We start from the raw sequence: 72,089 nt of genomic DNA on the forward strand, positions 1-72,089 counted from the left end.
AGTATAACGTCATACAGACGATGTACGGAGTTATTTTGGTAGTAGGTAAACAAAATCATTGCAGTTAAGATTTGTATACCATATTTATATGAAATATACATATATTGTATTAATTAAGTTTAGTCCCAAGTTTGTAACGCTTAAAAATATTGATGTTACGAAAAAAATTTTGGTATAGGTGTTCATAGAATCATATAATTAGACCATTTTTCGTTGTCCGTCCGTCCGTCTGTCAATACGATAACTCAAAAGCGAAAAAAGAAATCAATCTGAAATTTTTACAGCGCACTCAGGACGTAAAGAGTGAGTTCGCAAATGAGTAACATAGGTCAAGTGGGTCTTGGGTCTGTAGAATCCATATTGTAAACCGTTAGAGATAGAACAAAAGTTTAGAAATTTTATTAATCATCCTTGTATATAGGTACGTCCTTGTATAGGTACGTCTTTTGTAGAAAATTCATAGCGGTTCTCTGTACGATATATAAGAAATTAACTATCAAAGTCAGTGCTTTTAAAAGCTAAAAACAGTTTTTCGTTTTTATGCACAGGTCCATCACAACTATTAATTAAATTAATTTTTGATGCGACGACAAGAATCGAACCAAATACCCTGGGCATACCGCGGACGGAATGGGCTACGACTTAACCAATTGAGCTACCAGGGTGACGAAATAAAATAGAAGCAGTCAAATAGAGGATGCAATATTTTATACAAATCCGTAATGTTTGAGTCGACTACTTAACCAATTTTAAAAATTGATAAGGCTAAAGAAGTAACAAAGGGTGTTTTTTATTTTAAAAAAAAGTTATCGTTCCGCGCCAAAAAAATTAAGCCTCATTAAATTGTGAAAAAGAGAGAGTTAAGCGAGGGTAAGGGAAGTAAAGGCTATAATGCGTTTTTTTTAAAGCTAGAATTTCGCAGCGACATGGGCGGATAACTGCTTGTGATAAATAATACTCAAAATAATGACTATTGATAACGTAAATATATTTTTTATTTTTTTCATAATAGGTATTCAAAACGCTTCTTTGTTTTCAATATTTCAATATAACGAATTGAAATAAATATTTTTTTATGCATCGATTGTTTTGTCAATAATAAATATATTCCATTTATAGTAGCTGAAGTCAAAGCCACCTTTACAAATAATATCTAAATCTATCTTTATGAATATTTTAAACATTTGTGTTTTTTTAGGGAAAAAATATTTACTGACTAGAGTGATACCCACCAGCTTCGTTGGGTTTAAAAATAAAGGTTGATAAAGATTGCTCTTGCTTATACCCTTTCTATAACACTCGAAATAATGGTAAGGATTGTTTTAGGCAGGTAAAATATATGTATGGTTTTCTATTTTTTGAAATGTATAACAGTCGTAATTATTCATAGAGTATATCAGAGAAGATGGCCGTGAAATATTTTAAACTGACTATTTTTGCAGAAATCTCTAATTTATGGTAATGTCAAATGACTACTTTTGCAGAAATCTTTAATTTATGGTAATGTCATATTAAATTAATTAAAAAATTTTTTCTTTTATTAATATATGTTTATAAATTATATCTCATGTGTTATTCTGAAGTATGAGCTATATTGCTGTACAGTCTCATTAAAACCATTGGCTAGAGTTAGCGTGAAAGCGTAACAAACAAACAAACAAACATGCTTACTTTCACATTTATAATATATAGAGATAGAGAAGAGATAAATATATCATAAAAATATTGTGAAAAATGTTTGATAAATTTGACTAAAGAAAGAATATCTGCAAAAAAATATGAAAGATAATTTCTTGTAAAAGCACATGTGAAAAATTGTTAATAATGCAGATGTAGATACAGAGCTGTTCAGCATGATTTTGCCACTGATATGGTATTTGACTATCTTTAACACGCTACAAATAAATGTAACTGGTAATAACCTATTGAAAAATCCGGTATAGAAAAAAATTAAATTTAAATTAAATAATTTAGACATTTTGAAGTCTTATTTTAGAAAACTTAAATAATAAATTAAGTTTACAAACTCAAAAAGAAAAAGTTTCTTTATACTTCAAAACTCTCCCTTGGGAGTTTTGTTATATCATGATAATAGCATGGAATGATAGAATAAAAAAGGCGTAGGAAATCCTTTTGTGATATCTTTTCCTATTTTCGTTAAAGTAAGGAGTGTGCGAAACAAACCTTCTTAACGCATTCTTTAGGGTTGATCAAACTGAAGGTACACTGTATGATCGGATAGTAATCGGATTTATGTGATTGTACTACAAATTGATTACCTTACCGATCAATTAAGGCAGTAGTTATTAATTACCAAGTGAAGTTTACAAAATTTAAAAAACCCCCGAAAAATGCGATTTATTCCTTGTAAATGGATTTTTGGAAACTTTCGCTACGATGCCACTGAGAAACAAATAATAGACGCACAGATGAAAACTTTAAACTTATAAAACTCCTTCTTAAATCAATATCAAAGTGATGGTCAAGGACATCAGATAAGATGAAAAGGATACTTAGAGATCTATCATTTTTAGGGACAAATTTTTGGAAATATTATCATTGAAATTGAAATATTTGAGTTGACTTTGTTCTTTTGAATTATTGTTTTAAATTATTACCTAATTGTTATACCATTTCACTTTTCGAAATAAATTAAACCAGGTTTATTTGACCATTCATTTCCATAGTAATTATTTATATTTCATGCCTTTTAAAACTGAATCGATTTGAAGATCATCGCCAATTTTTTAGTTTTTTCGGGTACGGAACACTAATATCGCACTTAGCTGAGAACACTCTCCATTAAATTACCTTTCAAATAAAAAAAAAATTAAAGTCGGCTCATCCGTTCAGGCGCTACGATGCCACAGACAGACAAACACACAGACACCACACATAGCGATCAGACTTATAACACCCTTTTTAGTTCAGGGGTTATACACTAAATTACATAGCCATCCTCATATCAGGTTATATTCTTTAGTGTATTTTTACTACTTTATAATTAATTACTCTCTTAATTGATTGGTAATGCATTATCTGCTAATTTATTTTTTATTATTGGCAAGGTGTACCCTCTTTAAGGAATAAATTTTCACAACGAGACATGGGACATTCTGTATGAATAAGAAAAAAAACTTCCAAATAAATTATAATTATCAGCTTTTACCAATACTGCACATTATTGCACACGAGAAAATTGAACCAGAGGCGATATAAGTCTCTCGTATAGCAAAACTGAACAAGAAAACCTTATAAAGAGAATTATACTAATGAAGTGTAAGAATTAAATGCAAAACGAAAACCCCTAAGGCGTAACATATGTTCAAACAAAAAAAATTAATATACAGGGTTGTTCATTGGGAAGCTACCACTTAATTTGGAGAGATACATTGTCCAATTAAATGCTAGCAGACTTAAGTGGGGGGAGACGTATTATAAGAAAATAAGGGTAAAAATAAAGGGTCGCACACAGGCTGTTGGACAATATACACAACAAGATGTTGTAATTAAATATAAATAAAATAAAATAACACACGCTTCGTGCTTTCACATACCTGTTTCGTTTACACATATTCGTCGCTTTTTACAAAAGCACTACCCCAAAAAAATATACGACAACCGAGCGGAAAGATGTTACAAACTAAAAAACACTCTATACCGGAGTTTGGCTATCAGATATAGAAATAATTTTTAGAATCCGATGGCTCGTTCCAGAGATTTAAAAACATTAAAAAAAAAAATACCAGGCCTCTATTTAAGTCTCCTAACATCTTATTGAACAACGATAGTTTCCCCCATTTGAAGTCCTCCCATTTAGATGATAACATTTTACTGATCAACCCAGTATTTATTTCTTGTGGTTTTGTATCTATTGAACAACATAATTGGTTTTATGATATAATCAATCCAGATTATTGTTAGGTATTAATACTCGAACTGGTATTCAAACTCGTATTCCGTCCTCTTAACATAATAATCAGTACAAACAAATAATTTCATAATATAATATTGTTTATGATACTTGACAAGTATTCAATAATTATTAGTACAATACCAGGAATAATCAGGAATATATAGGATAAAGTTTCGTTGGGATAATAATTATCTATTGTGTTAGATATAATAATAATGTTTAAGGGCATAGTTTTATTAGAATTATTAGAGAATGTCATGTGTTTGGGACTGATGAAATAAATTAAGTTTGATAGACAAATAACCGTAGTGAAATCCTAACTAATATTATGAATGCAAATGTGAGTTTGTTTGTTACGCTTTCATAAACAACTACTGAATGTATTTTGATGAAACTTTCAAGTATTATTGCTTATATGTCAGAATAGGACATAGGCTATAATTTATGTCGCTACGACAGAGCCAGTCTAATTGTCCAAAGTATGGAATTAAAGTTAGTGCTAAGGTGACTTAACGAAGGAAAGTGGATTGAAGGATAGCATGTAATAGATTTGTTTTTATGGTTGTGGGAGAAGAGAGGGGTGGTTAAGTGAGGGCAAGGTAGATAAAGTCTGTGACGCGATTTTTAATGGGAAATATTATTTCCACTGTTACCTTTGAGCATGTTATAAAAATGACGATCGACATCAGCAATTTTGAGATTTCTAGTGGAAAGTTTAGTCCCAAGTTTTTATCGCTTAAAAATATTGATGCTACGAAAAAAATTTTGGTATAGGTGTTCATAGAATCATATAATTAGTCAATTTTTGGTTGTCTGTCCGTCTGTCTGTCAACACGATAACTCAAAAACGAAAAGAGATATCAAGATGAAATTCTTAATGCGTACTTAGGACGTAAAAAGTGAGGTCGAGTTCGTAAATGAGCAATATAGGTCAATTGGGTCTTGGGTCCGTAAGATCCATGTTGTAAACCGTTAGAGATAGAAGAAAAGTTTAAATGTAAAAAATATTCCTTATAAAAAAATAAACTTTTGTTTAAAACATTTTTTTGTAATCATCACTGTTTACCCACGAGGTCGCTAATTAAGTGCAAATTTTATAGTATGTATTATATGGATTCTGTTATGTGTGTGTGGATATTTAAAAGTGGATATATGTTTTTTATTTACGTGACGTCAAAAAACAAACGATTGCGTCATCAACACTGTCTATACATGGTATTTCAACAATTAACTCAGTCAATTGTATGTTTTCACTTGCTTTAATTTTATTAACTTTTTTAATAAAAATAAATTATAGCAAATTTTAAAGGATATCTTATTACTGTTGTCTAAGAAATAAACACAAAATAAACAGAATTCGGTGTCAAAACATGAGAGTTGAATGATTTTTATTAAATATTTTATTAAAATAAAACATTAGATGTTATTATAATTTATTGATTATTAATACAACCAATAATATGACAAGACTGTATAGGATATCCGTATTGTTCTATTTGTCAAGGTGGTGTAATACACTAAGTGTAGATAATGAAGAATACTGTAAGTATGCGTCAATAACACTATTCATTCATGCCTACATCAATTGTAGTACATCCTAACAAAAAAGAACACGCGTTGTATTAAGTAACGATAATTGTTATCTCGGAAATAACATGAGTGTATGAAGTTATTGTTACAATAATTTGTCTATTGGGCTTTATTCTGACGATATTAGCGTCGTTGTATTACGAGAAAATAGTTTATATCTGTCAATAAATTTTCGTAAATATTATAAGCCGTTATATAAGTAGTATGATTGAATGCCTTGGACGATTGATAAACTTTAGAAATAGACTGTTCCGAAATCATGGCATAAAACAACCCTCAAAATCAAAAATAATTGCTGTAAATATTTCTAAAATATTGCTCTAAATTTTATGACAGAAAATTATCGTTCAATTGCAAAATGAAACCAGAATAATTTTTTTTCATAGAAATTCGTTGTAGCATTATTTATTTATGATATTCTTCTGTCTTTTTTCACCTGGAGGGACAATCTCTATGATTTATAAGTGGATTTTAAAATAAAAGCATATCTATTGTATGAAGTAATATTTATAATAACATGAAAACAATATCAGCCATAAATTGATTTAATGGCATCATATATCATAAATTACATTATATTTATAGTCAGATATTTGGTCTAGGAGCAGACGTAGTATTTGACAGTCATTTCAAAACGGCTGCCAATTTGAAAAGCTGTTGACAAAGTCATTTTTATTTTTCTCTTGGACGATTTAAAACATAAATAGCTTTTGTTTTTCAGATTGTGATTGAATCTTTTTCCATTATCGTATAATTTTATCAATTTTTGAATTGTAAATTTTTCAGATTTTTTCAACCTATCAACAGCTTTTAAAAATATATTTTTTTCAAGTCCTTCAGAAATTGTATAAGAATTTCTCTCATTCCGAGAGTAAAAATGTAAGCAAAAAAATATAAATTTCGGATATTTTCAAATCTGTTAGTGTACACTTTCATTAGTTTAAGTACAGTTTCATTAAAAACCATTCGCTAGTTTTAGCGTGAAAGTGTAACAAACGTGAAAGCGTGAAAGTGTATATAGGGCTTAGCTAGTGCATTAAAACATAAGTTTATCAAAATTATGTAGAGGCTATGATTTACCAAGTTAAAGCCATTCTAAAATGACCATCAAATTCTACACACAGCCTTAGACTTGATATACATATTGTTGTGGCTAGAATGACAAATTGTATAAAATTACATATCGTAATTAGTAAATAAATTGTAAAGTTTACACACAAATAGATACCATCCCCCCTATCATTTAATTTTCAATAATCCAATCAATAGTACCATTATCAACTTGGAAAATTTATTTCTAGGAAAATTGAATGAAAATCTATTTATATGAATATATTTCTATGCAAGGTATATATTATACAAGTGAAATACATAGTAATTATTATTCGAAAAATCATTTTGCTTTTCGACAATCGAAATAAAAATAGAATTACGATAACAAGCTTAAAGAAGGATTTCAACAGACATTCAATAAATAGATGGATCATAAGAAACCATTGTAGTTTACAATAATATTGTTATAGTGTAGGTAATTATTATTAATACTAGCTTCATCCGTGCGGAATTCCGCTTCCGTAGCTGCCGTACGTAACCAGAGGCTAAAAACATAGAATATTTTAGTTCTTCATGGACCCAATTCTGAAGTCCATGCAAACATATTCTTTCAATTTTATGTCGCTTAATTTCTATTAAATGGTCATAATTCTAAAACTTTAAAATATTTTGAATGTTCCACTTACCATAACAGACGTTGAATTCTGATAATGGATTGAAATTCGTAACTACAATGTAAAAAAAAAAAATTGGAGTCGAGGTGAGACCCATTTTCTTTCTAAGTTTATGGAACAACCCGTTTAGATACCACTGTAAAAGTATACAGAATGTTCGATTTATATCTAGACTTAATAATATCACGGGTATGACAGAGTACATGTGTTGAGCAATGCATCTAAGTACCTTCCAATCTCCAAGCGTCTTACAACTATGTCAACGCATATCGAAGCTTCAACAAATGTATATAATACCTCTCCCTTAGATGCATTTCTTAACTTCCCGTTTAGATACCACTGTAAAAGTATACAGAATGTTCGATTTATATCTAGACTTAATAATATCACGGGTATGACAGAGTACATGTGTTAAACAATGCATCTAAGTACCTCCCAATCTCCAAGCGTCTTACAACTACGTCAACGCATATCGAAACTTCAACAAAGGTATATAATACCTCTCCCTTAGATGCATTTCTTAACGCATGTATTCTGTCACACTTGTGATATTTATATGCCTAAATGTAAATCGAACGTATTCTGTATATATCATTGCATGTTTTTGACATTTGAAACAAATATGTTATGCAATAATACTGCTTTACAAAAAAATAACAAATATAAAAGAGTTAAATTTTTTTTACAAAATAGAACAAAAAAATGTTATTTTTTTAAATAATACCTCGTATCAACAAATGAATAATAATGAAATAAAAAAACATATATAGTTATTGTGTGAGTCTGCCAATCAACCTCCGCCCGTATATACAAATGTTGTGTCTCAAAGGAATTGGCAAATTAATATGTTAATGCAGTCGGGAGGACCGTTTTGTGGAACACTTTATTTTATATGTCTATACAGTTGGAGCATCTACTAGCTCGTTTGGTAATTATCTAGTCAAAAAAAAAAAAAAAATCAAAAGTTGTAGAGTTTGATGGGGGACATAGGGTTCTGACATCAGATTGGACCTAGTTCTCTAGGTTACATTATAGTCAATTTAGATCCTAACAATTAAAAACAAACAATTGACTGAGTTAATTGTTGAAATACCATGCATAGTCAGTGTTGATTTCTTTATCACATTACACATACATAACTGATAATCAAGTATAGTACATATTATAAAATTTCCGCCTAATTGGCGCCCTCACGGGCAAACAGTGATGTTTACGAAAAAATGTTTCAAACAAAGTTGTTTAATTTTTGATAAGGAACATTTTTCACATTTAAACTTTTGTTCTATCTCTAACGGTTTACAAGATGGGTCCTACGAACCCAAGACCCAATTGACCTATGATGCTCATTTACGAACTTGACCTCACTTTTTACGTCCTGAGTACGCTGTAAAAATTCAGCTCGATATCTTTTTTCGTTTTTGAGTTATCGTGTCCACAGATGGACGAACGGACGTACGAACGGACAACCGGAAATGGACTAATTGGGTGATTTTATGAACACCTATGACAAAATTTTTTTCCTAGCATCATTATTTTTAAGCGTTACAAACTTAGGACTAAACTTAATATACTATGTATATTTCATATATACATGGTATAAAAAGAAAGCGAATAACAGTTTAAATTGATGAAAGTTGATCCTCATAAAAAACCAACATTTTAAGTGTAGGTAAATAAAGGACACTTTTAAGTTTAGGTAAATATTCCAAATCATTTGAAGATCAAGGTCTAATGTCCTCTATTTTCCTTGAAAACTTTTGGCTAAAGCATTTTTCTGTAGCACACGTGTATTTTTTTCGATTAAAAGCAATAATGACATGTTTTTCCGAAAGCTAACGAATTTTGAAAAAATGAGTTGAAGTTCACTATATTCGTTGTTATACCATGTATATATGAAATATACATAGTATATTAAGTTTAGTCCCAAGTTTGTAACGCTTAAAAATATTGATGCTAGGAACAAAATTTTGTCATAGGTGTTAAAATCACCTAATCCGGTTGTCCGTCCGTCCGTCCGTCTGTGGACACGATAACTCAAAAACGAAAAAAGATATCGAGCTGAAATTTTTACAGCGTACTCAGGACGTAAAAAGTGAGGTCGAGTTCGTAAATTAGCATCATAGATCAATTGCGTATTGGATCCGTAGGACCCATCTTGTAAACCGTTAGAGATAGAACAAAAGTTTAAATGTAAAAAATGTTCCTTATCAAAAATTAAAAAACTTTTGTTTGAAACATTTTTCGAATGTGATAAAGAAATCAACACTGACTATGCATGGTATTTCAACAATTAACTCAGTCAATTGTTTGTTTTCACTTGTTTTAATTAGGATAACTTTCTAATTTAAAATACTATTCTCTTACCTTTTAAAATCTAAATTGAGTATTGAAGCAACCCGTAGATATAGTTCCAATCTAATGTTAGAAACATGATGTACCCCATCAAACTCAAGTTTTGTTAAAATTATTTTTTAACCACAATAACGATTAACCACAAAACGAGCTATTAGCCATAATAAGCTAAAATGGCCCACCCTGTGTACACATATATACCAATTTTATTTTGTATGTACAACCTCCCCCCCTCGTAAAATTTATGCATATAAATTATATAATTTTGGAATGTATTCATCAAGCCTCCACCCAAGGTCAATTTTTATACCGATAATGTAATACATTGAAATAAAAATTTTTTTTGTTCACATTTGAAAATGACGTTGTACAACTGCCATATTAAATTTCAAATTTTTATAACCACATGGCACTAAAATTATGGAATTATGCTTACGATATCCCATAAATGCAAATCTGTCCTGACATTCTCAGAAGTTATGGAGGAATATATAACAGAAACCTTGAAAGCAATACACTTTTTCTTTGGACTTTCGTATAAAAATTATAGCAAGCAATCTTTGTTTTACATAAAATATATTGAGAGTGAATCCCTTTTCAAAAGTTTCGATCTTTTCATTGATGTTTTCAAACACATTGAATTTTCATTTCTTATTGTTTCTTGATTTTAGACGAAATCATTTAATCGACATCTAAATAGTGTGTTTCATAATTTTTATTGCCCAGTTAAGGTATTTTAAAAGCTCGATAACAAAACTTTTCCTGTAAATATAGAAGTAAAAAATAAATAAAAATAAATAACATACGAGTATAAAAAATAACATAACTATTGACTCGAATAACTTTCATTACTTATTCAGAAATCGATTACGGTTTTTATATATTTTATATTTTGTAAAAACAATGTTTTACCTTATTACCTTCACTCTATATTTTATATATTGTACAGTAGTACAATGTGATCTAATTTTGTTAATGAAAATTTCCTTGTTGTTTAAGATGTTTCGATACCAAAACGAAAGTGTTACCAATAAACTGAAAGTCGATTCTCTGCACTCTTTATGATAATTTAATTATTAAAAACAACCCTTTTACATGGTGGTATAAGAAGAAGTAGTAATACGTGTTAGTTTTTTAGTCAATAACTGCTTTTAAATATGTTTTACCATATATACATAAAAAACTATTATCAATATTCTTCAAGTTATAAGCTTTAAAAACAAACCAAAATAAAGAACTGCCGGGTCCCACAAGCGGGTCCCTAGCACCCTTGCGATCGACTTGCCACCCGCAGACGAAGTGACCCATCTCGTGCCAACGAGTCTGCTATTTCCTTCCCTTCAACGCCAGAAGCTTTCATAAACTATCCTTGATTAGAATCTTGACGCTTCAAGGGCCTGAAGAGCGGCCTGACTATCTGAAAAGATGCTGATATGCGCCTCACTGTAACCTTTCGAGTTACAGATCTGGGTACCTCTCAGCAAGGCGAAGATTTCCGATTGAAAAACCGTCGCATATTGACCTAAAGGTATCGATTACTTTATTCTAGGTCTATAAACCCCCGCACCAGATAGATCTCCACCCCTCGACCCATCCGTATAGAGACATGGTACGGGAAGGGGTGAAAAGTTAGGCGCATCTAGAATTGAGCATAAAAATGGAAAACTTTTTTTTGATAAAAACACTGGCTTTGATAGCTAATTTCTCCTAAACCGTACAGAGAATCGATATGAATTTTTTACAAAAGACGTATAAAAGGACTTAAACATGATTCACCTTTTTAGGGGATGAATTTCGTAAAATCTTCTCTTAAATGACACCTTCAATATAAAATCATTATCATCTCGAAATTTCAATTAAAATATTTTATGTATTCACTAATTTTAATTTCATCTTTTGTAAAATCATGTATAACATAGTTTTATATCAAATGTGATCTATCACTCTGTACAATAATTGAATTGCTCTTTGGATATTAGAAAATAGAAAAGTATTATATAGAAAAAGAAAATGAAACTAACTGATTAAATATTTTATTATCATCAAATGGTTTATAGGTAACGTAAAGATGTTATTGTGTACTGATTTTAAATCAGGATTTTTAAATCACAAATTGCTTTTTCATTTTGATTTATATCATTTAAAGGTGGTTTTGTTATAATCGGATTCCTTTTGTTCATTTTACAAATACATTACAGGAGGTAACAGACTTGAAAATTTGGGACTAAAAAAAGGTTTTAACTCACGTTATGAGTCTTCCCTGTCATTCATCATATCGCAAATTTTGGGCCATGGCGCTCCTTATGGATAATATTCTATGGCATTAATGGTTAGTTCAGTGAAAACTGCTTGGTACATATCTGCCAAATTTAACTGTTTTCTTTCGTCAGTGAATTTCATTTTTACCTATTTATTTATTAAAATGCAAATAAAAACCACTAAGAACATGATAAAAAAGAAGGTAAAAGTTGATGAAGGCAAAAGTATTGATACAGTGACAAATGTGGTAGAAGATTTATTGACAAAATCAAAAATGCTTTCATTATATTACCTAATGTGCAGTGAAAAAAGCAATGATTGTGATAAATTTTTGAAACTAATAGCACATTTCGCTTTGGGGAGAGTGAATTACTGCTTCGAAATGTTTTGAAGTAATGACTGTTGGTAATACCAATATTTCGTCAACAAAATGGATGACAGCCTTTTTGACAGAATAAAAAAGGTTTAAATTTTAATTTTAATTTATGGCAAGAAAGAATATAATTTTTTGTGCCTTTTTATTAAGAAAATCAACATTTTGAAGTACTTTTTCAAACATAGTAGAATACCTTATTTATCCAAAACATAAGAAAATTCAGTTTCCTAACGGAACTACCTTAATATATTGCAGTAACTTACTTATTATTAAAACACATATTCTAGCATGAATGATTGAAAACCTAAAAAAACCAGCGTCAACCATGTCTGTAAATGGGGATAAATTTCAGTCTAACGTATTTTCTCAATCTATATCGTCAAGAGTTCTTTCTTTTTAATCAACTAAATTATTTTTTAACGTAAATATCCATCGATAATGCAGATATTTTTTCTTCTTATAAATAAAAACATTTTCATTTACTTTATACATACCAGTTGCAGTCGTATATTTATGTCATGTATAAATAATAAATCCTAGAATGAGTGCATAATCTTTATTAATTCGCTTAGATTAGCTATCGTTGTAACAGTAATCAGAATAAATGGACGAAGAAAAAACGAGACCGAAAAAATAGACTGAAAATTTTATAGACCCGGAGTATATTTTGTAATTAGGAGTTGGTTGGGTTGAGTTTGTCGACGAGAGAGAAATCTGAAGTTTTAAGCCCTTGCGTTCAAAAATGGGACGCTGTTACAGAAATTTTCTCTGTTTATTTTTCCCGTATCTATTTTTCCGGTTTGTCAATTTTTACTTAATTGTACAATTACCTAGGAAATTCACACAAGTATTAAGATTCGATGATAATATAATAATTTAATAACTTCGTCACAGTACTCTGAATTGGATCATCAAGATAAGATATCGATATCCTTATCTTTATTACAACAATATTATCTTGAAATATTATCAGTAAGCTTAACAATGAGATGGTGTAGTGGCTAGGGTGTCCGCTAGTCATGCGGATGGTTATCAGGTCATAAACGGTTCAAGGTTATTAGATTTAATTTTATTCAACTTTGTAATTTAAAGAGTATATAATGTTTAATATAATGAGACTAAAAAATAAATTATAGTTTGTAAAAACTAAAGAAGTACGTTTTTTGGCATTCAAACAATTCATTTAAATGATAATTGTAATGGAAATGTAAACTTCAAAGCGTGGGGTGATCGATATCTGTCAAATCATCTAATTTAAAGAATAAAGATAGAGTGCACCTCACGGTTTGAATTTTACATTAAAATTAAAATTATCAGTAACTTTTAAGTGCTATAAAGAGTGTTATTTCTTATACTGTAATTTATAATATCTTTATTTATATTGCTTATCAAATGTAAAATACCGGGGTACCATTTAGAAAACGGGTCAACTATAGGAAACAAGTTTTTTTGTTTCGGAACTTAAAAATAAATAAATACTCTTAACTAATCTTTTCACAATAAATCATATTGCTACACATGATGCATGACTCTTAAGAGGGGCCATTATGGTTACTTGTCCCTAAATAATTGAAGAATTGGGTCATTGTTTTTTGTATCAATAAATTAAAATATTTAAGTCAATTTATATTAATTATCTATTAATATACAATAATTATAATATACATTATATATTTATGTATATGTCACAAATAGATTGTGGTATCAGCGGTTTTATGTAGCCGTTATTTGTTTTGAAAAGCAACTATGTTATGCAAAACTGCCGAAAGTCCATAATTGACCAAGGAAACTACAAAATTGACCAATTTCATGCAATCTTTAAACTCTAATTTTAACCCCTTAGGCGACGTATTTCTAAAAATACCTTCTTAGAGCACACTTATATGATTTTTATGTCAAATTTCATGCTTCTAGACCCAGAATTCTCTTTCGTAAATTAATAAACCACATGAAGTTAAAACAAACCTTAGTAACATTACATTATAGCAAGCGTTGATCTATATTTGTCTATAACAATATTTACATGGGTTTTCGTGTCCTTTTTCACCACGTGAGAGTATGAATTTAAAAAATTCCTTTTTTCTACTCACGTACGTCATTAAAGGAACGTGTCTACAAAATTTCATGCCTTTAGGTCCAGTGGTTTCAGTTGTGCTTTGATCGTCAGTTTCCATTTATAAGCAGTAGAACGCCGATTTTCCGAATTCATTGGGACCGGGCTCGATTCGGATAATCGAGAATTCTGATAATCGGACATAGACTGACAATAAAGAAAAACGAACTGACACACATAGAATAAACTCAATAGTAAAAACTATGAATGTAATTCAGTGCTATTGAGTTGATGAAAACTGATTCGGATAATTGGCGATTCGGTTAATCGGCGTTCGGATAATCGGCGTTCTACTGTGTATATTTGTGTTTGTTACAGTATTTATTTACTATGGCAATCCAGCTGAACAATGTTCTGCTCTGATGCATAGTCGAACTGTTTTTCAAAACAACTGATTTGGTAATATATCTGCGACATATATATTGATAATTAATTAATAATGTATAAATAGATGGAATGGATCAATTGATGTAGATAAAGTAGATATCATATATACCTTTATAACTATACAGATGAAAATCAATAAATATAAATTAATCACGTTTAAATTATAAATGACAATAAATTATATTATTATTTTAATATTTTATTATGCATATACAATAATATAATAATTTTAATTTTATCTTTTTTATTATCTGCGGTTGGGAAATTTGTTTCGAATAATTATTAATAAATTAATTTTCAATCTATATATACAACGAGTTCTGTTATTGACTGCAGAAATCTAGCTTCCAAAAATAAGCTCATTAAGAGCAACAAAAAAACTCTTTTCCAAATTTGGATCTGAGGCCTAATTTTCGAGATACAGGTATGACAAAAATTGTTACATTTGTTGATTCACTGACTATCATTCGATAACCAGTAGCCACTGATAATCAATAGATATTTATATATCTATTTATATATATAACTAAATATCAAGTTCATTACCAAATCAATCAATCAATAATATTTATAACATTATTTTATTACCTTAATTTTAAAAAGAATTGGACGGTACAATGATGTCAGTGTACCAAGAATGCTGATCTAAAAAATTTTTTACCCCGATTATACAATGGCGAGGGTTATGTGTTTACCCATATGTATGTATGTTACTCTGTTCGGACCTAGCATCTTAACCACTTGTCATAATTTGACAAATGCGATATCGTTAGAAGCGTCTAGCTATGCGGCGTCACATTAAATTAGCCTTTTTCCTCTGAGAGAACGAATATTAAGATTTAATTTAGTTCATTGTGTATCATATCTGTAATAAAATTGCCTATAAATAAAAATAAAGTACTACTATTGAAATTATATTATTTATCTACGCTCATGAGAAAAGAAATACTTTTATCACTCAGTATGCGTGGAAAAAATAGTTCATTACCGCCCTTGTGATGATAAATTCATTCCTGCACTAGGGCGATAATAAATTCATTTACCATAATAGCTTTTTTAATTTTCTATTTTTCTCACTAAGCCATGACAAATTTTTAATATTAATGACCAATTTTAAATAATAATTACCGTTTATTTTCACATTTTAGAGTCGTAGATAAAATTTTGTACGATATAAGTGTGATAACGCATTATTAACGTACTTCTGCGATTGTCCAACTCGTGTTACGCACTCGTTGAGCAAATTTGTGATGCTTTCTTGTATTTATAATAAATATTTCTATATCGAGTTTTTCTTGCGATTTATCCCGATTATCGAGATCCAAGATGAAAAAACAGTAGTATCTATGTTTTACTCTGAATATGGTTTTTTTGTAGAAAGTAGAAAATCCAAAATCAACATTACTTATGGTTTCGAATAACTAATTATCTAACTACAAAATCTTTGCTACAAATATTTGGAACTTACTGTACAAATGACATTGGTAATACTTCTATTAAACGTAAAAAGTACTTTCATTATAAAAAAAAATAAACTCATAAATAAGTTAAAAAAGACTAGATGGGGTACATTACACATGAAAATTATTGATTTTCTAGTATTGTCATTGATATCACACAGAGTTCCGTACCAAAACCGAATTAGTTATTTATTTGCATTCTATTGGTAGAATAACTAAATCTTAAAGAGTATTTTGAAAATTGTGCATTATTAAACCACTACCGTCAATTTAATCGGTTCAATCTTTTAGTAATTCTTTAAAATAAATTTTCAAATTTACCAATGTTATAGCTTGGATTCAATTTAATTACACTTTATTGCAAAAACTCATAATTTTGAAATTTACGAGGTTGACTTTTGTCATTTTACCAAAGAGAGATTGTTTTATAGTGTCCGACCGAAACTTTGGCTTCGACTTCGGCTTCGGTGACCTTCGACCAGAAAAACCACATTCGGCCAAACCTGAATTTCGGCGGAATTCAAAGGTTTGCCCGAAGGTTCCTAGCAAACGTCGGAATTGAACAAAATGTTACGAACGATAATAAATTTAAGGGTAATTTTTTTATCATCGTCTTTAGATTGACTTCTAGATCAAATTCTAGACATCATAATCTCTAGATCACCTTCTAGAGATCAACTTTTATATTAAAGTTTTAAAATCATGGCGAAAACGCACTAAAAAAATATTCGTGTAACGTCATAATTTTAATTAATAATTGTATTCAGTGTATACTATTCAATTAACATTATTACGTCACAACGATGTTTTATGAACATTTTTTTTGTCGGGCGTTTTCGTCTCTCTTTTATGATCTATGCTCTTGATGTGATACATTTTTATCAAAAAAAAAAAATTTGGTTCAAAATTCCAACTACCGAAAATAGTTTCTTAATTCTTGAATTATATTTTGTTAACAAAATTTTGGTGTCAAAATCTTTGGACTATGCTTGTTAAATAATTTCAAGAAAAAATTCAAATTTATTTTACTAATTTTCCGTTTTAGTCGAAAAATCGAACAAGTTAAAAATAAACCAACATATACTGAATTACCCATTGTACATACTTATTACATATCAGTTAATGATTTGTTATGAGATATGATGTCATTGGAATTACGTCATTGTTTTGTGGGAGTTTTACCTCGTTTTTTTTCCAGGGTGGTGCAAGTAAACCATCTCTCCCATACCACACTGTTGAATCATCATCAAACATTGATCGAACACAACTACATTAAATTTTTTATAGGGTTTCTACAGTTACGTTTTTTTTTATTTCTATTATTCAAACAATTGTTGAATATATGTTTTAATGTTAATTTGTTTTTAACGTTTCTAGAATAAAGTTTTATTTTTATTTCTTTATTTCTTAATGTTTTTCGTATAAATTATAAGTAAGATTGTCTATTTGTTATCATCAAGTGTAGTTACATTATTAATAGTATTTATTTAACTGGCCATATTGATAATATGCCTGGATCATATCTAATAAACTGGTTATCCCAAAAAATGGATCAAGATTACTTGAATCTAGTCGCCACTCGTATCAATTGACTTAGTCCCTCCAGAAATCATTTCGACTCAGATTTTTTCAATTAATTTTTTTTGCTCCACAAATTGGATCGTTACATTGTTTACAAATAGCAAATTTTCAACGACCTATCTTTTGTAGTTTTGGAGAAAATGGAAACCAAATTTTTGTCCTAATTTGCGCCCTCACGAGTAAACAGAAATGTTAACGAAAAAATGTTTCAAACAAAAGTTGTTGATTGTTATAAAAGGAACTTTTTTTGCATGTAAACTTTTGATCTCTGTTGGTTTACAAGATGAGCCCTACGGATTCAAGACCCAATTAAAATATGATGGTTATTTACGAACTCAGCCTCACTTTTTACATCCTGAGCAAGCTATAAAAATTTCACGATATAAAACTCTTTAGTTGTCGTGTTGTCAGACACAAGGGCAGCCAAACAGCGAAAAATTTGTTCGAAGCATCAATACTTTTAAGAGTTACAAACTTGGGACTAAACTTAGTATACCTTGATATATAATACATATATAACAGGATGTAAGCATACTCACAACAGACCTACATTTAGCTAAATTTAGATATTTCGATTGCAACGCAACCATCGCCATTAGCTAAATTTATTCATATAATACATGTAAAAATGTCAGTAATACTTGCAAAATAAAATAACAATAAAAAAATCATCACAAATTCGAAAAAATAAATTTCTGAAGGCCTCTCAAATTATTTTTAGGTTTCGAAAAAAAAAATGCTTCTATGTTTAAACTCGAAGGCAATAAATACTCATCATCACAATTTGAAATCTTTCTATTTCAAAGTAAGCGTGAAATGAAATTTTCCGAATAGGCTAGAAGATTTTTTCTTTATGAGATTTTAACGATGTTTCCGAATAGGCTAGAAGATGTTTTCGTTTATGATATTTTAACAATGTATGCGTGTGGTGTATATTATGGTCTTGACACATTTTTCACGGTAAATGAAAGGCATGCCAGTTCGACTATCTTGGAAATGAGTAAGATATTAAAAAATATTGTTTTGAAATTTCACTATCGTTACAACATTAAAAGCTTAAATTATTTTTCAGAAAATTTATTGAAGAATAATGAAGAACTGAGAATTTTCTAAAAATGATTGATAAATAGGTACATTTTCATAGTCATCCTTATAGCTCTCCATTTTCTTTCACTAACGAGCTCCATCCAGCAATGTAAAATAACTCTTAATGTCATTTACGTCACATCAGTGAAATCTACAACTTTTTTTAGTATAAAAAAGGGAGTAACGTTAAACTTAATTAAATAATGTTGATATACGTTACCTGTATCGCTAACAAAAAACCTTTTTTTGTTATAAAAAAAAAGGTTTTTAAAAAGTTCGAAATTGAAACCAAAGATAATAAAGAATTATACAGACTGTATGTTTTGAAACTGTATGTATACTACGTTTGATTAGCGAAAACACAATATGATTCTCAGAAACTAATATATCAAAAGTCATCTGAAAGCCTTCTAAATTTGAATTGTACATTGAACTTCTCGGATTTGTTTATGATACACCCAAAAAATGTGTTTCAATTTTGACACTATTCGTATCCATTGAAAGAATCCATGGAAAAAACTTTTCTAGTCCACTCTGTTAATTTGTATTCACGTTTTGAATCAGTTTTGTATTCGTTTTGAATCTGCTACAATATAAAAACGACACGTCATGATTGAATTTGAGTAACAAAAAAAAAAGTTAATCAGAGATGGGGATGCCGACGGAAGCGAAAACTTTGAACATTTGAATAACTGGCCATTGAACTGGCCTTCGGCTATCTGGAGCCTTCTGCAGTAGAGCTCGCTGCACTTACATATAGCTCTTATAAATACTTAATCACAATACCTGCATAATAAAAAATAATACCTCAACACTTTTCAAATTGCTGTTCACAATTCAATATAAATATGGTGGGAGCGCAAATAAATACACTTGAATAGTAAGATTAAATGTAAAATATTATTTATATGCGTTTCCGCCATTAATTATATGGGTTTTATTTTCTGATGCGGAAACCTCAAAAACATTTTGTAGTGAACCGAAATTAATTGAATCTAAACCTTACTCGCATCCACTTGAATACACACAAAAAATTTCATCAAAATCGGCTCATCCGTTTAAAAGGAGTTCAATCACAAACACGCGATGGCGCAAGTTCCATGATTTTTATTTACACAAAAAGTGCCAAAAGAAGTTTTCACTCAAAAAAAGTCGTTATTTTTTTAAGTAAACGCGATCGGGATTTATCAGAGTAGGTATGCTATAAAAGTTATTTTAAATGCCTATAACAATTGATGTGAATATTACCCTAAGTCATTTTTTTGTACTGCATGCTAACGTAGCTCGTTGAAGACAACGTCAAGAAAATCTATGATTACGTCGTCAATTTGCTGTTTTTTAAACGTACTCGGATCTCGGTTCTCATTGTAAGCTTCATGAGATTAATTGGCAAATAAACAAATTTTTCTACTTCTTAATTAACATAAGAATGTTATTTTTCTGATATCCAAAATCTGGAACACGAGAACATTTTCTTTTATCTATATTCACTATAAAACATACACCCCGAATATGAAATATATATCATAGAAGCAGACCAGATAATGTTATATTATAGCTTTAACTGGATTACCCACTTCTATTTCAAGTTCGCATGGGTGGACTTCATTCATAATATAGGGCCTATAGATTCTGCTTTATAATAATACAAGTTTTTTTTTATTTTTAAATCTTTGTGCAGAGAATTTTTCTTTTATATTTAATTTGAAATACTTATGGCATATTTTTCTATATTTTTTTAAAAATAAATTTTAATGAATTACGACGCAGTAATTATCGTATTTTTAAAAAGAAAATAAATTTATTTTCTTTTTTTGAATCAATAAAATTGCTTACAAAATATTTATGAACATGTTTTTAATGTATACCAAGAGCTTTACTTGATTAATTTTCATATGCATCTCCATTTGTCAGTTTTGGCGTTACACATTCTAGAGAAGAAGGGTAGGCAAAGTTTTGTATAACATAGGCTAGAATAAAAATTATTTTATTCCCAGATAACTCAAATTCCAATTCACGGTTACCATTTTTTGCGTCAATACAGGCCCGTGCGCAGGAATCATCTAAGAGAGGGTTTTCATCAAACTTTTATTCGCCATGTTAGATCATAAGATCAATAAAAACAAGAAATTCTTTTTTCATATACGAACACAATTAATTTAGACAAATTTGATATTTAGGTCCTATTTTCCAATAAGTTAATTCAAAGGTAGAGAAAAAAATTTGTCCAAAACTCTGTGTGCATCGACCTTTACACCGCGTTGTATATTGAGCGAGGAATAAACCATTTAGCCGATCTTCAGACATTATATATACACGGGTGGCTTAGAATTGCATTAAACAAAAATTGACTCAAAACTCTAATTATTTCTACCCGGATATCTTGGCCCCATTTATGCGAAAAAAATTTCCGAAACAATATTCTGGAAATAATCAAATTTTTAAAACAACCGAAAGAGGTCGGGTAAGAATGAAAAATTTGGCAAACCTGGCTTTTCGTGTAAAATTTGTGCTTTTTCCACAGACACACCCATTGTGTCGTTCCTGATTTTTATCGGAAATATGCATAATTAGACACATATATAAATTATAATTTTTTTATGAGATATAAAATTATGAATTTTATAATTGAATACTTTAAGAAATTAACAAAGATCTCATTACATTTCTGCAGTTTAGTCAAGTGTATAGTGAAATACTTCTTTCTCTCGTTCCCTCCTTGCTTTCCGTTTTTCTTTAAGATGTCTAGAGAGATGATTTTGTACGTGATAATTTTCATATTTTATGTAATTTATAATGCATGTGATAAAGCAGTGTTTACACATCATTAAAAAAAAATAGAATAATCGTTTTTTATTCGCCTACCTATTCTTTATTAAATATTTCTCTAATTAGCAATTACAGACCACTTTTTTTTTATTAATGAAAAAATTATTTTGCCATTTGACAACAAATGTATTACAGAGTCATTTACAACAACACAGTTCAAATTTACGAATTAATTGTATAACCAAAACTAGGTCACTCTTTTAATGGTTGAGTCATTCCATAAACCGTCACTGCTTTTTTTTAAGATTTACGCCTGCTTATGATTATTACTTTTCCTTCTGGAAGCCATTAGTGATTTTCCCAATAGAGAGTGTAAAAATTTTAATTGAAATCTTTGAGTGGTAAAATTCACAATTGGTCTATGGTCAGGAGTTGTATTTGACAATCATTTCGGAAAAGCTGGAAGCAAAGATGTTGTTGCGGTCTCTTTCGAGAGCGCTTAAAAGTTTTGAACTGCGTGGTAAGCTTAAAATTGATGAATGTTCACTAAGGATGATGTTAAAATGCGAAGATAACTGAGTAAAATAGGCCCGACAAATAATACACCTGACCCGATACATTATTTGTAAAGATTTACAAAAAAATTAATCGAAAAGTTTCGGTTATAGGGTCCGGCTTTTCATCGCAAGGGCTTAAAACTTCAGAACCTAACCAACTCCTCTATATTCGACAAACTCAACTCAACCAATTCGTAATTACAACATTACTCCGGGCCTTAAAAATTTTCGATCTATTTTTTCCAATTACCTATTTGTAAATATTTGAAAAAATATTTTGAAGTTTGTGCTTGAACAAATAACCTGCAAATCGATCTGATGTCACGAAAACATTTTTGTTTGATGGTTTAAAGAATGGTGATGGTCCAAAGAAATGTCCAGGATATAGCACATTGTGTTCTCAGTTGTGGAAGGAAAGGCGCTGTTCCATATTGGAATGGTCTAGGCATGCCGAAACTGCGTCACAGGGAGCGTCACAAGGAGCGTCACTTCTGCGTCACAGGGAGCAAGTTTCTTACACGACGATTAATCGTGCTTTCCTTGAACCACAGCTTAAGATTTTCGTACTTTAAATAACATTGTTGCTTTATTCTTTTCTTAAAAGCGATTTATATTCGATTTCATTGCTCAAATTACATCTTCGTACATATTTGAACTTACTGCTTTACATGTGTTTTTAATAATATCAGGTCAAGTGGTGAATTGAGATGAGAAACTAAATGGACTAAATGGATGTACGTATTATGCAGTAGGTACGTTAACCATTTTATTCATGTATCTTAAAAAATAATCATATGTCAGCTAAAAACAAACGTCTTCAAAGCTCTTGTACTTTTATTTTTAATGTTATATAACAAGTCTTCTAATACATAGAACTAGTTTCTAAAAGGAATATTACAAAGTAGTACCTACAATCTCCCCGTAAATGCATCATAAGCTCCGTAAACAAACACGGATACGGAGTGTTACGTACCTGATTCTTGGAAAGCTAGAAATGGTTTTAATCTCTTCATTTGCATGTTAAAAGGTTTTATTGAAGTTCGTTATTTGCGGACCTTTGCTAATTTAAGTTGAATGCAACATTTTCCCTATAGAGATCGTCTTTCAACAGAAATGTTTTCAGGATATTATTTTTAACGGATCTTTAAACGTAGAACGTTTTGGAAATATGTCTTGAGGAACGTTCGTCCGTGAACACGATAACTCAAAATCGAAAACAAGCTGAAATTTTGACTGCCTTCTTTGCCTTCTCAGATGGACCCACCTTGTAAACCGTCAGAGATAAAACAAAAAATTGAATGTAAAAATTGTTCCTTATGAAAAAATAAACAACTTTTGTTTGAAACATTTTACCTTTGGTGTTCATTTTGTCCAAAACATATTAAAGATAGGCAGCTGCAAATTTACAGGTAGCTTCAGTTTGGTTCAAAACTAAAGGAAATGTCACCATAATTGTATTAGTTTTTTAAACTGTACTAATTTATTCAAAATAATGCAAGCACTGACATTCAACCCTTTCTCTACAGTGTATCTCAACAATTAATTCAGTCAAATGTTTGTTTTTATTAAAACACTTTATTATTTTTCTTACAGACCAATTACTTCATATATAACGAACTCTCTGTTCGAATGAGGCAGACATAAACTTATTTCATAGTTACTACATTTCATGTGAATCTTACAAACTGATTAGAACTAGTCGAATGAATTTAATTTGAAAGTTTATAATCCTGAGATAATAAGTTTTAATCATATGCTCCATGAATTTAAATATTATGCATGTTTTAGTTTACAGGATAATTTAATTAATTTTCTTTATAGCTTTTATGTTAAATTAAGATGTTTTTATACCATGTATATGAAATAGACCAAGGTATACTAAGTTTATTATACCATGTATATGAAATATACCAAGGTATACTAAGTTTAGTCCCAAGTTTGTAACGCTTAAAAATATTGATGCTATGAAAAAATTTTGGTATATGTGTCCATAAAATCACCTTAAAAATCCATTTCCGGTTGTCTGTCTGTCTGTCGTCTATCATCGGGATAACTCAAAAACGAAAAGAGATATCAAGCTGAAATTTTTATTGCGTAATTAGGACGTAAAAAGTGAGGTCAAATTCGTAAATGAGCAAAATTGGTCAATTGGGTCTTGGGTCCATCTTGTAAACCGTTAGAGATAGAACAAAAGTTTAAATATAAAAAATAAACAACTTTTCTTTGAAACATTTTTTCGTAAACAACACTGTTACGATGTATGTATTATATGGGAATATCAGTTATATATGTGTGATATGTATGTATGTGTAACTAACAGAGTAATCAAAACCGTCTTTACATGGTATTTCAACAATTAACTCAGTCAATTGTTTGTTTTCACTTGTTTAAGATGTTTTCTAAATTAGCAATAAAATCAAATATCAAATTTACGATGATCGAAGTCTTCGATGTTAATATACTCATAAAATTCTAGTGAAGGTTTATCGGAGAGTATTCGATTTTAACGATAAGATGTCAGTGCCCCGGAGAAAAAAAAATGTAAACCATATTAATTAGACTAATTTTTTCATTGAATAAAAAGGCACAAGGTATCTACTTCCTGACTACAATTTAGAAAGTTATGAAACCTTAACTCGAGATTGACTTCAAAAAATTTCACATCGGCACGCTACAACGATACTTAAATGAAATAAAGCCCTAAATTAGAATTAAAACAAGTGAAATCAAACAATTGACTGAGTTAATTGTTGAAATACCATACATAGACAATGTTGATAACGCAATAATTTGTTTTTGGACGTCATGTAAGTAAAGAAAGATAGCAACTCTTAGATAGCCACACACACATAAAATACACACAAAAAATTTGCGCCCTCGCGGGTAAACAATGTTCTTTACGAAATTATGGAATAAAGGTATGATAAGAATGATTTCTGGTGCGCAATCTGATTGAAATAGTGTTATATTGAAAAATGTTTTAGTTTAAACAAAACTGTTCAAATACTAAATATCGAATTTTGTTAAAAATTTTTTAGTGCAATTTTGGCAGTGATTTTTGGTTTTTCAATGACACTTTTAATACTATTGAATTTTATCAGATATATGTTAAATACTCAGATACTCAATTTATCCGGTTGAATAAATTTGCGTATCTGAAAGCCATATTGGAAGGTAAAGGTTTAAAGTTTAGAAGAGTGTGCCTGGTGTAATATTCACCTGGTGACAAAAATTACTAAATGTCTTTTATTCTATTTTATTTTAAAATCATCCCACTCAAAAATATTCCGCATAATGGAATCAGTGACAAAAAAGTCCTGTTAGTTTTATTCAAGAGATGATCGATTCTCTATGGCACGCCATTTTACTATTTAATAGGCAAATTTTTATCGAGAAAAAAATTAATTAATTATTTTTTTTCAATCAGAAATTTTATATTTTATATTTTATATTTTGTAAAATAAATCTTAGTAAAAGAGAGATTGATATAAGATAAGATGAGAAAAGAGAGATGAGAATTAAAATTATGATGATAACATAATAAAAATGTATTTTTATTATGTATCATCATAATAATAATGTATTATTATTATGATGATACATAATAATAATACATTTTTATTATGTTATCATCATAATAAAAATGTATTATTATTATGATGATACATAATAATAAATCAGTTAATTTTATTTGAATTAGATTAAAAAAAAATTGTTGAATTAAAATTATGTACATAAAGGAAATAGAGAATTAAAATTATGTACATAATAAAAATGATTGAATTAAAATTATGTACATAATGGAAATAGAGAATTAAAATTATGTACATAATAAAAATGATTGAATTAAAATTATGTACATAATGGAAATATATCGCACGCCGTTTTACTATTTAATATGAATTAAAATTATGTACATAATAAAAATGATTGAATTAAAATTATGTACATAATAAAAATGATTGAATTAAAATTATGTACATAATGAAAATGATTATTATTATGATGATAACATAATAATAATGTATTATTATTACGATCATTTTTTTTCGGACATTAAATAGTAAAATGGCGTGCCATAATTCTCTCTTACATAGGCTTGGCGGGAAAAATATTTTATTTTAGTTCACATTATTTACGGGTCTCGTTGGATAAATATTTACAGACTACAATTAAATGTCTTCTATTGTCTTTCCTTTTACGTGGTAAACTTCTGAACCTTATTACAGAGTTTATAAGGTCCCGAACTCTCTTAAGGGATATCTCAAAAATTGGGTCTTGTTAGCATTTGTGCCTGTGTAGAATTCCATTGAAGGATTTTCACAGTTTCAGTAAGGTTAACCGATAGTCATTTTCCATAAGAATCGTTCGGAATTCTTCATTGAAATTACATACATTATTTGAAAATATCCAATAAAAAATGTGTCCCAAAAAAATTAATTTTTATGAATAACGAGTACGAAAATTAATTTTTTGGTGTAAGACACAAATTTTGTCCGGTTATAATGGCATATGTTTTGAAATACATTCCATTTTTGAAGGTAAAAATTAGTTAGCTTTTGAAATTTTAAAGTCCAAAAACAAGTGAAAACGAACAAATAACTGAGTTAATTGTTAAAATACTCGGTATATAAAGTGTTGAATGTCAGTGCTCGCATTTTTTTTTCGCAACTACTTATTTAATATTGAAAAATTTTGAAAATTTTTGAAAGTATTTTCTAGGATTTGCTTATGTTTTTTGAAAATGGTTCACAGGACCACTAATTGAAACCTACAAACTTCAACTCCCTATCTTTTATAGTTTTTGAGAAAATGGACACCAAATTTTTGTTTTAATTTGCGCCCTTATGGGTAAACAGTGATGTTTCCAACAAAAGTTTTTTTTATTTTTTTTTAAGGAACAATTATACTTTAGTTATATCTCTAACGGTTAATAATCTCAAACTCACTTTTTTTTTTACTTAAAAAATTTCAGCTTGTTGTCTCTTTTCGTTTTTTAGTAATCGTGTTCCCAGACAGACAGACTTACAAATGGAAATGGACTAATTAGGTGATTTTAAACCAAAATTTTAATTCGTATCATCGACATATCTAAGCGATACAAACTTGGGGCGAAAATTAGTATACCTTGATATATTTTTAATACAAACAGGGTATAATATTAACATGAATAATACAACCATAAATATTTAATCTTTTAAGCTTCTTTTATGGTTGGAACGTTTCTGGAACATTAAAAAAGAAAAATCTGTTGACATATCTAAACTATGAAGTTTTTACTTTTTTTCGTACTTAACAAAATATCATTCTAAAATTCTAATCTAAAACTTAAATTGTGAATGTTATTCGTTCATCCATGACTGACTGACAGACAGACATCAGGCATTAGACATCAAAGTTCCGATAACAACGGATAACTAGAAATGTATCTACAATGTCTACAGTTGTAGCTTTAAATGCAATACGAAAAGGATATATCCGGTTAAAGGAAATGGCTACTTGTCACGCACATTTACAACAAGAAAGAATTTATGTTTTTAACAATAATAAGCTTTATAAATTATTTACTACACTATCTACCTTCTATGTTTTTTATTCGAGATAGACCAGTATCTGGGTACGATAGATTGGGTTTAGTTAAAAGGCTCGTTCGGCTAACAACAGTTTTGAAATTTTTAGTAAAAATTGGAATTATGAAAAAAAAATTATTGCTTTTCTTTTGACAAAAATGGAAAGATCATATATGTTTTACAACAAAACTATTTTTATTTTTTGATGATAATTTTTAAGCTACTGGCAGTTTTAAAAAACTTTTCAAAAGAGAAACGAAAACGCCCGACAAAAAAAATGTTCGAAAAAGATCGTGCAACGTCATAATGTTAATTAATTAGTGTATACAGTGTATACTATTCAACTAACATTATTACGTCACAACGATGTTTTACGAATATTATTTTTGTCGGGCGTTTCCGTTTCTGTTTTGAAAAGTTATTTAAAACTGTCTGTTGCTTTAAAATTATTATGAAAAATAAAAACAGTTTCGTTATAAAACTCATATGCGATCATTCTATTTATATAAAAACAATGGGTTCGAAATCCCAATTATATATTCTTCTGACTTAAAAATATAAAAATTGGATTCATTTCGGGTTGGACTAATTTTTGAAATATCATATAAAATCTTGTATTAAGAGCTTTTAGTTCAGAACAATTTTTCCGATATCTAAATATTGGTCAAATGAACGGGGTTTTTGTATTTTTGGGTCCTTATAAACTCATGATATTATTCTAAAATACGAAAATGTTATTTTTGAGATATCCACTGAATGTATATATGTTTAAGAATACTGGATTAACATGGTTCTTTTAACATAATTATTTCTAAAGCAGGGAGCACTCAATCTTATATATTATTACTCTAGCAAGTCTTTTTCTGTTCTACCCTTATCTCCCTTATTCCTTTATTATGTCTAGATTTGACGAAAAATATTCTCACGGTTTAAAAATGTACCGCTTAGGAAAAAATACGCTAGGAAAATAATTTGAACGAAGAAATATCATAAATAAAGTTTATTAGCAAACATGTAAATTTTTACAGATTCTCTCCTAATACTCTAGACCTACAATACTCAAGACATTATTAGGCAAACATGTTTGTTTTCACAGATGCTCTCCTAATATTCTAGACATATAATTACTATTTTTTATACATGTTCTCGAGCATTAGGGTCGAGCTAGTTTAAAATATTAAGGATGATTCGGAGCGCCTCAGGCTTTTACCAATAGTCATGTATGAGTTACTCATAAAAATAATGATTTTCTACTTTTTAATACAATAAAAGCTGGTTCTTTAAAAAAATTTTTTAATGATAATTTCAATTAAAAGTTAAAAAATGTATATGTATATCAATTATTGGATTTTGAATGACGTCATTTAACTAACCATGCATTGTCATCCAAACTAAATGTGTATGCAAAATTTCAGCTCAATTAGTTCACGATAGTTGCTTTGAAATTCCGTTGCCATCTATAGTTGTTATTAGCTCCCGGTCTAAGAACTTGTAATGAGAGTATACTACATTTTATTGATTGCTGTTTTTATTGATATTTTTCTACTCTAGTTTTCGAGTTCAGAGTCACAAAAACTCAAGGCTGTTTTTACAAATTTTATAATACCATGTGTGCGTGTTTTGATAAAATTTTGTTCTAATTTTCTTTTCTATTTCTTTGCGTAATACTTGAATGCAGATAAATTTATGAAAATATCCGTGTATAAAGTGTTTCATAGACGTTCAATGTTTTGTGAAAATTTTCTGTTTTCAATGTGTAAAATATAATCCATGACCATTTGGAATCTCTGTCTCTTACTCAGAAAGGGAGCCACGCCATCAATAGTGTTAAATCTATCTAAACTTTTTAAACTCTCTGTTTGTTAGAGTTTAGAAGGAAATGGACACTAAATTTCCAAAAACGTTAGCTTTCGGGTGAAGTACGACTTAAAAATATGTCATTATTGCATTTAATTGAAAGAAAATACTACAAATAATAAACTACGGAAGAATGCCAAGGGCAATAGAAGAAATTCACCTGTATCCATGACTTTGACCTACAATTATCGATATACTTTAACCGTATTTTCTTTCGAGAAAATGCAATGATGACATATATTAAGCCGTATTCCTCCGAAAGTTAACGTTTTTGTACAAAAATTGTTAATTTTTTTTATCAGGATCAACTTTCTAATTTAAAGTGTTATTCTATCTCTTACTGCTTAGGATCTAAATAAACATATTAAAGAAACTCGAAGAACTAGATCCAATCTGATGCCAGAGCATGATGTCCCTCATTAGACTCCGCTACTGTTTATACCATGTATGTTTGAAATATACATACTTTATTAAGTTTAGTCCCAAGTTTGTAACGCTTAAAAATATTGATGCTACAAGAAAATATATAGAATCAGGTATAGGTGTTCATAAAATCATCTAATTAGTCCATTTTTGGTTGTACGTCTTTCCGTCCGTTCGCCCATCCGTCTGTGAACGCAATACCTCAAAAAATATAAAGCTGAAATTTTACAGCATGCTCAAGACGTAAAAAGTTAGGTCGAGTTCGTAAATGAGCCACATAGGTCAATTGGGTCTTGGGTATCTTGTAAACCGTTAGTATCACTGTTTACCCGAGAGAGCGCACATTGTATAGTATGTATTATATGGGAATATCAGTTATGTATGTGTGACATGTATGTATGTGTAATGTGGCAGAGTAATCAACACTGAATACATGGTATTTCAACATTTAACTCAGTCAATTGTTTGTTTTCACTTGTTTAAAGTTATTTTTTGATTGGTTAAAAACAAAATAAAATATTTAGGTGTATAGATTAAAATGGATCATCTTATACACCTATCACAGCTTTTCTACTTATCTACAAAGAATTATTATTAAAAACTTAATTAGAGTCACCAAAGAGACGATATACCTACGTAATATATTTTTATAATGAAAGCCAAGGCACAAACAAGTGAAACCTAATTGAATTGCTAATGACATGATATAGAGTTTAAAAGCTAATTAAAGCTAAACTTGATTGTGTGTATGTTGTAAAGTTGTCATATATCAGATATATATAGAACCTTAAAATAAACTGTTATATGCATTTGTTGCATAGGGAGTTCAAAGTGGTTAATGTATAGAGGATAGAGGAGCATGGGGTTAATGGGGTAGGAATTGTAGGACATACATACAACATAGTAACAATTCCTTTTATATGAAACATTTTGTTTTTAGTTTGTTATTAACTGTTTGTAGGTACACATTATAAATACTGAGAGCTACCACTTACCGCGGTATTAAAAAATTTTGTTGTTTTAAAAGTAAAAATAAAATAAAGTAAAAAACAAGTGAAAACAAACAATTGACTGAGTTTGTTGTTGAGATACCATGTATAGACAGTGTTGATTACTCTGTCACATACATACATGTCATACATACATAACTGATATTCCTATATTACACATACAATACAATTTGCGCTCTCACGAGTAATGATGTTTCAAACAAAAGTTGTTTATTTTTTATTAACAAAATTTTTTGTTGAAACTTTTGTTCAATCTCTAACGGTTTTAAAAATGGGTCCTACGGACTCAAGACCCAATTGACCTATGTGGCTCATTTACGAACTCGATCTCACTTTTTACGTCCTAAGCACGCCATAAAAATTTCAGTTAGACATCTTTTTTCTTTTTTGAATTATCGTAATGACAGACGGGTAGACGTCAGACAGACGACAACCAGACAGGTAGACAACCGGAAATGGACTAATTAGGTGATTTCATGAACACCTATACCAAAATTTTGTTGGTTGCATCATTATTTTTAAGCGTTATAGACTTGGGACTAAACTTAGTATACCTTGGTATATTTCATATACATAGTATAACAAGCCATGGATAGGGTCTGATGTGATCCTTGAGTTCCACACGAATAACTTCCCACCATAATAAATAGTTAAAAAAAGAAATAAAAACTCGACCGAATCGAAACGACTCGACCGAATATTATTTTCCGAACATAATGGCGTTAATACACTTCTTTTCAAACTCGCCTGACTCGAAACTACTCGACCGAATGTTATGAAATTATTTTCTGGTCATATTTCTGTTAATAACACTTTGATCGACATCTCAACGAAGTCGATATTATTTTTTGTTCGCGGGATATTGACGACGGAAAACGGTAAGAGTGTACGTACGTACACATACACCTTCGCACACATATTTCTTCTTAAAATTTGTGTCAAATCCTTGTCCTAACCATGAAACGTAAAGATCTGTTAAACAATTTCGAAAATCAGACCAATTACAATAACTTCCTATACTGAGAACTAAATAATTACAAAAATAAAAAATCCGACTGCTTGAAATAAAATCTGAAAAGAAAGAAACAGCTTCAGTAGTTTACACAGCGACTTTAACACTCTTAGCGCTCTTATTTTGAAGATTTGAGTCTGTTCAGATTTTCATTGGTCGCGACTGTGTTAAAGTCGCTATGTAAACTACTGGAATTCGTTCTTTTAAGATTTTATTTTATGTAGTCGGGTTTTTATTATTTATTTCATTTTAGACTTTTTAGTGTCCCAGCACTAAAAAAACCCTCCTATTATACTTAATGAAAACTTTTATTCCAATTTATTATTTTAAATTAATCCTCCTTTTAATTTTACTTTAGTTTGGTATCCTTCTCGATTGGTTTTGTTAATTTTAACAATTGGGCTTTTAAGACGAATGTTACGATACACTATCTGTCGAAATCCTTCGAGCCGTTTGGATGATACGAGGAAATGAAGAAATTTACAAATGCGCAAGAAACATAACCTCTCATTGACAGTCGGGTAAAAAGGCAATAATAAAATACAAATTAGGAATTTAAAAAATATTCTTAATAAATAATTGAAAACAAAAAAAACCCGTTGTGCCTGGCTAATTGAGGATGTATAAACACGGTAGTGGGGACACAAATTTTAAAAAAAATATTTTTTCAATTTTGATGGAGACCAATTTCGATATCTGGAGTAATTTTCAAAATATCGAAAAATAAAAACTTTGTTTAATTATTTAGCTTTCTTATTTTTCGTCTTCATTCATGAAGTTAATTTCAACTACAAGTCTAAACTGTCCTTGGCGCTCGTACTACCTTAACTTAGAAAATTTATTATTTTTGGCAATAGTAATTTAAAAACACCGTTTTTAACTGGATATCTTGACATTTATAACTAAAGAATTCCGCGTTATATAAGCCTTGGTTGTATAAATCCAACTGTTTGTATGTGTTATTTGTAAAACAAATGGTTGTTTAAAGTTTGTTTGTATCCAAGTGTGCAATAACTAGGTATGTTTGGTTCGGCTTTTCTAATCTAATAAAATAAGTTTTATAACAAAGTAACATTGATTGCTATTGATTTACTGTAACTTTGACTCGTTGCCACACACTCGTCTCCCTTTTTTAAAAATTAATTCCTTGTTGCAAGAGTATTTTACAATTAAATAAAAAATAAGTTAAACAAATGAAAACAAACAATTGACTAAGTTAATTGTTAAAATACCATTTTTAGACATTGTTGATTACAAACTCTTATCATTTACGAAATCAACTTCACTTTTTCGGTCTGCGCACGCAATAAAAATTACAGTTTGTTATCTTTTTTTGTCGTTGAGTTATCGTGTCGACGCACAGACAGACAGACAAACCGGAAATGGACTAATTAGTTGATTTTATGAATCATTTTTACTTCTACCAAAATTTTTTTCGTAGCATCACATCAATATTTTTAAGCGTTACAAACTTGAGAATAAACTTAGTATACCTTGATATATTTGATATATACATAGTATAATAAGTTGAAAACAGAATAGCTGTTAAAGATAACCCAGGAAAAAAATTACTTAACTCTTTAGTGTCACTGCCCTTTACTGCCCATTATTAATGAATCTTGAAGAAAATAGGGCCATGTGTAGTATCAAGGAACAAATTTTAAATTCCTGGCTTTTTATACAGCCCATTTTAAAATTATATCAATGGAAATAGTCCCGGTTTATGGCACTGTTATTCCTACACACTATATTTTTTAGAGTATTTAAATTATAAACAGCCGTTCGTAAACACTTGTAATCAATAAATCAAAATGTACCAAGGAATACACCCTTGTGTACTTAAACTTACCTCCAACGCCTAGAAACAGCTTCAACTTATATTTTCAAGGCAGTTCAATCATTAAATGATTTGTCTTAAGAATTCAATAATATTAATAAAAGTCATCTTAATCTAATATAAAAACAAGTGAAAATAAACAATTGACTGAGTTAATAGTTGAAATACCATGTATAGACAGTGTTGACAACTCTGTCACATTACACATATATTACAAACATGTCTATGTCCCTCACGGGTAAACAATGATGTTTACGAAAAAATGATCCAAACAAAAGTTGAGCTCACTTTTTACGTCCTAATACCTTTTCGTTTTTGAGTAATCGTGATGACAGACGACAGACAGACAAACAGACAACCGGAAATGGACTACTTAGGTGATTTTATGAACACCTATACTAAAATTTTGATCATAGTATCAATATTTTTAAGCGTTATCAACTTGGGACTTAGTCTATCTTGATATTATTCATATACATGGTATAAAAAAGGAAATTTGTTCACCACCATTGAAATAAGAAATTAGCAATCAAATTGTGCATAATTAACATGCTGAAGTATGTATTTTAGAATTAAGATTTCACCACCATAATTAACCTCCCTGCATTAACGAGCGTATAACTGAACACTCCATCTTCTGCGCTCTTTACTCCTAAAACGATTCAATGTCAAAAAAAAAAAAAGTTTTTAAGAAAACGTAATAATTTTATCTTCTTAAACTTTATAATAAATGTAAATATGGCAGGGAAAACGAGATAATCTCAAAAAACTTATTTTTGCGTTCTTTGACCATGAATTGTATTATATCAAAGAACTCCTGAACATTTGCTCTATTAAAATAAACGTTTGTGCAGATATTCAGCTTATCCCGTTTTGAGGTGGACCTTCTTTTTTTGACTAAGATGATCGGATTATATACGATTTATGAAAACTGTGTGTTAGAATTCAAAGTTGTACAGTTTTGTAAAACCATGCTAATAATCTGTAACAAAGTACCGAGAGCATTATTACATCAAAATAATGTAATCAGCAACTATTTACTCTCTGGTTCTGGTTATATGGATGTTTCTGGTTCCTTGTTGTGTTGCTGTTAGTTATATAGTTATAGTTATGGTTAAAGTTTTGATTTGTTTTGTAGTTAAAGTAGTTTGTCGTTTTGCAATCATTTATCCAAACAACACAAAGACCGGATTATTTATTTTTATGTATAACATATTCAAAAATACCAACAATTTTTTTTTGTAATATATTTATTATAAGAAAATGATTAATCCTCCAGTAAGAGATGACTCTTCCTAAGTAAAGTCGACTGTTACTGATCTTTTCATTAAAAGTTGATAAAGTATTAAAATTGATTAACATTTACTAGTCAAAGTTAACTATAGCTAGGTAAAGTAAAGTCTCCCTGTCATGAGATAGTAAAAGGTGACTTTTTACCAAGAAACGGTCAATCAGCTAATAAAAACAAATAAGAAAGGCCAAACCATTATTAATAAGTGTACATGGAATAAAAACAAAAAATAAACTAATCAATATTACAATTCATCATATATTTTTAAGCGTTTCAAACTTGGGACTAAACTTAGTATATCTTGATATAATTCATATATATGGTATAAAAACTCTTATTTTAAGTTAACTCAAAAATAAAAAAAGTTTCCATACATTTTGACGCTGAACTATTTGAAATTGGTAACACTAATTTTAATTTTGGATCAAGCCCCCAAAAAATAATTAGAAATATATGAATAATGATACTGCGTATTATATTTTTAATTATACAGACAAAAGGCCTATATCATACAATGACAAAGTTATTATTATTATTATTATAGTTCGTACAAAACCAAGTGGCACCGAACAAGAGAGAGTATAGATATAAGTGCACATACATATACATCATACACTCTCTCTTGCTCGGTGCCACTTGGTTTTGTACGAACTATATTATAGATATAATATTATATTAGAATAATTAAATTTCAAATAGATCACGCAATAATTATTACATATCCACCACCAGTAAGTCAATTTTCACATGATAATTGTAAGTTATTTTCACTTACATAATACCTAACTGGTAATTTTAAGTCATTAAAATGTTGGTAATACAGTTTTCATCTATTTAAAATACAATATACATAATACGTATATATTAAGGTGTATGCTTTAAAGTTTAATATTACTTCTGTTCGATACTTATTTATCAATTATTAATTAATTTACTTAGAATAGTGTAATTTAGTTTTAATTACAGCTTTAAATGGTTTGAATGAAGTCTTACAGAAAACTTGTTAATTTTGTTGGTAATAGTTAACATCAATAAAACTTTTTTGTTGACTTTTAATTTTCTTCTAACTTCTTCCAGACAGTGGCGGATCTACCCATATAGGGAATGCTCATCACCTAAATAGACTTAAGATTTAATAAAAACAAGTGAAAACAAACAATACACTGAGTTAATTGTTGAAATACCATGAATAACTGATATCCCCATATAATTCATAATACAACTTACACCTAATTTGCGCCCTCACGGGTAAACAGCGATGTTTACGAAAAAATGTTTACGAACAAAAGTTGTTTATTTTTTTATAAGGAAGATTTTTTACACTGAAAATTTTGTTCTATCTCTTACGGTTTACAAGATGGTTACTACGGACCCACAGGTCAAGACCCAATTGACTCATGTTACTGATTTAAGAACTTGAACTCACTTTTTACGTCCTGAGTACGCTGTAAAAATTTCAGCTTGATGATGAAATGATGAAATCTTTTTTCGTTTTTGAGTTACCGTGTTGGCAGACAGACGGACAGACGGGCAGACAACCGAAAATGGACTAAGTAGGTGATTTTATAAGCACCTACACCAAAATTTTGTTCATATCATGAATATTTTTAAGCGTTACAAACTTGGGACTAAACTTAGTATACCTTGCATATTACATATATGCATGGTATAAAAAAAAACAACAACAACAATGAATCGCTGTAAATAGTTAGGCTATTGTTCCTAATTTCATACTAAACCCCAATCTGATAATTTTTGGGTCGAACCTTTCGTCTTTGTTTAATTAGAAATTTTAAATGTTTATATTTTGGATAACTTCTTTATTTAAAAAACCAACTTCACTTTTTTCTTCGTGCAGTGAGAATTCTTCACCTGAAGTGAAACCGATGATACTCCTATGATTGTAGAGTCCTATGTTTTAAAGATTTTAAAAATATAATTATTCAATGACTAATTCATTGCATATTTTATAGACATGCGTAAAAACTATCCGTGAAAAGGAGGCGATATCACTCGTACACAAATACGCCGCCATGTTAACGTTGAGTTTATTTTTCAGGGACAGAACAAAGTAAGTGCATGTTTTATCACATCAAATGGAAAAAAAAGGTTAAATCAAAAAAAATTATTTTGTTATAAGCACTACATTTTCAATCAGAGCAACTACCTTAATTATCTACTCTATACAATTTTAAACTAGTGACGCAATTAACAATTTTTCGTGTTCCTGTAGTAAAATTTATAGTCTTCTTAATGCCGTGGAAATTATTACGAATTTTACTGCAGTAGATATATATATAAAAATAAAAAATGATTTATAGATCTAATTTGAAAATACTAAACTTTTTTGATGATTCGTTAAAAAAGAAAGTCAAGGGTAAATAATTTTAGTATTTAAAATGTAAATTTTGTGTTTAGTGGTTGGTATGTCATCAAATATTCCGTGTTTTAACATTTGATAGACAAACCCTAATATTATTTTATATCTAATAAGTACAAGTAGAATATTTTAACTATGACCATATTATATACAATGAATTAATATACAGAATGTTCGATTTACATCTAGGCATATAAATATCACGACTATGACAGATTACATGTGTTAAGCAATGCATCTAAGTGAGAGGTATTTTAGGTGTTAGGTGTATATGAATTTTCAAAATTGACTTGTATCTTGGCTTATCTGTTATAGTTCGTCTATTCAAGTAAGAAACTCCCACTCTCCAAGCGTCTTATAACTATCTCAACGCATATCGAAGCTTCAAAACATGTATATAATACCTCTCACTTAGATGCATTTCTTAAGACATGTATTCTGTCATTCGTGATATTTATATGCCTAGATGTAAATCGAACATTCTGTAGAGTAAGATTTTCAACACATCGACAATGCTACATTGAAACTCATATTCTAAATTTGAGTTTAAAATATTTCTCGATTTTTTTCGAAGGATCAATTTGACGCCTTAAAAAAGTTTGTTCAGGTTATAATATTTTGTTTGGATAATGCACACTCAAATCATAAATCAGTTTCATTGACATTCAAATTAATGGTACTTCGGAACTTGTCTTAACCCGCCAACATTCACGTTATCAGCAATAGAACTTGATTTCAACATAAATAATTTTTAATTTTTTCAAATGGTATTTGTGGTTGCAACTTTTTCTTTTTCCGTATATGTTTTAGCTCTTTTCGAGTTACGAATTTTTTTCAACCAATTTACACTTTTGAGAAATATATTTTTTTGAAGTCTTACAGAAATTGTGAGTATTTCTCTCATCACGAGATTAAAGATGTAAACAAACGAACCTTACAGAGCCGTTTACGAATAAAAGGCTCTGTAAGGTATAAATCTATGATATTTATTTGTCAAAAATATTGAAATAACGTAATTTCTTTATTATAGTAATTTTAGTGATAATAATAAATTATAATTAATTAATTCTAATAATAAGTTTAATAAATGAAGAAGATGTTAATAAGAAGATAACAATTTTTATTGAAAGCATTCTTAGTGGTACATAACCTATAAGTATATTTATATTATAAAGAAAATCGTCATTTTCTCGTTATAATGTACGATGTACATTTAAATTGATGAGTACTATTTCATATACCTACATTTATTTCGTAATAATTTGATTAATGAATTATTTATTAAAATTCTTGTGAATATGAATCACAAATTTAATGGAAAATCTAAATATTTACATATTTTAAAATAATTTGAGCATTATTCCGGGCTTTTAACAAAAATTCTTTCTTTCCTAACAATTTTTTGTGTTTTTATGTGTTTTGCAGATCGAATCATTTCAATGGTTCGGAAAAAATAATGCGATTTTGAAATCAAATTTATTTATCGGTAATATTTTAACAGTTATTAAATAAGAAATTAAGGTTGATAGCGCAGATATGTAAATTAATTATCCAAATTTGGATAGCATATAACATCACCAGTTATCATATTTATGTAATTATTCAAATCATGAATATTTATTATTTAATGAAAATAATAATATTCATGATGATGAAAAATTTAGAAAGTTGATCCAAATAAAAAAACTAATAATTTTTGTTTAAAGCAATTTTTTGAAAAACGTAAGCTTTCGGAGTAAATGCGATTTGAAAACACGCTTAATACGAAAAATGTTTCTACCAAAAGTTATGAAGGGCAATAGAAGACATTCGCTTGTGCCCGTAACTTTGCCCTACAATTACAGATAAACTTTAAGCGTATCTTTCGATTAAATGCAATAATGATACCTTTTAAGTCGCATTTCCTCCGAAAGTTAACGTTTTTCGAAAAAATGTTTTAAATCGTTAGGTTTATAATGATGATCAACTTTCTAATTGAAAGTGTTATTCTATCTCTTACAGTTTAGGATCAAAATTGGTTATTAAATAAACCCGAAGAACTAGGTCCAATCTGTCGTCAGATGATGATGTCCCCCATCAAGATCTGCAACTTTTAAGTTATTTTTTGATTGGTTAGCCACCAAACGAGATATTTAGGTATATAGATTAATATGGCTCACCCTGTATATACGTGTTGAATTGAGAACCTTTCTCGTTTTCGAAGGTTAAAAATATTTTAAAAAATTCATAACAGTTTAAAGACACATGTTTGAAATTAAAAAATAAATAATAAGAAAAAAATCCACCAAAAATTTTCCACCTAAGATAATTGACCTTATCCCTTTCAATTACCCAGGAAAATAGCATGAACAAGATTTTTCGTACTTTTATATGGAAAATATTTATAAGGATCTTTACTATAAAAGGATACTGACCCCTAAACACACATTATCCAAAACTTCAAATGTGTATTTTTATTCTGTAAGTTTGTGGGTTGTAGGTAATAAAGAAATATGTACACAGGAAATGTTCACGAGCTTTGTTCATTAGGTCAATAGTCAAAAAAATTAAACTAGGACCAAATGTCGCATTTGGCACAAGAAACGGTGTCGTTGGATACCCGGTAGTAACTTTGTTCCTTTATTATAAATTATACGTATTATTGTATAGCAAGTACAATGTGGGAGTGATAATACAGTTGTATTTATGCATTTTTTTTTCAAGTTTTCGTTTATCAAGTTATGAAAATAGACATTTTTTTTAATAATTATTTTTATAGAAAATATCAAAAATTCAAACCATTTAGCTGGGAGCTGTGTGTGGTCTTTTCTAGTCGTTTTAAAATGACTCTGAAATACTATACCTGATTCTAGACCTTACAGAAAGGTATCTAAGAATCTCAAGTACTTAAATTTTATATATTTAGTATTAAAAATATAAAGTTCTTTTTATTCTCAACATAAATTTTTATTTTATTATTTTTATTAGAGAAATAAAGTTACTAGTTACTTTTAGAAAATGTATAAGAGAACAAAAAGAAAATTGTAAGAAAACTTAATGAAGTTAAATGCCCATAAAATATTTTTATGAAGTATATATAAAAGCTGTCTTTGCATAACACGATGTTAATCACTTTTTATAAAATTTAGATAAAATTGGGATTTTGAACCAAATTTTTTTTTTGACAAAAATGGAGAGCATATATAAGTTTTATAGCAAAGACATCAAAAACCGACATCTAGGTTACTTAGAAAAAATACAAAAATCTTTTTATAACTATCAATTTACATTTTTTTTCGAAATTGTTTGTTTCATTATTTAAAAAAATTTTGCTGCGAAAGTTATTGGAAGTAAACGAAAACAGAGCTAATGAAAAATAAGTGCAATGCATTTTTTATATTATGGCATCATTAATATCCTGATCAAAACAAACGTATTGTACTCATATATTGGGTTGACTACTAAATCAGGAATATGTCTTTTTTAAACTAAAATATAAAATACTATAATATAAAATATTACATACCGTAAAAACTAAAATTACAGCTAAAAAATTAAATTCGTTAAAGAATCAAACAAATAGATTTTCAAAAAAATATCTTCTATCTAAAATAATAAAAATATCTAAAAAAAGTAAGCGCTACATTTATAATGTACCAAGGTACGAAATGAATGTAGTTCCTACCGGGTGTCCCGCGACATCTCTCGATTTTTTTTTAAAATTTTTTATAAGTATCATTTTTTATATTTAAACATTTGTCTTATATCTTTCGACTTATATGATCGAAAAAATTTATAAGCCCACGCTATTTCACGGGTTAACAATTTAAAAAACGACGGATATTTGTTTTTTAACTTCCATGTAAAGGAGGAAAAATTTTCAGTATTTCAAGCAGTCAAGGTGTCATGTATGATGTCTGTAGAAACACGTATGTATCTCAGTTACCTCGCAAAATGAACGTTTAGTATTGTATGTAGGAGGGCTGTTTTAACGCATAAAGTTTAACAAAAAGATATCAAAAATTTTTGATTTTATAATTTCAATAGATCAGTTTTGCCTATTGCTGAATCAATTTTGATTAATTTATTAGAAAAAAATTACACAACAAAAGGTACACAACAAATTTTTTTAAATTAGAATATAGGAATAGAATTAAATAATGTAAAATTCATTTTGCCTACAATCGATAAAATATGACACTCGTTATCAAATATCTTGAAAATATCGGAAAATTTCAGTTGCCTGGTGTCAAATATGCTATATTACTCATTAAAATGTAAAACTAGACTTTATACCAAGACAAAATTTGAAAGTGAAATTATAATTGATTAAAAAACGAAGAAAACACTAAGCATTCAAAGATTGTTGCCCATCTCCTTTTTAGCAAACCAAAGTTTTATAACTATTTTATTATGTATCTTTATGGTGGTATCGAACATTGATGTCTCTAACCTATGCCTTCAGAATTGTTCACCTAAGAAAGTAAAAAATGTAGTCAACAAGCCTATAGACCTCTTTCACATTTTTTTTTCTTTTTTTTAAATGAATGTCTTGATAAAGGGGCTAATTTGTTTCCCCGACTTTTTTGAAGCCATATGACCGAGAAAACAGAAAATGAAAATCATTAAAATTCTAATTGACGAAAACGATCCGAAAATACACGATGTTACACGAAGGTTGGTTTGACGTCATTTAAAGTTGATAATAGTGATATATTAATACAACTGTTGACATTGTTTTATTGTCATTGCTTGTCGGATTGACATCACAGATCACGTGTGCCTTGGAGCCAAAAAAAATCGTTTTAAAATATTTCAAATATTGTGACTTTTTTCATATTGTTTTTATTGCTAAAAATGCGTAATTTTTGAGTTACAGGCCCTACTCGACCTATATTTTCATAAAAAATTATCAAAAAGCATTTATGTTTTTCATGAAAAAGGTCTATTACACTTGGATCAAATAATGAACTACAGCTTCCTAGAATATGGATGTTATAGAATATAATAAAGATGAAGAAAAAAAAACAGGAAAAATAATCATAAAAGAAATTATATATATTTTTTATATTTTCGTAGGTAGGGTAAAATGGTAAAATGTTACAAAAAATAAATAATATACTAACTTTCTTTAACCCTCATAAACCCACTGGATCTACTGCACATCGTTTACAGTTTTGTCTCTCAATGGTGTTGTAACATACGAATGACAATAAAATCTTACGCATGGTTCAACGGACTGGCGATATAAACAATGGATATTCCGATAAAATATTGATGAAGATAATATAAAAAAATAGATGTTATTACTGATGTTAAATCTACCATTTTTATTTTGGTGTTTCTTTTTATTAATATTTGTACAATTTTTGTGAACATATTTTTTTTTTATAGGGAAAAAAAAAGTAATGGTTAGAAAATTTTTCCAAATGTTGTCACATGGTGTCATAAAATTTTTGTATCCTACATTTAACATTCAAGAATTCGAAAGAAAATTTTAAAGAGTTATGTACTTTATATCCTGCAAAAACAATTCCTCAGTCGGGATAATGTCAATGTACCTTATGATACGCCAAATTATTTTAAGACGTACAAAATATATACGGTGTTTTAGATATACATTGTATATATAACGGCAAAAGTTTGCGTATGCAAAAGTTTTTTTATTTTGTGATTTTAAGTGAATCTGAAGTACACTTATTATTATATACACAAATTATTCGACCTTTTTTCGTGCATACTTTATACAAATTTAAGACTTTTATAGTTTTCTCATGGATTCCGTTGTCAGAACTGAACCAAAATGAAATGGGATCACTCGGGAAGCATCAACTTTCAATTAGATAAAAAATCATCAAAATCGGTTCACCAAGTCGAAAGTTGTGAGGTAACAAAGATTAAAAAAAAAAATACAGTGGAATTGAGAACCTCTTTTTTTTTGTTTGAAGTCAGTTGAAACATCGTTTCGGATTTCCATAAAATTCAGAAAATAAAATAATTTTAGCCCACAAAACAAAACAAATTCACTTTATTAGATCTTAAAAAATTTATCTAACATTCATCAAGAGCACTATTTATATTTTAAACTGACTTCGAAAAAGAGAAGGGTCTCAATTTTGCTGTATTTGTTTACGTATATATTATATTAATAACATTTCAAATAAAAGCATGTATTTAAAGTTATAATTTTTACTACGTCGATTAAATGTCTCTAACTGAATAAAAATTGTATAGAATTATAAATATTTTCCTTCACAGATGGTTTTCGTTATTGTGTACTACGCAGTAAAAATTTAACATCATTTTATTTATTTAAAAATATTTTATTAACATTTGAAGTAAATTATAATTAAGACATAAAAAAATATTTTTTTTTTCATGCAGGATAAATGCTATCTTTCCGTACTACTTGCTGTAAGGCACATTGTTCGCGCTGATTATCAGTTAGATTAGGTTAGATTATATTGACTGTCCACGAAGGACACACTTAGGCTATAGAGCCCATTTTGATACCATATATGTGTTTTACTACATTTCCGCTGATAATTTTATTTATCAGCTCCTCAATTTCAGAAGCTGAGTGTACCTACTTCATGCGTATACCATACACTACACCAGCTCATCACAACTATTAATTAAATTAATTTTTTTACGACGGCGGGAATCGAACCCGCTACCCTAACCATACCGCGGACGGAATTGGTTACGCCTTTACCAAACAAGCTAATTCGTTGTGTGCGTACTCATAATAGGGACAATAAAATCGATGCTAGCACTTCCAGTGAAAAATTTTGGCGTTAAAAAAGGCTATTATGACTAATTTCCAATTCTTTACATGTTAATGTTATAGAAAATGTCAAATTAAAATTATTGAAAAACACTAATTAACTAAACTTTATGCATTAAAAATTGTGAAAATAAGAAATTAAATTGCATAAATATTATTTTTAAATGTAAATTATCATGATTATTTATTTAAATTTGTGAGACAATAATTTTTATTTTATTTTATAATTAAAGTAGTGTATCGTTACTATGGAAACGCCTCCAATAAAACTCACGCACGGTGCGAATAGGGTGATTATTAGTTGCTTACTACAAATAAATTGCTACTCCATTAGCAATTAGAATGAAAGAATCGGTTTGTAGAGAAAAATTTAGACAAGCTATTTCTGATTGCATAGATCGTGCAGAGAAAAAAAAGAAATTGGTAGCACTGCCTAGCGGTAAAGCCTCTAAGTTTGCTGGTGATTCTCTAATCACTCTCGTATTCCATTGACGATTTAGCCATACTTGTTCCACAATATACTTTTTTAAATAAAAATGTATACTTATTATGGAAAAAAAAAATTATTTTTAACTTATCTACAATTAGTTTATCTACTTGTTAAATATATACCATTAGGGATGGATATTTCATATAAAATAAACTAAAAAAAAAAAAAAACTATTGAAAAATATGGATATTTTCAATCAATTAATTATTATAATTTTATAATTTCTAAGAAAATAAATACACATATATAATACATACATACACATATTGAACATATTGCAGGTAAAAAAAACATTTTCACAATATTTTCCCACGAAAATGAAATTATTTACATATTTTAAAAGTTTATTATGAGATTATTATATTCTATGAATTTGTGGAGAAAAATTTAGGCAAGCATGAATGAATGTTAAATTTGCAAAGGATTCCGTATATTAAGACTTCAGCTCAAATCCAGCTCAATAATTTTATCCCTTCTAAATTTTTTACCGACTATAAACAAAAAAGGAGGAGGTCTCAATTCGACTGTATTTTTTTTATATTTGTTTCCTCAGAACTTTTGACTGGGTGAACCTAGTTTGATGATTGTTTATCTTCTTGAAAGCTGGTGCTTTTCGTATGGTCCCATTTGTGATTTGGTTCAGTTTTGACAATGGCATCCATGTGAAAACCATATAAGTCTTAAATTTGCATTAAGTATATGCGCGCAAATGGACGAATAACTCAATATCACGCCAACCGATTTCGATGATTCTTTTTTTTGTGGCAAAATAGTTATTGTACTTCAGATTCACTAAAAATCATAAAATAATCAATTCAAAAAACAAAATAATATGCACTAAAAAGTAAAAAATAACAAAAATATAATGTACAATTATTGTTATTTTTGGAGTCGGTGTCAGCTAAGTTAATGTAGAAAACTGTTCTGTCACAGTTGTTACCTTGGCTGACACCGACTCCAAAAATAACAATAACTGTAAATATTTTCGTTATTTTTTACTTTTTAGTGCATATTGTTTTGTTTTTGAATTGTTTGTTTTTTTGAAGTCGGCTTTTTTTGTTAAAACTTTTCTTTATTGCTAACAAATTGACAATGAAAAGTTTATGTAATAATGCTAACAGTTGACACTCCCTCCGCTGATAAAATATGTCAGAGAACAAGCATTTATCGGAGCTATCTATCAAAGAGTACTTTGGTTAGGTTGTAAATGTTTAAATCTTGTTCTTGTTTTGTACTTTTATTTAGCACTTTTGCTCTTTATTCTTATTAGCACTTTTGCTCCACTATGAGTTATGAAGTTTTACATCAAATAATTTAAAACGTTTATTTTTGTTTAAATAATTAAAATTTTCATTTTAATTTTAGAACCTATAATAAATATTCTACAAATTCGACGTTTATTTTAACAGTAAACACTAAACATTATATGAACTAAAACAATAAACTATAATTTATGATTCATAAATCCAACAATTTAGTTTTGTTTAGTGAGTATATGAAGCAGCATTTATTTACATAAAACTTGCATTCATTCATAATTTAAAATTACACTTCAAATAATAACTAAAATATATTCATTGTAACCCAAACACATTTTCATTTACCGTCTCTAAGAATTCTATTTGAAAATAACCAATGTTTTTAGCTGGGAGACATAAAATCGTGATAAAATAAATATTTATCTGAAATTATTCAATAGATTTTTATACCATGTATATGAAATATACCAAGGTATATTAAGTTTAGTCGCAAGGTTGTAACGCTTAAAAAGATTGATACTATGAACAACATTTTGGTATAGGTGTTCATAAAATCATCTAACTAGTCCATTTCCGGTTGTCTGTCCGTCTGCCCGTCTGTCCGTCTGTTGTCTGTTGTCTATCGTCTGTCTATCGTCTGTTGTCTGTTCGTCTGCCATCACGATGACTCGAAAACGTAAAAAAGAGATATCAAGTTGAATTTATTATAACGTGCTTAAGACGTAAAAAGTGAGGTCGAGTTCGATAATGAGCAACAAAGGTCAAATGGTCTTGGGTCCGTTGGACCCATCTTGTAAACCGTTAGAGATAGAACAAAAGTTTCCTGAAAAAACAATGTTCCTTACAAAAAAATAAACAACTTTTGCTCGAAACATTTTTTCGTAAACTTCACTGTTTACCCGTGAGAGCACAAATTATGCACAAATTGTATACTATGTATTACATAGGAATATCAGTTATGTATGTGTGACATGAATATGGGTAATGTGACAGTGTAATCAACACTGTCTATACATTGTATTTCAACAGTTCACTCAGTCAATTGTTTGTTTTCGCTTGTTTTACTTCAATCAAATTTTTTGGATCGATGATAGAAGCTGGACAAAAACAATCATTTATTTTCTACGTTTTTTTTTTTATTCGATTTACACCATGATTGAAATTTTAATATGGTCTAAGAAACGGTATTAGGTCCATCTTCACCCATCTGATAACCATTTGAGACATATTTTTTATGAAATTTTATTGATTTCAAACACTCTTATCACAGTTTTTCTATCGAAAAGTGTTCAAGGCTATTTGTAATCAAATTTCTTTTAATCATATTTTCCATGTTTTTATCAATCAAGCCTATGCCATTATTTTCGTCTTAAAATTATTTTTCTCTGACACCAATTACGATTGGTTAACAGATTGGTGGTGTAGTTACCAATATATTGTCTTACCAACATGTGGTATGAACAGATCTACTCCGATCACCCATATTGACTTACCTGATCATATGACATGAACAGATCTGTTAACCAACCGAAGAAGATAATTTAATTACGACAAGTAAAAACAAACAATTGGCAGAGTCAATTGTTGTAATACCATGTAAAGGCAGTGTTGATTATACGCTATCGTTTATTTTTTTACGTCATATAAGTAAAGAAAGATAGTCAAACATTAATGCATACATGACACTCACACTTGACACTGCGCTCTCGCGGGTAAACAGTGATATTGACGAAAAATTGTTTCAAAGAAAAGTTGTTTATTTTCCCAACACCCACTTCACCTAAACTCGACCTCACTTTTTATGTCCTGAGCACGCAAAAAAAATTCAGCTTGACATCTTTTTTCGTTTTTGGGCTATCGTGTTGACAGGCAGACAGACGGACAGACAGATTAACAGACAGATGGACAGACAGACGGACAGATAGGCGGACAGATATCCGAAAATGGACTAATTCGAAAAACTATGATAAGAACGTTTAAAATCAATAAAATTTCATAAAAAATATGTCTCATCTGGTTATCAAATGGGTGAAGATCGACCATATACCATTTTTTGAACTATATCTAAATTTAATAAATTAATATACATATTAAAATTTTTATATAAAAAAAATTGGGAATGTACTGTAGAATTTCAACAGTTCGATCAACCTTAACTTCTTACTAATTTCTCAAAAATGTACGGGAAGCTTTCTTTATTAACAGCACATACTATATACTTGCAGAGGATTTGTTGGCATAATTGTATTCCAATTTGAGAAACTATAAAATAATACTAGGTATACTAAAATACACCTACATAAATTTTAATTGCATAAACATTAGCTGGTTTAAATAATGCTTATTTGAATATTATCCCGACAACGCAACGCTTTAAGCTTTATTCATTTATGCACTCAATTGTTATACAAACCATATAAAGTAAAATGTTGTACCTTCTATAAAAGCAACTGATTTTTAGTTGCGGATTTGTTATGATAATACATAATAGACTTAAACAAGTGAAAACAAATTATTGACTGAGTTAACTGTTCAAATACCCTGCATAGAAAGTGCTGAAAAGTTCTGATGGCTTACGCATCCAAGATCCAACGGATCTGTTGCTCATTCATGAACCCAAACTCACATTTTACGTCTTGAATAGGCTATAAATATAAGCGGAGGGGTGATTCTAGGTAAAATGGGTTGTGATCTATAGTACATTATGATATTTCATCATGGATCGCAAATTCATAAAACAAAAGAACAGTTGTTATCCATAACTGTTCAGTTGGATATTTGTAATCAGTGTCAAACCAATACCAAAATTAAGTTCGTTAATAAGTTATTTTAAATAAATTTTATGTTAAGGTAGTACGAGCGTGAAGACAAGTTTAGATTTTTTGTTGAAATTATATTTATTTTTATCTTTGATGATGAATTTTGATGTAACTTCATGAATATAGATGAAAAAAGACTTTTTTGATATATTTTCCCTGGTTTTCAAAATTCCGAAAGCAAAAAAATTAAACAAAATTTGCAATTTTCGATATTTTGAAAATTACTTTATATATCGAAAAATTGTATTCCTAATTTTCGTCTTATATTGTCAAGTTATAACATCATTCATTATCAAAATTGAAAATATATATATATATATATATATATATATATTTTTTTTAAATTTGTGACCTCACTACGGTGCTCAAACATCCGTTACTAGATCGGCACAATGGGTCTTTTTTGGTCTTCAATAATTTATTAAGGTTTTAACTTTAATTTAAGTAGTTTTTTTTCACCGACTAGTTTTGGAGAATTCTATGAAAACATAATCGGACAACCCCCCTTAAATTTTCCGAATTGATTAGGACTTAGTCCAACGTCATATAAAAAAAACAACCCTTAAATCTTTGATTTTTCGTGATAAATTACAGTAAAATAATTTACTTTCAAGTGATATTAATATTTGTTTTATTTCAAATTTCCACACCATATCTCGACATACTCAATATTTTAATTCATAAAAAAATGAATGTGATCCAAGGTACAATACTTTGCCTTATTATGTAATTTGTACAGAATAATAAAATATTTAAATGTTTATATTTAATCCTAGAAAATTGTTATTTTTCTGGAAGATTAAAATGGGTTGAAATATTCGCTTTGTCACTTAAAATTATTTTAAAATAAAATAAATTAAATTACCTTAATTTTTATCAAATTTGACATTTAAAATAAAAAATATATAAAAAACATTAAGAGATTAAAAAAAAAAAGTGGTATATTTATGTATAACATGTGTCCTTCTAACCCATACTTTTAGAAGGTCACATAAAAATATGAGGGTGTTATGGTATGAGAGGGTATGACCTTGACAAAGCACTGCGTAGAATAATAGATATGTGTACTCCACTTAGAAAAACATAGAGGTCATGGCTCTTATTAAAATTACAGAGAGTTGATCAAATATTGAAAGATGAATGAACTATAAAGTATTTTATCATATTTTTTTATATGAAGTTGGGCTAAGTCTAAATCATTTCAGAAAATTGAAGAGGGATTGACCGATAATTTAAATAAATAAATGACTTCAAAAGTAGGCATATTTAACATTGGTCTTATGGAAAAACGATAGATGGATGATTTGAAAACTAGTCGCTGGAAATTAAAAAAAAAATATTTATTAAGGATGTATGGGCACGGTAGTGGGGACACATATTTAAAAAAGTATATATTTTTAATTTTGATGTGAATTATATTCTAACTTGACGTTATAAGACAAAAAACATCAAAGTTTTCGATACCTGGAGTATTTTTCAAAATATCGAAAATTGAAAATTTTGTTTAATTTAGCTTTCAATATTTCGAAAATCAAGGCAGATATCAAAAAATTTATTCCTATTTTGCGTCTACATTCATGAAGTTAAAACAAAATACATCATCAAAGCTGAAAATATGGTACGGGCATTTTCAATCACAAGTCTAAAGTTGCCTTGGCGCTCGTACTACATCAAGCTCACCGGAATTGTCAATTTTTGTAAAGCACTAATTACTCTTAGCTAAAAGACACTTTCTAAACACAGGAAATATTATCTTTTACTGTTTACAAAAAACTTATTTTACTCTCTTCCTGTTTTATGAGTAGAAATTCCAAAAATACCATGGGTTTTGCTACGACTTTTTTCGGATCATGAAAATCGACACATAAAATCAATATTTGCATGAACAAGCGTCCATTTTCGGAATTTCGACTCATATTTTATATTTTACAAAGAAATTATTAAAACTACAATTACGAAGAAATTACCGCTTTAAAAATATTTTGTTTACATACTCGGCTGCTCGGTTTAACCGATAATTGTACATCAGCCAGTTAATATTTTAAGAACTCCCTGTATATGTTTAGACTCTATAAGAAACAATCAAGCAATTTTCTTAAAATTTATTTCATATAATATCGTAAACTATTTATCTTAAAAGTTATTAAATTCGGTTTTTTTACGGTATCGAAAAAATTAATCAGTTTATATACGAAAATAATAGGCATCTACTTAATTAAATATCACGCGTTTTTACACAAGCTATTATTCCAAAGTGGAACACGAATTCCATAAAAATTTTTTTTTAGTCAAATGCTTACCTATTCGTTGTTATTTTTCGCAATAGTAAAAAATCAAGGACCTTCATAGTAAAAAAAAAAAAAAAAAACAGAATTTGAAAATGGAACCTCAAATTTACATTGACAGTGTCAATGTCACTGTCTCTCGTAATAAAGTCACTATCGTGACACATTCGACTATCATATAAATCACTTGAAATCCCAAACAAGATTAATTGCTCCTCGTTATCAATTGTTAAATGCACTTAATTTTTAAATATTTTGGATCCCAATTAGATCATTTACCCGTTTTTGAAGTAGTTTCTGAGCGAAATTTTGAGATTTTATACAAAAACAATATATCAGATCGATTTCAAAGGAAATTTATTTGAACAAGTAGAATTTTATGGTCCTTTTAGAAAATACAAAAATAAATATTGATAAAAAAAACATACTTGGCTTTTCGAAAATACAAAAAAAGAAGATAATTTTAACAACAAATTCCGTAGAAAAGTGGTGAAAAAAGTCAAAATTCCTTAAATTAATATTAGGAGAACATGTATTAAAAATAGTAATTATATGTCTAGAGTATTAATAGATCATCTGTAAAAACTAACATGCTGCTTACTAAAATGATATTTTTCCGCTCAAATTTTTGGTCTAGCGTTTTTTTCCTAAGCGGTACATTTTAAGGCCGCGAGTATATTTTTAGTCAAACTTAGACATAATAAGCTTGAAAATGAGGGACTAATCAAGGAATTTAATAAAGAAATCAGGAAGATAAGGGTAAGATAGGAAAAAATTTTCTCGAGTAATAATAAATAAGACAAAGAAATGCGTATTTCCTTAAAATAATTTTACCGCACCACCAATGATCTCTTCTTTCAAGAACATTATTATTATAAAAAAACCTTTATCAAAAAGAAAACCGACTGCAAAAGAAATCTTTTCCAAAACAAATTTATATGCACTAAAAACTAAACAAATAACGATAATATAATGTAGTAAAAATGATTGTATTTTTGGAGTCGGTGTCAGACAAGGTAACAACTCCGACAAAACAGTTTTCTTGGCTGACAACGACTTCAAAAATAACAATAATTTTAACTACATTATATTATCGTTATTTGTTTATCGTCTTTTGTTTTGGAAAAGATTTCGTTTGAAGTCGGTTTTTCTTGTTGTTAAAAGTTTTTTGATTTTGTGATTTTTAGTGAATCAGAAGTACACTAACTAATTTGTCACTAAAAAAGAATTATCGAAATCGGTTATCGTGATATTGAGTTATTTGTCCTCTTGTCGTGCATACTTAATGAAAATTTAAGACTTTTATGGTTTTCTCATTGATGCCGTTGTCAGAACTGGGCCAAAATGAAATGGGACCACACGGAAAGCACCAGCTTTCAAATAGATAAAAAATCATCAAAATCGGTTCACCCAGTCGAAAGTTCTGAGGTAACACACATAAAAAAAAAAAATACAGTCGAATTAATAACTTCCTCCTTTTTTGTTTGAAGTCGGCTTAAAATACATTTGATGTATACTTGACGCATATTTAAAATAATGTTTAATATAAAATGAAATGTTTTGTTGGTTGTTAAATAAGGATATAAAACATTGTTGTTGTTCTACAACTTTAACTACTAACAAGTTAATGTTGAATTTAGAGAGTTTTATGTTGCGTGATTCTGAACTTAAACTTTCCTTATTTAGTTGCACACATACATACATACATACATACATACATACATATATATATATACAACGTGTTCTGTTATTAACTGCAGAAACCTAACTTTTCAAAATAAGCTCATCAAGAGCAACAAAAAAACTCTTTTCCAAATTTCGATCTGAGTTTTAATTTGGGAGCTACAGGTATAACAAAAATTGATAAATTTGATTGTTCATTGGCTGTCATTCGATAACCAGTAGCATATGATAATCAGAAGATATTAGTAAATTTTTTTTTAATAATATTCCACTGAGGTAGGGATTTTTAGAAATTATAACATGATTTGATTCGATTATATTATTTTGCAAAAACATTAAATTATTGTACTTAAACAAACAAACTATGTGACAATGGGTGTGGTTTGCTTGTTTACGTCCAATGATAAATTGTTTACTTATAAGTATTATTATTTTCTCAGAATACTAAAAAACAAAAAATGTATAAAATTATTAAATTGTTCCACTTTTTATAATTTAAATATTTTTATTCTATTATTCTGAGAAAATAATAATAATAATTATAAGTAAACAACTTATCATTGGACCTAAGCAAGCAAACCACACCCATTGTCACATAGTTTGTTTGTTTAAGTACAATAATTTAATGTTTTTGCAAAATATTATAATCGAATCAAATCATGTTATAAATTTCTAAAAATCCCTACCTCAGTTGAATATTATTTAACAAAAATTTACTAATATCTTCTGATTATCATTGGCTACTGGTTATCGAATGACAGTCAATGAATAATCAAATTTACCAATTTTTGCCATACCTGTAGCTCCCAAATTAAGGCTCAGATCGAAATTTGGAAAAGAGTTTTTTTGTTGCTCTTGATGAGTTTATTTTGAAAAGTTAGGTTTCTGCAGTTAATAACAGAACACGTTGTATATACACATATAGGTTTAGTTAATAAATATAATATTTTACAACTATAACTATAAATGGATATAATATAAAACTATTATATTATATTGCTAGCTGTATTATTATTACTGCAGTGCGAATTCTCATACCAAATGGTTCTCATTCGTGGCTCACTTATATCTGATTCTCTTATTAATTTGTGAACTTTTTTTGGTTCGTTGAACACTTCTTTGGGTGAATAAAAATCATGGAACTTGCGTCATCGCCACGCGTCACGCTCCATACATACCACATTGAAAACAACGATTCTCAGCCGATCACTGAAGTTAAGAAGCATTCAGCACACTTAGTTCTAGGTTGAGTAACCGCTTGAAAACACGTTAAAAATATGATTCATAATTTCAAAGTCACTTCAAAGTTTTAAGTTTTAACTTCCGACGACATTCCCCATGACTGACTATCTTTTTTCATTTTTATATGTTTAGAATACAATCCAAAAATTATTGGCATCTTAAATAATTACCAATTTTTTGCGTGTTGAGGATGTATGAATGAGCATGACAACAATGTCTGATTTAAAGCCTCAAAATTAGACTTTTACTCAAAGAATGTTCGTTAAAATTTCAGATTAAGTATCAAAAAAATCTTGAAAATCGATATAAAATACATTGATCTTATAGAGAAATCTCAAAAAAACGCCAAATTTTGAAAGTATTTGAGAACACTACGAACGAATGAAAACAAATTAACAAAAACTTTTTAATAGAAAGTAAACATATAAACAATGGCATAGAAAAGAAAAAATCGAGCAATGTAGACTTAAGGTTGAAATTATTTTTATCTTATTTTCAACTTTGATGATGAATTTTATTATAATTTCATGAATGTAGACGAAAAATTAGCTTAAATTTTTTGATATCTACCTTGGTTTTCGAAATATACAAAGCTGAATATATCGACAAATTCTATTTTTACTTTTCATCTTATTTAGTCAAAATTGAAAATAAATGAAATTACTTGAACATACATGCTTATATATTCTTAATTAACACAAGTAATCACAATCATTTCGAAAAAACTAAAAGCTTAAAAAACATCAACTTAAGGAACAGTAGAAAGCTTAAGATGAACTGTTTGGCTTATTATATGTTTCATGGAATCGTTGACTAAGGAAAGGTCAGTTTAATATTGGATAATATACATAAATGAATCTTTAATCGCGTTTTCTTCGAAATATGGCGTTACAAAACGGTTACCACGATTCTTAAAAATAACTATTTGACTTGTTGATTTGAATCTTTTTGCGATTTGTTGAAAATAGCTTAAAATTAGTTTTAACAAATCCAAAATCTGTCAAAAGAAAAATTACTTCATTTCATTGCTCATTTTATATGAATTTTTTGCCAAAAGTTCACAAAAACACTTGAGACCTTTTTGTTTTTTTTACTAATGAGCAATTTTTACATTTAGAGATTCGAAGACTAACAAAATTTATGGAAATTAGAACTGTCACCGTCACCGTGTTGTAAACATGTATTTTTAGGCGAAAATAAAAAAAAAAAATATTTAAAAAAAAAATCCATTAAAACTTCGATTATTTATATAAAAAATTGAAAAGACAACTTTATGCTACAGATATACCACCATAAGTGGTAATACAAAATCTTGAATTTTCTAAAAATATTTTTCTAATGCAAATTAAAAACATCGAGAAGAGTACGACTTTATTTCTTTTGCTTGTGACAATTTTTTCGAATACCCTATAAAAACCTAGAGAAATTATTTTGTTTGGTATATGTCCATGTTACACTCGTTTGAAAAGCAATGTATACAAATTATAAATATAGAAGATATAACAGCCAGACTAAAAATGTCTCTATGACCAAGTTTTTAGCGAACAAAAATGGTCACACAGGTATTTATACTCATCACTAATAGTGATAAAAATACAAAAAGAAGCCTTTTGTTTTTATGAATTTATAATAATAATCCCTTTAATAATTCCGCGTTACTAAAAATTTAAAATAATAATTTTATTCTTATAAAGATATTATATGTGGATTATGGATTACATACCTTCACTAACAGATTAAGGATATTTTAATTAAGCATATTTTAAATGAATTATTATTAATAGTATAGTTAAAGATGTTACAAAGAAGGGAAAATGAAAGAAACCGCTCGCGTTTTGCTCAAACCTCATGAATGTATTTCTTAGTTGTCAAATATCATTCGAAAGGCATGCGTTAGCGGTGCAAATGTTTCTATTTGTTAGTAAATAATAAATTGTTAATTCAATGAAACGATCAAAGTTTAAGTTCACTTACAAAATTAATAAATAGGCAACTTAAATTACATATACGTTATACATGTATAATATTTTTCGATTATTTGACAAACACTTAACATTTACATCATACAAGTTTCCTAATTCCTAATTTTTAAGTGAACTATTGTTTGTAAATAAATAGAAACATTTAACTACTCATGAGGTTTTAGCAAAATGCGAGCAATTTCTTTTATTTTCCTTTATTAGTCGATTTTTGAAACATCTTTTACTGTACTATATATATTTTATTCTATCACAAAGTTATTTGCAAGTTACAAATAACGGAATAATAAATACCTCTCATTTTCACATTGGTAATAAAAATGTAAAAAAAATTTGGAAAACGGTTGACCCTGCAGGTCATCTCTGTAACTTCCCGCTGAGTATTGACTCAACTTTTCATTGTTTAGTCATTTTGTCATTCGACGCAGTTTTTGAAGCTTCATGAAGAATCTTTAAGTTTCAATTGATAGAACAAAAAATTTTGAGGTTATTCCGAAAAAACGCTTTTTTGGGTTTTCTTTCGTAAACGATAACTCACGAATGAATCAACTGATTTTGACCGGACTGGTGGTGATCGACGTGGTTTTTTGATGTTGAGAGCTGATTAGTTTTTGGAATTGATCGATACAGCCGTTTAAAAGTTATTAAAAAAAAACCACTTAAAAAAAATTTTTTTTTGCAGTTTTATTGAGATTTTTCGAAATCTATCGGTTCGAATCGGCCTCAAAATCTAAGTTTGGTCAAGCCCTTTCGAATGGCATCAACCGCGATCAAATCGGACAAGCCGTTCAAAAGTTATGAGAGGCTAACATACATCCACCCCCCCACACACACACACACACACACACACACACACACACACACACACACACACACACACACTCATACATACATACAGACACCCTCGCGGAAGTAGTCAGGGAAGCTTCCTCACACCTTAAAACGACGAGATCTGATGAAAACTCGATTTTGGCAAATCGGGGTGAAAATAATAACTTCCCTATTTTCTTAGCGGGAAGTTAAAAAATATGATATATAAAAATATATAAAAAATACGTATTTCCTAATCGGAAATGAAAATTTAAAAAATGTATTTATTATTGTAACATATCATTTATTATTCCTTAAATACCAATCGAATATTATAGTACGGTCAATGAATAAAGTCTTATTAACTATATATTCGACCTTATTAACTCATATATCGGTTATAGCGACCAATTGTCATTGCATCACTTATAACGGCCATAAAAATTGTTGGTCCCTTTGATGTCTTAATAAGAGAGTCTGGCTGTATAACATATCTAATTCATCATATTTCAAATTATGGTGTTGGCGCAAGGAACAATATACAACCTATGATAAGTATATGTACATATAACATTATCTGCGTTTCCACCATTTATGTATTAGATAATTTTGAGGATAAGTATTTTAAGGTCGATCGGTCTTAAAAACAATGTAAAGACAAGAGAAAACAAACAATTGAATTAATTGTCGAAATACCATGTATGAACAGTGTTGATTACGAAAAAATGTTGTTTAATATTTTATAAGGAACATTTTTTACATTTAAATTTTTGTTCTATCTCTAACGGTTTACAAAATAGGTCTGCTACGGAGCAAAGACCCAAATGACTTTATGACCGGTTAGAAAAATTCGAAAAAATCGTAAAAAATTATTTGTTTCGGAATTTGATGAAACTCAGTTTATAAGGTATTTTTGACACATGAAATTCAAAAGTCGAGTTTATTTGGCGATTGGCTGAGTAATTTTCGAAAAAAACGATATTTTGGCTCGATTTCCGGTATTATCTCGAGAATTATTCGCCCAATCGTAAAATGAAACCGATTTTTGTATTTTTTGGGTCAAAATTACCTTATATACAGAGTTTTATCGAAATTGGAGACCATAAATTTGTATCGATTTTTTGCAATTTTTTCAAGGGGTACCCCTTAGAAAAATTCGAAAAAATCGTAAAAAATTATTTGTATCGGAATTTGATGAAACTCAGTTTATAAGGTAATTTTGACCCAAGAAATTCAAAAATCGAGTTTATTTGGCGATTGGCCGAGTAATTTTCGAAAAAAACGATATTTCGGATCGATTTCCGGTATTATCTCGAGAATTATTCGCCCAATCGTTAAATGAAACCGATTTTTGTATTTTTTGGGTCAAAATTACCTTATATACAGAGTTTTATCGAAATTGGAGACCATAAATTTGTATCGATTTTTTGGAATTTTTTCAAGGGGTACCCCTTAGAAAAATTCGAAAAAATCGTAAAAAATTATTTGTTTCGGAATTTGATGAAACTCAGTTTATAAGGTAATTTTGACCCAAGAAATTCAAAAATCGAGTTTATTTGGCGATTGGCCGAGTAATTTTCGAAAAAAACGATATTTCGGATCGATTTCCGGTATTATCTCGAGAATTATTCGCCCAATCGTTAAATGAAACCGATTTTTGTATTTTTTGGGTCAAAATTACCTTATATACAGAGTTTTATCGAAATTGGAGACCATAAATTTGTATCGATTTTTTGGAATTTTTTCAAGGGGTACTGTTATCAGAAGAAAGATAATTTAATTACGAAAATAATGGTTTAGACTTGCCTTAAAAAAATCGTTCATGGAAAAAATTAATTAAAATTAATTTAACGCAAAATAGGCATGAATACTTTTCGATAGAAAAAGTATTTAAAAATCAATAAAATTTCATAAAAAATATGTCTCGTCTTGGTTATCAGATGGGTGAAGATCGACCTTATACCGTCTCTTGTACTAAGCGATGTTCGGTGCTATTTTAATTGAATTACAAATTGACATTTTGAATTTCAGTTACAGAGAATTTCGGAATGTACTGTAAAATTACAGTGTACAGTCAAGTCAATTCGAATATACCAACTTGCTCACAAAAAATTTTATTGAGGTTGGTCCATGTTATAATATTTGTTCTATTTTTTATAAATAAATAATTTGTAGTCCAATGGGGTTTTGATATATTTTTTATATTTTTGATATGATCACTATATTACACCAAACATTCAAACATTCGAACCATTACACAAACACTACCAAAAACCAAATAAATTCTCATGGTCAAATATTTTGTGTTGAAAAATTTAAATATTCATTACATGTTTAAAATATTTTAGTTTTGTGCCATTGAATGTAAGCTACGAACTGGCAAGTTGGATTCTAAAATTATTTTGTTTGAAAAAATGAGTTCAGAGATAAATGCTCAATGAAACTACGACAGTAAAATCTTACAAAAAAACAACTTAAACTTTTTGTATGTTATTTGTATCTATTAAGGGAGTGTGAAACTACGTATTTCAAGCAAAAAAAAGTTGTGCTATCTGTGTAATCCGTGAAAAACTGAAAAATTTTCGGACTTTCTTCAGTTTTTGCTATTTAATTCAAAAACTATTTGCATTTGATATTAGCATTTGGAAAGTATATTATATATGATAAAATTGAAGCCAACCCACACCTCTGTATGTCTTATAGTTTTTGAGATATGATGCTCTAAAAGTTTACATGGTTTTCAGAAATGATAAAATTTTGAGTTTTGCTTATGTTAAACCGTTAGAGATAAAAAAAAGTTTAAATGTAAAAAATGTTCTTTATAAAACAATAAGCAACTTTTGTTTAAGACATCCAAAAGTATAAAAGATAGAGAGATGAAAATTTGTTAATAGCTTCTCATGAAAATTTTTTGAAAAAACAAAAAAAAATTTTTTATAAAATACTTTTGAAAATTTTTGAAAACTAAGTAAATTGTAAAGCTGCTTTTTTGATATGTTATTTGGACCTTTTAGGGAAGTGTGAAACTACGTTTTGCAAGCTAAAAAAAGTTGTGCTACCTGCGCAATACGTGAAAAACTGAAAAAAGTTCAAAAATTTTCACATCTTTACACTCTCTATAGCGGTCCAAATAACATACCAAAAAAGCAGCTTTACATCGTGTATTGCGATTTTAATGTAGAATTTGACGGGCGTAAACAAGTGATGGAAAGGATGGATAGTTGTGGTCAACGAGACTTTTGTTTTACTCTTCCCGAAGTAATATTTACGGGTGAATTCTTCCACAAATCTTAGAAAACTAATGCCAAATATCCAAATATCCACAAATATCCTTATCTTACCAGACCGGATAAAATATTTATAGTTTCCGAACCTAGAATGTTTTTTTTGTTTGAGATATTTTTTCTGTTTTTACGAAAATTTAAACCATGTTCTTATGAATATGAAGAAAGGTACTGCAAAGTACGAAAAATTACGATGTCACTGATATTTTTTTGTTTTTGTTTTCGATGGTAATTTGCATAAAACAAGTGTATATATTCTAGATTGTGGGTGTACAATTCGTTATCGAACCAGACATTCTTATCAGGATTAAATTTTTTGCAGGTGAAGAATAGTACGAGGTATTTGAATTTAATTTGATTTATATGGTGTCCCGTAATATCTTTGACCCCACCGTCTTTACTGAATTTGACACTCAAATTTTTCTTCTTTTCTTGTTAGTAATCAAATTGTGTGGTTTTTCTTTAAGTTTTTCCAAAATTAAATTATTTCATAAAATAATCTTATCAAGAATCATAGAATAGAACCCCTTCTAGAAAAAACTAACTTTTTGATAATTACAAAGTTGGGTTTAAAACGATGTAGAATATGGTACTTTTTTCATAAAAAAACCAATGATACTTTAGTTTATCTATCAATTTTTCTACCTACGGCTCTGAAAGTTGATATTTGGACCAGAGATTAAAATTTGAAAAATAAAATGCAAACCGCAGCCAAAATGTTGGATACCCTGGCGGATGTGCCAAATGTCTCGGCCTTACCTAGACTTTTATGACACAGTCACCAGGCAATTTAACTTTCTAGCCGCTTTTGTATCTTTTCCGTTTCTACAATTTTAATTTTCAAGGTCCATTTTGCAGATATGTATCTATAACAGAGGCTACCCACATCATTATTTAACTCCACCCACATCATATTGTAAATACTTAGTTAATCCAGTATGGCCCTGTGATATGTCGAAAAACATTTAAAAAAAATTTTATTTTTTGTTTAAAATTTCAGATATCTCAAATACTGCGTCTAAAACAATGATTCTCCTATACAATGGTGCTAAAGTGAAATACTTTTGTCGCGAGAATCGAAGCGTTTGAAAGTTTTTATAAATAAATTTACTCTGTTTTGTGTTGTGTTCTGACAGCCTCTGAACTTCTTAATTTACCAGCGATTTATCTCGAGAAAAAATGATTATATTGACATGGAACCAGTTTCATTTAACGCATAATTAGGTAACTTAGGCCTGATTAGGTTTTGAGCAAAATCGGTGAAGCCGTTTTTTGTACCGAAAGAAAAATTGTGTAATTGTAACTATTATCACTTATCATTTATATGGTATTAACGTCGTGGGGGATGCAAGGGGCGAAGCCCCCGCTGGGTGGTCCACGGCAAAATGAAAAAAAAAATTTTACAAAAAAAAATTATAACTATTAAGACATATGATTATTTTATCCTTTCCACTGGGAAGTTAGTCGAATGGATGTTTCGGGTCGCACCTAGACCGCTTTTTAATCGATGATTCGACAGAAATTGATACTTTCCGCTTTCAAATGAAACGATTCATGCAGAATTTTCAAATTGCCTGAAAATATTGAGAAAAGAGAAAGAGATATATTATGTATTAACCGCTAAAATTTATTTTTATTTTTTTTTTTTTTATCTATTGATGTGGATTGTTGTTGATTTAACGACCTTCCACTTGAGAAGCGGGCAGCCTATTGGGGTCGAGTTTTTTTTTGTAGTTGTTCTGTTGTAAGTGTGCCGGAAAATTTTCCAATTATATTAAAAGTGTTACGGGATAATCAAAAAGTTGAGACTGCCCTGTTTTATTATGATATTATGATAGCCTTGTTACTTTCCGCACGTCCTTGGACAATTTTTCTATTTTTCAATTTCAAGAGTTTCAATAATATATTATAACAGCAACAAAATAAAAATCATTAAATTTAAATAATTTATCAACTACAATAAAATATACGACTTGAATGTTTCATTAAATAATTTCATAATTCTCAAAAGACCCGTTACATTTAGGTAACTTTACATTATTATCAAGGTCTATTCCCAAAACAATTGAATGAAATATAAAAAACCTTTTCTGTTATTTAAAATTTAAAGCATGTCTGTTATATTATTTTAGGATAACATTGGAATATATAGGAATATATATCTCTTGTAAAATATCTTATGAATTACTTGTTTATAGATATGTATTTATTTTAATTGGTTTTGGTTGAAACGATGGATCGATAATGTTTAGTGTTCTTAATTAGTTTGTATTATTTATAACTTTGACAATGTAAGTTATCTTAGTATATTCCCCAAAAGATTAGAGCGACAAAAACATTATTTATCTTATTATGTAAATATATACTTATTTATCTCATTATTTTATGATCGAGATAACGTCCATATACAATGTGTCGCATTTAAGGATGTACGAGCACCAGGGTAATGTTGGATAAAAGGCTTGATTTTTATACCATGCATTTATGTAATATATATCAAGGTATACTAAGTTTAGTCCCGAGTTTTTAACGCTTAAAAAAATTGATGCTACAAACAAAATTTCGGTAAAGATATTCATAAAATCAACTAATTAGTCCATTTCCGGTTGTCCGTCGGTCTGTCTGTCGTCTGTCTATCCATCTGTCATCACGATAACTCAAAAACGAAAAGAGATATATAGTTGAAGTGGCAGTGTAATCAACACTGTCTACACATGTTATTTAAACAATTAAATCAGTCAATTATTTGTTTTCACTTGTTTTTATATGTAGTTGTGTTAAGTCCAAATCAATCCTGAAAATTTAAGGGGGAGAGGAGGTTGCCCGATTATTTAAATAAATAAATGACTGCAAAAGTAGGCATATTTAACAATGGTCATCTGGGAAAATGGTAGATGGATAATATGTTTTCATAGACTTCTCCAAAAATAGTCCGTAGAAATAAATAATTTAATTTTAAAAAATAATTTAAAATTTTAAAAAAAAAAACCGTTGTGCGGGACTTTTTAAGGATGTATGAGCACGGTAGTGGGGACACAAATTTAAAAAAATATATTTTTTCAATTTGGATGGTGAATTATGTTATTACTTGACAATATAAGACGAAAAGTAAGAATACAATTTTTCGATATCTGGAGTAATTCAAAATATCGAAAATTGAAATTGTTTAATTATTAAGCTCTCAATATTTTGAAAACCAATTCAGATATCGAAAAATTTTATTCTTATTTTTCGTCTGCATTCATGAAGTTTTAACAAAATTATTTATCAAAGTTGAAAATAATGTATAAATAATTTCAACCACAAGTCTAAATTTGCCTTGCCGCTCGTACTACCTTAAGATGATCCCCATATTTTTGTTAGTTACAGGAATACAGATTTGAATGTTTGCACAGTTAGGGTGATAGCTCACACTTTTTAATTAATACTTAATCGAAATCTGAATTTTAAACTCAGCCTACTACAAATTGACAAATGGGACCAATTCTTAATATTTTGCTTCGTGTTAAAGATATCGAAAAAAAATTATAGTAAAAGTTTTTTTAGTTCTATATATCGATTTTCCTGACAAAATTCGAAAAAATGAAAAGAGATATCGTGCTGAATCTTTTGCTTGCTCAGGACGTAAAAAATGAATTTGAGTTTGCTTAGCCCGAGCAACAAAGAGAAAATCAATTTTATATTTTCACTTGTTTTTTAAGATAATTGACAAAACATAAAATGGCTTGAATAATAGAATTTATTTATTTTTTGTGCAACAAGTCAAACCAATATCAGTAGATATTCAACAATTTATCAATTCGATTACCTGATATTTGTTGATAGGTAGATAAATAAATATCTACTACATACTTATCTGGCTTATAGGTATATGAAATAAATAATCCGTGATTAGGTATATTTATAGTGAGAAAGCTACTCATATATAATGTTGTCAAATCGACAAACCAATTTTCTCATCAATAAATTATTACAATCTAAAAGTTTTCGTTCATTGAATAACTAATGAAGTCTCAATTCAGTCAAGTAAGCTTTCTGTTAGTTTATTGCATGAACAAAACAGATTTATGACAAACAAGCAAGCAAGCTTAACTTTCTGATACATAGATATAGTTTTCATCTCGAAAACTGAATTAAAAAATTATTCAGAAATTCATACATTTTCGATGTAGGTTTGATATATTTTGAAAAAGTTCTAGTCATGATTTGATAAATGATTGAAATTGATAGGAGTAGTATTCTTTATAAAAAAAAACTTTTAACAAAAAGAAAACCGACTTCAAAAGAAAAATTTTTCCAAAACAAATTAAAATGCACTAAAAAGTAAACAAATAATGATAATATAATGGAGTTAAAATTATTGTTATTTTTGGAGTCGGTGTCAGCCAAGCTAATGTAGCAGACTGTTCTGTCAGAGTTGTTTCCTTGGCTGCCACCGACTCCAAAAATAACAATAATTTTAACTCCATTATATTATCATTATTTGTTTACTTTTTGGTGCATTTTAATTTGTTTTGGAAAAATTTTTCTTTTGAAGTCGGTTTTCTTTTTGTTAAAAGTTTTTTTTTATAAAGAATACTACTCCTATCAATTTCAATCATTTATCAAATCATGACTAGAACTTTTTCAAAATATATCAAACCTACATCGAAAATGTATGAATTTCTGAATAATTTTTTAATTCAGTTTTCGAGATGAAAACTATATCTATGTATCAGAAAGTTAAGCTTGCTTGACTTATTAAAGAATGACTTTTTTTTAAGTAAGAAAATTGTGCAGGATAAATATTTTAGAGTAGACAAATAGATAGTAGAATTATTTCGGGCGAATAAAATGCTATTTATCTGACATGCTAAAGGCCATATTCAGCACGATTTGTTTAATATATAAATGCAAATTTAATTTATAAAACGAATGCTAAAACGAAAATAGTTTATTTGTTCATGACATGCTGAATAATATATTTTAAAAATCAATCTAATTTTTAAATATTTAAATATGTTTTATTAAAGTTTTTGATCTCAAATACATTTTTTACAACAATATTAAACATGAAAAAACTTTCAATTTACATAAAAAATGAACTATATAGCATGCGTAAAATTATCTGGACCGGAAAACGGGACTGGTACCCGAATAATTTTAATTCACGCTTACTTCGAAATATAATTAATAAAAAATTTTTTTCTTAATTATTTAACATTATTTTAAAACGGCGTCAAAATCGATATTCCGTAACAAACAAAAAGTCGTAATATTTCATTCCAATAATTGATTGAAATTTGCCCCCAGAAAAATTGAAAGGTACCGTTAAATTTTCAACGAGTTTTTGAAAAATTTAATAAAATTTATAATCAATGTTTTAAAAACAATTTAAAAACTTTCTATTTTTAAACAGAAAATGTTGATTCAGAAAAAAAAAAAAAAAAAAACATGTAAATCATAATGTGTATAAAAAACAACAACGTTTTTTACATGTTTCAAGTAAATATTCCTTCGAGATTATTTACTCGAATAGGTAGATAAGTACTCAAATCTACATTTTTCTTGTTTTCTCTTTTTTATCAAAAACATACAAATATTTTTCTTGTAGAATTCAACGTATATGGTAAGACTCGAAGACCGAGATCCCTCATTTATTGTTCCTTATCGCTCATTGGACATTTTACTATATTATTGGGTAGCAACTTTTTCTGTTTAAAACATGCCTTAATTTTCCAATCCAAGTTGACCTTTTCTGCGGTCCTATTTCGTCAATAACACGCTGAATGTTGTATTTCCAATGTTCAACTATCTCTGGTTTATCGGAGCAGACAAATGACCATACAGATTCCCAGAGAAAATAATCTACCAGAGCTAGGTCACTCGATTTTGCAGGTTAGGCTAGGCTAGGTTATATTGGCTGTCCACGAAGGACATACTTAGGCTATAGAGCCTATTGTGTTACCATATATGTGTTAAAATACCTTTCCGCTGATAATTTCATTTATCAGCTCCTCACTTTCAACATCAACAACTATTAATTAAATTAATTTTGTTGCAATGGCGGGAATCGAACCCGCTACTAACTGACTTAACCAACTGACCTAATAGTGCGAAATCTTGCAAGTTAATAAACATATAAATTTTTTTATATCAATAAAAATACAAAATTTCGACAGTTTGCAATCGTTGCTCTGACATGATTCTGTTCATTATGAAATGATAAATCAAACTAAGTACAAGCCAAGCGGTTATCAAACAGAAAAGTGTTCCCAACTCAAACTCCAAAAAAGATCCTTGAAACTTTTTTTAGTCATTTAGTCATCAGCGGCATAGCGATATATATGCCGAAAGAGCTTTTCGTCTCAGAATTGTTGTCTGGTAATTAAGAGAGGCACTGTAAAAGTTTTAAGGATGCTTTAAACTAAATTTTAGATTCGGTCTTTGAACCTAATATAGTAGGTAGGTGGATATACAAATAGAATTCCACACACCATAATATATTTTAATATTTGAAGAAATTCGAGTAAGTAGAATGAAGCTCCATCATTCTCTCTTACTATATAATATGATTTTATATTTATTTGTTTGTTTGACGACAGCTGTTTTGTTATAAAAACTCGGAACGAGGAAAAGAAAGCAAAATGAAAGAAAGGTTTATAAAATGAAAAAGATACGTGTTTGGAATTTATGGTACAAATTTTAATAAAATGTAAAGAATTTGTTGAACATTATACATATGTAAGAGTTGAAGAAATTATTATTTTTATTTATAATTTTTAATGTGTGCTCCATATAAAAATCCCAAGCTTCGTATTCTCTAATAAAATTTTAAATAAATCAGTCTTTAGTTTTATTTAAAATACGACTATGTTACAAGTGTTTACACATAATTGGTATGGTAAATGCCAAACGTAAATTACTGAAATAAGGGACGAAATTGTATTAACAATATTTTTAAATGTAAAATATCATAAATATGGTAGAAAATTTAATTTGTCAATTTCAGAATCCAAAAAAACTTGTTTGCCAATACACAAAATTATATGAATAAAGTGTGTTGTTATCGTGGAAACTCCTGAAATAAAACTCCTGAAATAAAGCTTTAGGTGATAGGACTTGGCATGTATTTTAATAAATTTTGAGACGTATGAAAGACAGGCGGTCGTGACAATGTTAACAAATATCTTGTGATCATTAAGCTTTAACTAAATTTTTTTTTTTTTTATTCTAGATTATTGAAAAATTTGTTGATGTACCCACAGATACCCTCGAGGAATTTGTTAATCACTTATTTACAAAATATGACTCAAACTTTGTAGTTTACTTTTTAGAATTATCAAATTCGGATATAATTTGGATGTGATAGAGCAAAATTAAATTTTTTGGATTTTGATGACGTCATTAAGTTAAAAAAATTGAAGTAGTTTCTGTGGTATAGTCGGAAATTTCGTTATATGGGAGCATTTTCCCGTGACAGCTCCTCAGAAGCTATTTAATCGTCAAATGAACTCTTTTGTTATCCGTTCGTTCTATTAAACATCAACAAATTAAAGGTAAAAATAAATTATTTATTTAAGAATTGACCGGTAAAAAAGAACACTCATTTATAGTCTATTTATTTATAATTTAAAATGATTTGACAGTTAAGATAATTAAAACATACGTCTACCACTGCGTTTAACTGTACTAATTATCATTGATAAATATCTTTATCTACATTTATCAACAGCTTTTAAAGAAAATATCACCCCGCCCCCATATTATCCTTTACTGTCTATTTCTTTTTATAGTAGATAATTTAAAACAGTAATTAATTTCTTTCCTAATTGTAGCCATTAAATTTATTTTAAAAAAATGGGCAATTACTTGTAATTATACGTTACATTAAAAATTATGTCGTTAAAAATTATCTCTTATAAATTATGTAACAGCTTCCTGAAAATGAATTTTGTCAAGAAATGAAGTAGAAAATCTCAGTGAGAAAATCCCTGGAGACCGGAAAAATTGAAGAATGAAGACGTATAAAGACGTTAAGTATACATATATTAAAATATCTACATAGTTATAATAGCTGCACTCTAGTAGACTCATACAGGGTTGTTTATTTTTCACTATTATGGTTAAAAGCTTGTTTTGTTGGTAACAAATAAAAAATAATTTGAACAAATCTTGCAGAGTTTGATGGGAGCATCATGTTCTAACATCAGATTGGACTTTTGTTCTCTGAGTTGCTTTCATAGTGAATTTAAATCCTAAAAGGTAAGGGAAAGAATAACACTTTAAATTAGAAAGTTGATAATGAGATTTCCAAATATGTCATTATTGCTTTTAATCGAAAGAAACTACGCTAGCTACAGGAAAAAATTTTTAAAATTTTTGAAGCCCAGGTAAATTTTCAAGATCACATTTGAAAAACAAGGTAACCTTCAAACTAGAATTTCAGTTGAAAGCCATGGACATAGGCAAATACCCTCTATTGCTCTTGACAACATTTGGCTGAAGAATATTTTGATTATGAATATTTTTAAGTCACATTTTCACCGCAAGCTAACGAAATTCGTGGTAGCAACAACTCTATAAAAAAAAGTTTTACATGAAATAGGAATTATTGAGAAAAATTTTGCACTTTCGTATGAACTGAGGACATGAGACATCACACGGCAAGATAAAACACTCTATATGATATTAAATATTGAATTTTTTTATTCCTGTTTCATTTTTATAAAAATTTTAATATTCCAGTTCACTGACGTTTTATAATAAACATTTTGATTCAGTTTTTTTGTTTTACGGTTTAACACATCTGCAATAATCAATTTACTATGGAAGTTATCCAGGCTTAACGATCTATAAAGTTTAAATGTCAAAATTCCCAAAAGTCTTAGTTTTTCAAGATTTTTACTCATCTCTTATGAATAAACTACAAAGGTAAATCGTAATAAAGACCCGTATGCTAAGCTGCAGATGTTTTCATCAAGTAATTTATGTAAAAAATGTTTTTGTAACTTTTTTCTGTATAAATGCTTGGGCGATATTTGTAATTCTGCCTTATAAATTTATGAATATCCCATTTTGATATTTTCTATTTTTAATGAAGTGGCAGCAAACATAATGAAAAAAAACTTTCTATTTAATTCAGTGGCGGGTTTCTTATAACTCTAAAATGTACAGGTTGCTCAAAAAACATAAAACAAGATAATCATACCCTCTTTTTTCGAGTTCAAAACCATCATACCATTTACCTTCTGGAGGATTCCTAAAACAAGAGTTTTGTTATTAAAGAAAATAATCTGCCGTCGGATTTGTCTGCTATTTAATTAAAAAGAAAATCTGGTGTGGCTTTTTTTGGGCTATTTTAATTGTTTTTCAACATAACTTTACAAACCAACCATATTTTTGCAATTTTTGTTGTTGATAACTTTCGTTTTACATATACATAGCAGACGAAAAAACCGAAAATCGAATACATTGAATATGTTATAAAATAAAAATAAAACACCTGCTCTTAGTCGCTCTATTAGCTCAGTTGGTTAAGGCGTAACCGATTCCGTCTGCGGTATGCTTATTGTAGCAGGTTCCTGGTATAGTGCATGTTATATGCATGAAGAAGGTGCACTCAGCCTCTGAAATTGAGGAGCTCATAAATGAAATGATCAGCGGAAAGGTAAAACACATAGGTATATGGTATCACAATGGGCTCTAAAGCCTAAGTGTGTTCTTCGGATAGCCAATAAAACCCAACCTAACACCTGCTCTTAAATTTGAAATAGTGAAAATAGTGACTATTTGTTAGTGAGAAGTATACTTCTATTTCAAAAAGTGGTATACTTTTCACTGGGAAATAGTGAATAGTCACTGCAAAACAGTGTTTTTTTATATTTTTCAGAGTTTCGTTTTTAGAGAGTGAGCCACGATTAATACCTTCCTTTTTTCAGTCAAATTTACGTTTATTAATCCTCAAAAAGGGCACACAAAACGAAACATAGAAATTTCGTTTCATCATGAGCTTCACGAATGAATTTTTTCTAGTTTTTATCGTTTTCTAAGACACTTGTTACATTGTTGATTAATATAAAAGTTTATATGAGAAAGTTAATACCACCGCAGGGATTTGGAAAATGGAAAAGACTACTATATTTTTAAGTGTGATCACAAGCAACAGCGAAGCAAAAGGTCAACTTGTAATAAAAATAAATATTCTCTCATAAAGTTTTTTTGAAGAAGAAAAAGTAACAAAAAAAAAACACCATTGTCAATTATCTAGTAATGTCGTTTTGTGTCTCTTGAGTGGTTTGATGAAGAATTTACGATAGCAAAAAAAGTCACTATACATAAATGCTATAAATTCGTCACTGTCTTCATACACATATTATTTTGTCTATGAATATAAAAAAGGAAGGCATTAGTCTAAGAGGCCGTAGTAAAAAATATCTAACTAGGTAAAAGGATTGATTCTGCAGTATCAATACCCACGTGGAGACCCGAGCTCCGTTCTCTTACCCAATGTGTGCTACCTCCTATTATTAACACTCTTATATAAAGGCATTTCGATACAAAAACGAAGTGTTATAAAAAAACTGAAATTTTGTGTGTCAATTAATGAGTATTTAATACGCTTCTGTGTAAATTTCAAGTCGATTCTCTGTTCGGTTTACGATCACTTAATTATTATAAGCAGCCCTTTTTACATGATGTTATATAAAAAAGTCGTAAACACCCTTGTATAAATCATTTGTGAAAAATTCACATCGATTTTCTGCATGGTTTATGAGAAACTAGAGTGAACCCACCCGCTTCGCTAGGTTTTAAAGTGAAGATTGATAAAAATTGCCCTCGTTTATTCCCTTTCTATAACACTCGAAATAATGGTAAGGATTGTTTTACACAGGTAAAATATATGTATGGTTTTCTATTTTTTTTAATGTATAATAGTCGTAATTATTCATTGACTATATCAGAAATGATGTCCGTGAAATTTTTATATTGACTATTTTTACAGAAATCTGTAATTTATGGTAATGTCAAATGACTACTTTTATAGAAATCTGTAATTTATGGTAATGTCAAATTAAATTAGTTTTAATTTTTTTTTTTTAATTAATATATCTTTATAAATTATATCTCATGTGTTATTCTGAAGTATGAGCTATATTGCTGTACAGTTTCATTAAAAAACATTCGCTAGTTTTAGCGCGAAAGTGTAACAAAGAAACAAACAAACAACCAAACAAACATCCTTACTTTCGCATTTATAATATATAGAGATGTACCCTTTTTGTAAAAACACTGATTTTGATTGTTAATTTCTCATAAACCGTGTTTGTCTTTGGAAAACCATTTTCCGAAAACATTTGTATACATTATCTTTCCAGGCATTTTCTCTACGAAGCACTAAGAATATTGACGGAAATGACATATTTTTTCTTGTATATCAGATATTTTCAGAATCACAAATTTAAGAAATAAGTTTCATTATTTCCGAACTTGGAATGAGATCTTTGAATCGCTTCCTGGACTAAAAATGCCACTCTTTGTTAAAAAACTAAAAAAACCTTTTAGAAAATATTTCATACTGTATTAATTTACATAATAATTACTATAAAAACAATATTTTCCTTTTATAAATTTCTACCTATTTTTAAAAGTAGGTAGTGATTATACCCAATATATAGGTATGAAATATATCAAAGTATATCAAATTTAGTGCCAAGTTTGTAACGCTTAGAAATATTGATACTACAAAAACGCAATGAGATATCGAACTGAAATTTTTATAGCGTACTCATGACGAAAAAATGAAATTAGTTAATAAGCAACATAGGTCAAGTGGGTCTTGTAAATCGCAGAGATAGAACAAAACTTTAAATGTAAAAATGTTCCTTATAAAATTAGGAGCAACTACTGCTTGTAACATTTCTTCGTAAATATATTTAT

Source organism: Chrysoperla carnea, chromosome 3 (assembly GCF_905475395.1).
Source record: "Chrysoperla carnea chromosome 3, inChrCarn1.1, whole genome shotgun sequence".
NCBI lineage: Eukaryota > Metazoa > Arthropoda > Insecta > Neuroptera > Chrysopidae > Chrysoperla > Chrysoperla carnea.